At 43.6% G+C, this 67500-nt stretch overlaps 2 protein-coding genes across 2 annotated transcripts in view; both read right to left on the bottom strand.

Annotated features, from left to right (window-relative positions):
* LOC143293121 (dnaJ homolog subfamily B member 11-like) overlaps positions 1–3889 on the bottom strand; it is a 22221-nt gene extending 18332 nt beyond the window's left edge. The window contains exons 1-3 of the mRNA XM_076604033.1: positions 3794–3889; positions 779–935; positions 20–111 (exon numbers count right to left, since the gene is read on the bottom strand). Of these exons, the coding sequence (XP_076460148.1) occupies positions 20–111; positions 779–935; positions 3794–3864 (320 nt within the window). The 5' untranslated portion in view covers positions 3865–3889. The remainder of the gene's footprint in view (positions 1–19; positions 112–778; positions 936–3793) is intronic.
* Positions 3890–27131: 23242 nt separating this feature from the next.
* Positions 27132–50622, bottom strand: LOC143292354 (uncharacterized). Its single transcript, XM_076602547.1, has 9 exons — positions 49257–50622; positions 47763–49151; positions 41508–41693; positions 38550–38673; positions 36687–36900; positions 32209–32307; positions 30640–30740; positions 27705–27818; positions 27132–27271 (listed from the first exon to the last, which is right to left on the bottom strand). Exons 1-9 carry the CDS (start codon positions 49317–49319, stop codon positions 27144–27146), a joined length of 2418 nt encoding a protein of 805 aa, XP_076458662.1. The 5' UTR covers positions 49320–50622; the 3' UTR covers positions 27132–27143.
* Between the last annotated feature and the right edge of the window lie 16878 nt (positions 50623–67500).

Below are 67500 nucleotides of genomic sequence, written 5' to 3'. Positions count from 1 at the left end.
ACAGAGACAGAGAGCTCACCTGGAAAAGGGATCTCCTCCCATATCTCCTTGCTTCAAGCCTTCCTCTCCATGTCTATCATAGACTTTGCGCTTTTCTTCATCCGATAAAACCTAAGACCAGGATAACAATCAAAATATAGTTACTGATTTAAGTAAACTAGAAAAGAGCAGACAAAACCTACAATATTATCAGCTGGCTTGCTCCATACCAAAATGACTGGAGATTTGTTGGTTTATGCTCCAGCTGGAGTGAAGGAACTGATATCAATATCAAAGTCTTACAGATGCACATTTCACAAATGTATATGTCACAGCAGTTTCAGAAAAAATAATTCTTGATGCTAATGCTTTTTAACTTTATCTTTATTCCACATGACAGCTCATTTTCTTTTTAAGTTTCACTAAGAGGATAAACTATGGAGAATCAAACAAATTTCACAGCTTTGACAACAGTACTTTGCAGAAGTCAGTCATGTACTATGTAACCGTAAGTTACCAAATATACATCACTACAAAATCCACAAAGTTTAATTCAGAGCTTTTATTGTTTTAATAAATAATCCTTGTTACGCAAGCCATGTTAAGAGTTACTCTTAGTCTTACATGTTACACACATACTCTCACAATGTTCCACACGTTTGCCCAGTGTACACACTCTGACATACACCCATGTGCATAGCATGCATATACATATATGTATCCACACACCAACCACCAAATAATGTATGTGTGCATATGTATGTATCGGAATACACTTCAACAGGTGAATTTTGCCAACCTCATATGCTGCACCTAGATCCTGGAATCTCTGCTCAGCCTCCGGATCCCCTCTGTTTTTGTCAGGGTGTAACTCTTTGGCCAGTTTCCTGTACGCCCTTTTGATCTGCTTCACATCAGCACTTTTTGACACGCCGAGTATCTTGTAGAAATCTCGCCTGAAATTATTACATGTGAATTGATGGCATGCACAAATATAATAAATCATACAAATTATACTTTCATACCAGTACTTATAATACGAGATTTCTCTTCCACACAAAACAAGTATTAATGCACATATTTTTTGCGTGCGTTTCACAAAGTCAGATGGAGACGATACAGTCAATCACTCAATGTGTAGCTAATGTTAAGGACTGCAAGGGCTATGTGGTTTTTGTCATTTTCATACTGTCGGTGTTCCCACACACTTTCGGTTCAGATTGCGGAACACAACCATGTTGTTTTATCGCTGAGTTAGGAGGATGTGTTGCATACCATACACATTTGATGCGGAATGAAACGTGCTTGAAACAATTTCAGTAGAACTTGCATTCAGCTCAAAGTTTCCCAAACTTGAATTGTGTGCAGGAAGATCAATCGCCCGAGATGTAATCTGGGGTAATTTTAAATCAGTTGAAGCAACTCATATGGGCAGAATTGCAATGCAGGTGGTATGAATGGAAACTAATGAAACGCACGACCACTGTATTTTTGGATGAATCAAAATCATCCTGTTTCATAGTGTTTTGCTATAGTTTGCTGTCAGTGGGATTACTGTTTTATTTACTAGTAGAATACACTTAATTCATTATTGTATTGCTTGTTCTGATTAAGTTAGGTTGTTGTAAATGCTACAACCCAAGCCATGTCCCACTTTTTGATGCCATTTTTGCAATAACCAAAGACAAAATAAATTGTTTAAAAAAAGCAGGCAACCATAACTGGTGATCAACAGTACTTTACTTTGATGAACAAATATATCACCAAACTCAATGAAATGAAAAATTCCACAAACACATGCAAAGAAGTTAGAACTAAAGCTGCAACTGAGGACCACATTAATTTTGCTGGGTGTTTCCAGTGTTGTACGCATGCATATACTGATATAGGTACATACATACATACAAATGCACATACATACAATTACAAGTGTTTCCAGTGTTGTATGCATGCATGTACTGATATAGTTACATACATACAAATGCACATACATACAATTACAAGTGTTTCCAGTGTTGTATGCATGCATGTACTGATATAGTTACATACATACAAATGCATATACATACAATTACAAGAGACGTAACTTAATGTTCAACTTCCAGTGGATTTTCAACAGTGAGAAACCTCACTGTATTATTCATTCCATGTTGTCTGTGAAATATATCAAAGAAACCTCACATTATTCATTTCATGTTTTGTGTGAAGTGTATCAAAGATTAGGTTCAGCTGCAAATTCTAAAAATACAGAAGGGGCATAAATCGTCCTGATCTAGTGAAGGGCCTGTCACTTCTTCTTCTTCCTTTATACGGCCAACATCATTTTACTGATGCTTCTGTTGTAGTTTGGGGAGACTGCCCAAGATTGCGCTGTTGTGAGAATTTACAACAACAAAAAATGTTTGGTGGCCTGGCCAGCCAGTGCACGTTCAGCGTGCACTGACATGATGCCAAGCCTCTGCAGCAGCCATGGATGGGGGGCACAGGAGTAGAAAAGTAACTGGGAGTGGTGGTAGGGATTGTGGGGAACAGTGGTCAGGAGGAAGGTAAGGGGGAGGGTTGGGGTTGATGGGGAGGAAGGGGTTGTTCCAGGTTCTAGAGATGGGCGGCCAGCCTGGACTTGAAGCAGTCCAGTGACTCAGCCGTCACAATCTCCTGAGGCAACCTATTCCATTCTAATATGGTCCTCTTATTGATTTAGTCCAAAACATCTTGCAATAACTACAACTGCTAACTCCAGTTTTCTTGATTATTTGTATAGAGAAAAATGAAGCATAATATGCAATGTACAATAAAATAGAATAAGACATGGGGCTGAGTCAATTAACAACTAAAATGTGTTTTTTTCATGCAAGGTGTTCAGAGTCAAAGCCCATTACACATGGAGTTTGTGCCATATAAGTACTGTGTATTATTATAATTTATATCAAATTGGAAATGAACAGTAACAGGGAAGGTACCTTGACCCAGGTTTTTAAAAAAAAATTACACTTTTATGGTTTGTTTACATTCTGATCCAGAATCTGTTCTAAAATTTTGTTCAACAGTATTCTGATTATTCATTCTCTATTGGTTATTTCAAGATGTGTTCAAAGTCATCTTCGTGTCTTTGTTGGCTTTATTGTTTGTTTGTTTGCTCTGCTTGTTTGTTGTTGTTTTTTGTTTTGTTTTGTTTTGTTTTATTTTAATGGCTAACAAAATCAACTTCGTTCTCTACTGGGGGAGGGGATGAGAAGAATCGATGCATGCAGAGTCACTCTTCCGAAAAATCAAGTTAGTGGGTGGTATGCCAAATCAACTGACTACCAGTCTTCTGTTCCGAGAAAATGAAAGGAAGATCCAGCCATCTCAACTCAGTTGAGATCTATAACTGCTCAATAAATTATAGTATGAACTGAGGTTGACATGACCCACGAAGCAGTCACTGGTCAATGACTGGCCATGATCGGATATTATGGAACCATCAAACGTTACCACTAATAAGAATTTTAACACAATAAAACAGGCTTTAAATATATGTGTGTGTATGCAAATGACGGGACAAAGTAAAAGATATCAACAAATGTGTTCAACAAACTTGAAATAATGGGGTTGTTTGAAAAGCTTGTATTTGCACTGAAACTGAAAAAGAAAACGCAGGATGAAAGTTAACCAATGACAACCAACCACGACGCCTCTTTCGGTATTCCGTTGTCTGCTATGCCAATGCCGACCGATCTCAAAATCCATCCAAAAGTTACTCAACTGTGAATAAAACACTGTGGTTTTAAACATTTACAAATGAACAACATTATACGTTGATACAAGCACGTACCCGGCCAAGACCTGGACGAATAACAGCAGAAGATTAACAGTGAGGAAACACTTGGCTAACGTGGACGCCATCTTCAAACTTCCTGCCACGGTTGCCGCAAAGCTTTCTGGGTAGTTGTGGAAAACCGGTTCTATTTGTCGGTCTCTCATTGGGTGAGGTGAGCAAATGCTAACCCTCCCCCTTTTCTCGTGTGCACTCGGAGTTTGTAATACGTGGGATAACACGATGTTCTGAATGACTGATTTATGCTGCATGACATTGTTGAAGCAGCCAGCCTATTCGAGCAAATCATCCACCCTTGATCCTCCATTGATTTTCTGTCGTTTTGTTTTTTTCTCAGGTAGCATGCAGTCTGTCAGTGTTTTGTGTTTTGGCATTTGGTCATAAATTTCCGGGCCGGACCGTGACTGAGTCGGAAAAGATGTATACCTAATTAATTAAACAAATGCATGAATGGCCAAAATAACCTTATTACGTATACATTAGAAGTATAACAGCAACAACAACAATTAATAATAATGGATACTGACATGCTGAGCGCTTTCCTCTCCTGAAAGGGACTGGAGCTCAAAGCGCTTTACAATAAACACCAAACTGACATACAAAAAGGGGACTAAGAAAAAATAATGCACAAAAGAGATTCCAAGACTACGTGTACCGTACACACACACACACACACACACACACACACACAAATATTGCCGAGATCAGTCAGTTGAAAATCAAACCTTCATTTCCCTAAGGATGATGAAAGAGCACAGTCTATTCACTCCCTCACGACTACTGATAGGTTCTTATACCTCTGGCATATTTATAACATCGGGAGTGAACTGAACCCAACTGACTCAAACAGCCCCTCGATTATCATATACGACAATACCTAGATGGGTGATGAACAACGTAACTGACATTTGACATCAGTTAATTACCTGGATTTAAAGAAAGCTGAAGGCCCTGCTCTCCCTGCTTTTGTCAAATCTCACATTCAAGAAAATTACCCAAATCATCTTAAAGTATATACAGATGGAAATTAAAATAATGAGGCCAGGAGATGAAATGAATAATGAAATAGTAAAGAGTGGTAACTCGCGCCATTCACAAGGTACACGTCTTTAAGTCAGTGCTGCCGCCTCGCTACTGATTCAGCTGGTGGTGGTGGTGTGTCCATCGAGATCGATGATGACCATCGTTGTCATCCAGCTGGGGGATGGGGGGAGGGTGGTGGTGGGGTGGGGGGGAGGATGCTCATGAATCTATCTGTGAATGCGCAGATGGCTGAATAGTCCAATCTGCGCACGAAATGTTCGCTGACAGTTGGGGCAGACAAAGACAGGCATACCATTGTCAGGGAGCTTGTTTGCCCGTGACTTTCTGGCCTGCCTCTTCTGAACAGCTGCAGCAGTCCTGTTGGCCTCGCACAACTTGGCGCCTTTGTGCACAGCAGCGCGCCATTTGTCACGGTCCACTGCAGATTTCTCCCAGGAGTCAGGGTTGATATCAAACGCTTTCAGAGAGACTTTCAGAGTATCTCTGAAGCGCTTCTTCTGACCTCCGTGTGATCTCTTCCCTTGTTGCAGCTCGCCATTGAAGAGCCTTTTGGGCAGCCGATGGTCTGGCAAGCGCGCCACGTGTCCAGCCCAGCGAAGCTGGGACTGCATCAGGATGGTGAAGATGCTGGGAAGGGTGGCTTTTGCGAGCACCTCTGTCTGGGGTCTTGTCTTGCCACTTGATGTTCAGTAGCTTCCTGAGGCATGTTGTGTGGAAGTGGTTCAGCTTCTTGGCATGTCGTTGGTACACTGTCCAAGTTTCGCAGGCGTACAGTAGTGTGGGGAAAACTACTGCTCTGTAGACCTTTAGCTTGGTCTCAAGACTAATGCCTCTTCTGTTCAGACATTTGCATTCAGTCTACCAAAAGTTGCGCTTGCTCTTGCAATCCTGACGTTCACTTCATCGTCGATGGTCGCATTTCGTGACAGTGTGCTGCCAAGGTATGTGAACCGCTCCACCGCACTGAGTCTCTGACCGTTGACTGTGATGTTGAGCTCAACGTAGGGTTTCCCTGGGGCTGGCTGATGGAGAACTTCAGTTTTCCTCGTGCTGATGGTAAGGCCGAAGTTCCTGCTGGCAGTGGCAAACTTGTCGACGCTGAGTTGCATGTCAGCTTCAGATCCAGCATTGAGGGCACAATCATCAGCAAACAAAAAGTCTCTGATGATGTCTGTCATGACCTTCGTTTTTGCTTGAAGCCTTCTGAGGTTAAACAACTTGCCATCTGTTCGGTACTTTAGGCTGATTCCAACATCGCCATCTCTGAAGGCATCAGTAAGCATTGCAGAGAACATGAGGCTGAACAGCGTTGGAGCCAGGACGCAGCCTTGCTTGACACCATTTGTGACAGCAAAAGGAGCAGATGTTTCGCCTTTGTCCTGGACTCGAGCCTGCATGCCTTCATGGAATTGGCTGACCAAGGAAATAAATTTCCGAGGGCATCCGTACTTGGCCATGATCTTCCACAGTCCCTCTCTACTCACGGTGTCGAAGGCCTTAGTGAGGTCGACATAGGTGGAGAACAGATCAGCATTTTGCTCCTGACATTTCTCTTGCAGCTGCCTTGCAGCAAACACCATGTCGGTGGTTCCGCGCTCTTTCCGGAATCCACATTGGCTCTCAGGCAAATGACCTTGGTCAAGGTGTGCTGTGAGGCGGTTTAGCAGGATCCTGGCAAGTATCTTGCCTGCGATGGAGAGCAAGGAAATGCCCCAATGGTTACCACAGGCTTGCCGGTTCCCCTTTCGCTTGTACAAGTGAATGATAGATGCATCTTTGAAATCCTGGGGGATCGTCTCTTCTTTCCACATGAGTGAGTACAGCTGATGGAGCTTCTCAGTCAGCACAGTGCCTCTACCCTTGTAGACCTGGTATGGAGTCTGAGCCAGGTGCTTTGCCACTGGATAACAGACGGATTGCTTTCTGGGTCTCAAGAGGTGTTGGCGGATCGTCCAGTGCTTCGTTGATGGGGACTTGTGGGAGACGGTCTATGGCTTCATCATTTATGGAGGAAGGGCGATTTAAGACACTGTTGAAGTGCTCAGCCCAGCGTTCGAGAATTTTCTCCTTCTCGGTGATCAAAGTATTCCCATCTGCACTGAGGAGGGGGGATGAACCTGAGGATGTGGGGCCGTAGACTTCTTTTAAGGCATCATAGAACCTCTTCTTATCGTGCCTGTCAGCATATCCCTGGATCTCATCAGCTTTGTCACTCAGTCACTTATCCTGCATTTGGCGTAACTTTTGCTGAACAGTCCTGCGGATGGCATCGTACGCATCCTTTTTTTGATGTGGACTTTGGGTTGCTCAGGTAGGCTTGATGCAGACGGCGTTTCTCATCCAGAAGCTACTTGATTTCATCACAGTTTTCATCAAACCACTCTTTGTGCTTTCTGGCCATGGGTCCCAGGGTCTCTGAAGCTGTACTATGGATCAGCTCGCGCAGGGTCCTCCAGTCAGACTCCACATTCTGGTTGTCCAGAGAGGCGGATTCCAGACGATCTTCCAGCAGCTCCACAAAGGACTGTTTGATGGTGATGTTTTTCAGCTTAGCGATGTTGAGCCGTTTTGGAGCCTTCTGGCCTTGGGGGCGTCTCTTGGGCTGGATTCGAATATTCAGCTTCGAGACTACAAGGCGATGGTCTGTCCAACACTCGGCGCCGCACATGGTCTTTGTTACACGTACATCTTGCCTATCCCTTTTCCTGACAATGACATGATCGATGAGATGCCAATGCTTTGAGCGAGGGTGCATCCATGACGTCCTGTTACGGGAATGATGAGCTTGTGCTGCGGCCGCCTCGCTACTGATTCAGCTAGCATACAGGTGAATAAAATGAATACATTGGAACAAACCCAGACACTTCCTCAAAAAAGGAAGCGCCGGGCCTGTCCTTATACCAATCATTTGACATGTGCAAACAGCAGCAAAGACAGAAGAAATGTGCAAACACAAATTAGCCTTTATTGAAATAAAAGCTAATTTGTGTGAAGTAAAAGTACATCTTGGGAAATGAACGGGTGGATCGTTGTGCGAAAAAAAGGCGCAATGAACATTTACACTGAATGCCATAGAAATTCGTATTCCATTTTCATTACAAGAAGGTTATCCTCTGCTGGAGAAAACTTGCTGGAACCATTTCAATAAACTAAAACAGGAGTCTGATCCTGACAGAGAAAATACTGACAATAGCTCGCGAAAAAATGATCGCATGTCAGTTTTCTTTTGAAACCGAAAGGATATCACAGTAGAAGGCTCGCCAGTGTAATATACAGACTACGACTGGATGCTATAAAAACAAAATATACTTCAAATGTGACTTGCATTTGCGGCAATGAAATTACCCCCGTGCATATCATCCATAAATGTGAACAGTTAAAACCATATTTACCTATGTCCTTTGCAAAATATGCAGTTCCATCTGCTTCCATCAGAAATCTCTTATATGATAATCAGCATGTATTAGAAATAGTTCAGAGTTTAATTTGTAGCCCAATTGGCTCTTTGTTGTAATTCTGCTGGTTGACTAGTTAGTTTATTTTACTTCGTTTATATTCCTTTTCTTCTTCTTCGTCTTCTTTTTTTATATATTTTATTTATTTATTTATTTTAATGCTAATTGAGGAGAGAGGAACAGGGAAAGTAGTGATGATTTAGGGCATGGGTGGGGTGGGGGAGATAATAGATTTTCGTCTAAAATCACAAATGTGGATAGACGTCAAGCAAAAGAACGAATGAACACACACACACACACACACTTTTCCGCAAAAAGTGTTTTCAAACGATTAAAATGAGGGAGAGTGGCGAAGATCGGGAGGTAAAGTGTTCCAGACAGATCAGCGTAGCTGAACGAGAAAAGGAAGAATCAGCGAGGGATCTGTATGGATCTACACGGGTATTGATGACAGAGAGAGGGCGGAAGAAAGGAAGAGTTCGTGGGTGGAAGCTAGTGTGACTGAAAAGTTATTTTATGAGTAGAGAGTGACAATTATAGGGTTGACTTAACTACCACGTGCATCCGTCAGTAGGCTACAGTGTGTTGTTATTACTTTTAAAAGATCCTTTTTTTCATCAGTACACTGTTTCCCTTATTTGATTAGAAATAGTCGAAGCAGCAGTAGAAGTGGTAATGATAGTGACATATTCTGTTTTGTCAATTGATAAGCCTACTGTAAACCTATTTAGTTCGCAAATCAGTTAGGAATTCCGCCCAGAAGATTATTCACTGGTGTTATATAAATATACCATTATTCATGTGCTTTGCATACGCTTCGCAATAAAACTTCCGAAAATGTATTCTGTAGTTTTTTGTTTTGTTTTTGTTTTTTGTTGTTGTTGTTGTTGTTTGTTTGTTTTAATCTTGCGTGATTTGTAGATGTATATTGCCAAGCTACCTGTTCGTTCGTCTCTTGTCTGTAGCTGTGTGTGCGGATAACAATCGATGAATGAACTGCACACGTGTTACTGTTGATGTCACGATTACCAAAGGGAAAAATGATCGTCCGTATGACAGCACTGAGGCAACAGATGTTATCAACATTTATTGCTGTTGCAAAAGCAAGATTGTGCTCGCCGCGCGCGCGTGTGCGTGTGCGTGTGCATGCGCGCACGTGTGTGTGTATGTGTGTGTGTGTGTATGTGTGTGTGTGTGTGTGTGTGTGTGTGTGTGTGTGTGTGTGTGTGTGTGTGTGTGTGTGTGTGTGTGTGTGTGTGTGTGTGCACATCGTCTCAGTGACTGAAAAGAAAACTAGCATTACTGACTTTCCAAAGGCAAGTGATGGCTTTGAGGAACGCGTCCGCCTATGAGGCGAGAGAATCAGAGCGCGCTGGTTCGAATCACGGCTCAGCCGCCGATATTTTCTCCCCCTCCACTAGATCTTGAGTGGTGGTCTGGATGCTAGTCATTCAGATGAGACGATAAACCGAGGTCCCGTGTGCAGCATGCACTTAGCGCACGTAAAAGAACCCATGCCAACAAAGGGGTTGTTCTTGGCAAAATTCTGTAGAAAATTTGAAACTTCCACTTCGATAGGAAAAACAAATACAACTACACGCAGGAAAAAATACAAAATAATTGGTGGCGCTGTAGAGTAGCGACGCGCTCTCCTTGGGGAGAACAGCCCGACTTTCACACAGAGAAATCCGTTGTGATAAAAAGAAATACAAGAATACGAATACAAAGGTGGAAGAGTCTACGTCAGAATACATTTCATGAACTGCCACTGACACGGCGCGGATGAATGATCATTGACGCTACAACTGTATGCATTTATGATAGTCACTGGTGTCCGATTATGACCACCAGTTAGGGCAGCAGAAGATGCTGTCCCTACTATCTGAGCCACAATTTGACCATAGTCAATCACGGCCATGAACCGATTTCCATCTATTTGTCGTGTAGTCTTGCCTAAGTTACACCCCCGCTCTCCTGGGTAAGTAAGACAGCTGTCGGGGATGGTCCCCAAAGGCTGATTGACAGCTACAACACCCTGTCTGTATACACCTGGGCCACAACAGGCTGTCTGTATATACCTGGGCTACAACAGGCTGTCTGTATATACCTGGGTAGAGCTGATTGAAAGCTACAACAGGCTGTCTGTATATACCTGGGTAGAGCCGATTGAAAGCTACAACATGCTGTCTATATACCTGGGTAGAGCTGATTGACAGCTACAACACGCTGTCTGTATATACCTGGGCCACAACAGGCTGTCTGTATATACTTGGGTAGAGCTGATTGACAGCTACAACAGGCTGTCTGTATATACCTGGGCTACAAAAGGCTGTCTGTATATACCTGGGTAGAGCTGATTGACAGCTACAACACGCTGTCTGTATATACCTGGGCCACAACAGGCTGTCTGTATATACCTGGGTAGAGCTGATTGACAGCTACAACACTGTCTGTATATACCTGGGCCACAACAGGCTGTCTGTATATACCTGGGTAGAGCTGATTGACAGCTACAACACCCTGTCTGTATATACCTGGGTAGAGCTGATTGACAGCTACAACACCCTGTCTGTATATGCCTGGGTAGACCTGATTGACAGCTACAACACGCTGTCTGTATATACCTGGGTAGACCTGATTGACAACTACAACACCCTGTCTGTATATGCCTGGGCTACAACACCATGTCTGTATATACCTGGGTAGAGCTGATTGACAGCTACAACACGCTGTCTGTATATACCTGGGTAGAGCTGATTGACAGCTACAACACGCTGTCTGTATATACCTGGGTAGAGCTGATTGACAGCTACAACAGGCTGTCTGTATATACCTGGGCTACAACAGGCTGTCTGTATATACCTGGGTAGAGCTGATTGACAGCTACAACAGGCTGTCTGTATATACCTGGGTAGAGCTGATTGACAGCTACAACAGGCTGTCTGTATATACCTGGGTAGAGCTGATTGACAGCTACAACAGGCTGTCTGTATATACCTGGGTAGAGCTGATTGACAGCTACAACACCCTGTCTGTATATACCTGGGTAGAGCTGATTGAAAGCTACAACAGGCTGTCTGTATATACCTGGGTAGAGCTGATTGACAGCTACAACACCCTGTCTGTATATACCTGGGTAGAGCTGATTGAAAGCTACAACAGGCTGTCTGTATATACCTGGGTAGAGCTGATTGACAGCTACAACACGCTGTCTGTATATACCTGGGTAGAGCTGATTGAAAGCTACAACACTGTCTGTATATACCTGGGTAGAGCTGATTGACAGCTACAACACTGTCTGTATATACTTGGGTAGAGCTGATTGACAGCTACAACAGGCTGTCTGTATATACCTGGGTAGAGCTGATTGACAGCTACAACACGCTGTCTGTATATACCTGGGTAGAGCTGATTGACAGCTACAACACCCTGTCTGTATATGCCTGGGCTACAAAAGGCTGTCTGTATATACCTGGGTAGAGCTGATTGACAGCTACAACAGGCTGTCTGTATATACCTGGGCTACAAAAGGCTGTCTGTATATACCTGGGTAGAGCTGATTGACAGCTACAACACCCTGTCTGTATATGCCTGGGCTACAAAAGGCTGTCTGTATATACCTGGGTAGAGCTGATTGACAGCTACAACAGGCTGTCTGTATATACCTGGGCTACAACACCATGTCTGTATATACCTGGGTAGAGCTGATTGACAGCTACAACACGCTGTCTGTATATACCTGGGTAGAGCTGATTGACAGCTACAACACCCTGTCTGTATATACCTGGGCTACAACACCCTGTCTGTATATACCTGGGTAGAGCTGATTGACAGCTACAACACGCTGTCTGTATATACCTGGGCTACAACACGCTGTCTGTATATACCTGGGTAGAGCTGATTGAAAGCTACAACAGGCTGTCTGTATATACCTGGGCTACAACACCCTGTCTGTATATACCTGGGTAGAGCTGATTGAAAGCTACAACAGGCTGTCTGTATATACCTGGGCTACAACACGCTGTCTGTATATACCTGGGTAGAGCTGATTGACAGCTACAACAGGCTGTCTGTATATACCTGGGTAGAGCTGATTGACAGCTACAACAGGCTGTCTGTATATACCTGGGTAGAGCTGATTGAAAGCTACAACAGGCTGTCTGTATATACCTGGGCTACAACACGCTGTCTGTATATACCTGGGTAGAGCTGATTGACAGCTACAACACTGTCTGTATATACCTGGGTAGAGCTGATTGACAGCTACAACAGGCTGTCTGTATATACCTGGGCTACAACAGGCTGTCTGTATATACCTGGGTAGAGCTGACTGACAGCTACAACAGGCTGTCTGTATATACCTGGGCTACAACAGGCTGTCTGTATATACCTGGGTAGAGCTGATTGACAGCTACAACATGCTGTCTGTATATACCTGGGTAGAGCTGATTGACAGCTACAACACGCTGTCTGTATATACCTGGGTAGAGCTGATTGACAGCTACAACACTGTCTGTATATACCTGGGCCACAACAGGCTGTCTGTATATACCTGGGTAGAGCTGATTGACAGCTACAACAGGCTGTCTGTATATACCTGGGTAGAGCTGATTGACAGCTACAACACGCTGTCTGTATATACCTGGGTAGAGCTGATTGACAGCTACAACACGCTGTCTGTATATGCCTGGGTAGAGCTGATTGACAGCTACAACACGCTGTCTGTATATACCTGGGTAGAGCTGATTGACAGCTACAACACGCTGTCTGTATATACCTGGGTAGAGCTGATTGACAGCTACAACACGCTGTCTGTATATACCTGGGCTACAACAGGCTGTCTGTATATACCTGGGTAGAGCTGATTGACAGCTACAACACGCTGTCTGTATATACCTGGGCCACAACAGGCTGTCTGTATATACCTGGGTAGAGCTGATTGACAGCTACAACACCCTGTCTGTATATGCCTGGGCTACAAAAGGCTGTCTGTATATACCTGGGTAGAGCTGATTGACAGCTACAACAGGCTGTCTGTATATACCTGGGTAGAGCTGATTGACAGCTGCCTTTAGGCACTCATCATTCGTTTCATTATAAATAGCGGTAGTAGTAGCAGCAGCAGAAGTAGTAGTTGTTGCTGTAGTAGTTGTAGTAGTAGTAGTGGTGTCACATGATTAGTATTGTCGTTTTTGGCCCATATAGTTATATATATTTTTCTGTATTGTCAATGGTATCATTACGATTGCAGAAAAACGGACAGTGACAAAACAACAAACAAAAGTTGCTGGATGTTTTCATTTCTGTTCTTAAAATAGCTTGCATCATCAAGGGATAGATCGAGTCCGTGTAATGATACATATGGTATACTGTGCGTCAGACAATCAAAAATAAATAAGGTGAAGAAAATATAAAAGTTTACTAACACGCACCGTGCCTACACGCCAGTGTGGCAGCGGTCTAAGTCCGTAACGTTGGTGATCAATTGACGAATGGAACACGAGGCTGTGCATTTCTGTTGTCATTAGAATAGTACCCTGGATGTTCTACACACACACACACACACACACACACACACATATATATATATATACATATATATATATATATATATATATATATATATATATACACACACACACATATTCTGTATAGGTAATACTAGAATATACATTTACAGAATACTGAAAACCTTGTACTGCCCAGCTCTCCCTAGAGTTTCTTGTCGCTGGTTTAATCGCCAGAGCTGCAGGCTGTCACAGCAGACAAACGCAAAATCGGCTACAGCTACTGAGTCCCTCACATACTCATGAAGTGTTATACGAGTGGAAGTGGTATAATTACGGTTGTTCAGGATGGTAGGCAAGCCCCTGAAATGTAAACCAACCTGTGGTTTATGTGTGCCGAAAGCAGGATAGATTGGTCATTTGCTTGAGGCGGACAGACATGACTGGTGACTGTGATGGTGAAACCACAGACATCAACGACCCAAGTGTCTGTGGCAAAACTTAACGGTCAATTACGCCTGGTTCCATGACAATGTTTTGTTTATGTGCTTCAGTCATTTATGAGGAAGAAAGTGCGTCATGGACTTCAACCATCATGTGAAATGAAAAAAAGTGGTTTGAGAAATAAGGATTCATAAGTGTTTTATGATAAAACCAATAAAAACAATAATAATCATTATGATCAGAGAAGGTACTGTTTGTAAACAGAACAAAGCAATATCAGCAATATGAGCGTGCTGACTATTTGCAAAAAGGAGCAGACAGCGGGAGGCTCTTCCAGTACTGAACCTGAAAATAAGGCTGCAGTTGAAACACACACACACACACACACAGTGTCTTGAAGACTCAAATGGTTATACAATCTCAGATGATTTAAATAGTCACACACAATTTCATCCCAATAAACTTTTTCATCACTTCACACTGACGCAATCATAGGAATAATATGCACTTTATTGAAAACAAAACAGTGCGCACACGGACATGTTATCATTCAGTCAATGTCATTTTTCACCAATTATCCCCAATCCCAAGCAGAAACAATGGAGCAAGTAGAAACATCTTGAAGTGTACAAAACTCACACACACAATCCTATAATTTCCCTGTGGGTATTACCACAGTCACAAACAAGTTTTAATAGCTGCACTCTTTGTTGTCCATGCCATAAAACAACACACTGACATTCACATCTCTGTCATTACCACGCACACACACCACACACACACACATCTATCCTTCAAGCACCTTTCTTGTGACCAGCACACTCATCCTCCTCACTGATGTATGTTTCACTCGCATCACAAGCACCAAATGTTCTTTGTTTTACCCTAACATCATCTCTATCTTTTGTCGCTCACACTACAGCCCAGCTGCCCACATTGGGTTGAAAAACAACTGGATATCGGTCCCACACAACATGAAAGAAATAACAACTGGCAAAAAAAAATTAGGCACAAGTACAGTTCTTGTGTTCATAAGGACTGGCCAAGACCTTCCTGCAGGGAACAGTGCAGGGAGTAAGGAGAAGAGGCAGGCAGCAGAAGAGATGGCAGGACAACATCTCACAGTGGACAGGTCTAACCCTGAGTGAGACCATCAGAAGGACAGACAACCATGAGGCATGCAGGAGGCTGGTTGCCAAATGTGATGCCCCCACGGTCTACAAGGCTATGGGATAGATAGTCCCACTCAATGACAGATTGTCCCATTCAAGGACACAGGGACAGATCATCCCATTCAAGGACACAGGGACAGATCGTCCCATTCAAGCACATAAGCCAAGAAATGTGGAAGTGCCTCATGATGATCATTCCATCAATTTTTCATTGTAGGATTAAAAAAGAACTGAGATGCACATAAATATACACACTAAACAAAGCTGCATGTAAAACAAGGCTTGAAGGGGTATACAACACCTAACACTGCCAACAGGCACCTCACACGTCCTTGGAAAAAAGTGAGAAAACCCAACAATCAAATCTAGAGAAAGAAAGAAAAAAAAACAAACCATCCAAGTCTTTCCAGAAAACAATAGAGGTGACTGGACCAGAAGGGCAGAAAACAACAGAGGTGACTGGACCAGAAGAGTAGAAAACAATAGGGGTGACTAGACCAGGAAGGCAGAAAACAATAGGGGTGACTGGACCAGGAAGGCAGAAAACAATAGGGCTGACTGGACCAGAAGGGCAGAAAACAATAGGGCTGACTGGACCAGAAGGGCAGAAAACAATAGGGCTGACTGGACCAAAAGGGCAGAAAACAACTGAGGTGAATGGACCAGAAGGGCAGAAAACAATTGAGGTGAATGGACCAGAAGGGCAGAAAACAATAGGGGTGACTGGACCAGAAGTGCAGAAAAGAATAGAGGTGACTGGACCAGAAGGGCAGAAAACAATAGGGGTGACTGGACCAGAAGGGCAGAAAACAATAGGGGTGACTGGACCAGAAGGGCAGAAAACAACAGAGGTGACTGAACCAGAAGGGCAAAAAATAATAATGGAAAAGACAACAGAGAGAAAAAGGAAAATCCAGAGAGAAATAGAAATGACAGAAAATTGGAAGTTTCTAGCACAGGAATCCCAGAAGCAGGTACTGCTAGAACTGTTAGCGTCCTGGGAATCCCTACAGGTACCAAATCACCACAATGTCCACCTGTCAACAGAAGTCTCTTTTAACAAAGAACCTTTGACATACACACCAAAAACAAGGCATAAACATCTCCATTCAGATAGGAATGTCTATTTAACTTATGGCATGATCCACACCACCAAAACACAACAACAAACAAACAAAAACAAAAGAGATGCTTTGTGTACATTCTGTACTAAACAGCATGTTTAAGAAACACATTTGCTTTCAGTGCAATTATGTTATTGCATATATGACTTGATTTTAAACAATTCATTCAAAACAATGACCATTCCCAACATCACAGTCAACGGTCAGAGACTCAGTGCGGTGGAGCGGTTCACATACCTTGGCAGCACACTGTCACGAAATGCAACCATCGACGATGCAGTGAACATCAGGATTGCAAGAGCAAGCGCAACCTTTGGTAGACTCTATGCAAATGTCTGGAACAGAAGAGGCATTGGTCTTGAGACAAAGCTAAAGGTCTACAGAGCAGTAGTTCTCCCCACACTACTGTACGCCTGCGAAACTTGGACAGTGTACCAACGACATGCCAAGAAGCTGAACCACTTCCACACAACATGCCTCAGGAAGCTACTGAACATCAAGTGGCAAGACAGGACCCCAGACACGGAGGTGCTTGCAAAAGCCACCCTTCCCAGCATCTTCACCATCCTGATGCAGTCCCAGCTTCGCTGGGCTGGACATGTGGCGCGCATGCCAGACCATCGGCTGCCCAAAAGGCTCTTCTATGGCGAGCTGCAACATGGGAAGAGATCACATGGTGGTCTGAAGAAGCGCTTCAGAGATACTCTGAAAGTCTCTCTGAAAGCGTTTGATATCAACCCTGACTCTTGGGAGAAATCTGCAGTGGACCGTGACAAATGGCGTGCTGCTGTGCACAAAGGCGCCAAGTTGTGCGAGGCCAACAGGACTGCTGCAGCTGTTCAGAAGAGGCAGGCCAGGAAGTCACGGGCAAACAAGCTCCCTGACAATGATATGCCTGTCTTTGTCTGCCCCAACTGTCAGCGAACATTTCGTGCGCAGATTGGACTATTCAGCCATCTGCGCATTCACAGATTGATTCATGAGCATCCTCCCCCCTCCCCCAGCTGGATGACAATGATGATCATCATTGATCTCGATGGTGTCACACCACTGTGTATATAACTGCTGCTCATTCAAAACAATGAACAAATTCTGCATGTTTAAGAAACAGATTTTGTCTCAGTGCAATGATGCTATTGCATATAATATGTGACTTCATTTTTAACAATGTCCATAAATTCTAGACTAAACTGTGTGTTTAGAAACAATTTTTGTTTTATTCACCACTTAGTGCAATTATTTCATTGCACACATGACTTCGTTTATAACAATATCCATGAAATTTGTGCTAAACTGCATGTTTAGAAGCAAAATCTTATCTAAACTCAATTATGTTCACTGTATGTAACTGATTCTCCTTTGTTAAAAGCAATGTCCATGAATCAAATTCTGTCTCCATGACAATCTTTTGTTTCCACATGTAATTTCTCTGAGGGTTTAAACAAAAAGTAACTGAATTAATAAAAATATATATATGTGTGTTACCACAGTTGGCACACCAATAACACATTTTAAGAAATGGAACGAAAAAGGATGTAGTAACTCACACACACTAAAATAACAGAGCAGGTTCACAGTGTTTCATGACAGAAGCTCCCATAATTCATTGTAGCAGCAGACAAAAAGATCATGTGCATGGACTTGTTTGCAAGTACTCATGGTTTATCATACAGCCAAAAGGACTGAAAATGTTCTTCAGCCTCACTTCAAAACCACAATACAAATCTCTCAGTCAAACATCAGTGCCAGAAGAATCTTGTGTATATGTTTACCAACATCTTTATATATATTTTTTTATCTGAATCAGACTGAGCAAGCAAATGCTGTGTGTGGCTTGTGGAAAACATCAACCATTGACAGCAACATCAGTATCACACACAAACAACACAAGTCTGAAAAACAAAACAAAAGACAACTTTTTTTCTCAATTCATTAAGACATGTGGAAAACATACCACATATACAAAGTTTCCTATTTTGACAAACTTTAAACTGTAATACTGTGAAACTGCCCATGTTTGTGATAAATAAAATAAATAAATAACATCTGTTTTTTGGTTTCTTGTTTTCTTTTGTTTTGCTACCCCATGTTGTGGCCCATTTCAGTGGCATCACTCCCACACATCATTCCCATCATGACCACACCTGCGTTGGTCTGTGGCTGTCTCAGTGCTGGCAATCCACAGGGAACTATGGAACTCAGCAGTACTCAGTAGTGCCTGTTGTCACTGAACACTGACAGGACACCCCCTACTGACGACAGTGTTGTCACTGAACACTGACAGGACACCCCCTACTGACTACAGTGTTGTCACTGAACACTGACAGGACACCCTCTACTGACTAGTGTTGTCACTGAACACTGACAGGACACCCCCTACTGACTACAGTGTTGTCACTGAACACTGACAGGACACCCCCTACTGACTACAATGTTGTCACTGAACACTGACAGGACACCCCCTCTACTGACTACAGTGTTGTCACTGAACACTGACAGGACACCCCCTACTGACTACAATGTTGTCACTGAACACTGACAGGACCCCCTCTACTGACTACAGTGTTGTCACTGAACACTGACAGGACCCCCTCTACTGACTACAGTGTTGTCACTGAACACTGACAGGACCCCCTCTACTGACTACAGTGTTGTCACTGAACACTGACAGGACACCCCCTACTGACTACAATGTTGTCACTGAACACTGACAGGACACCCCCTACTGACTACAATGTTGTCACTGAACACTGACAGGACACCCCCTACTGACTACAGTGTTGTCACTGAACACTGACAGGACACCCCCTACTGACTACAATGTTGTCACTGAACACTGACAGGACACCACCTACTGACTACAATGTTGTCACTGAACACTGACAGGACACCCCCTACTGACTACAGTATTGTCACTGAACACTGACAGGACACCCCCTACTGACTACAGTATTGTCACTGAACACTGACAGGACACCACCTACTGACTACAGTGTTGTCACTGAACACTGACAGGACACCCCCTACTGACTACAATGTTGTCACTGAACACTGACAGGACACCCCCTACTGACTACAGTATTGTCACTGAACACTGACAGGACACCACCTACTGACTACAGTGTTGTCACTGAACACTGACAGGACACCCCCTACTGACTACAATGTTGTCACTGAACACTGACAGGACACCCCCTACTGACTACAGTGTTGTCACTGAACACTGACAGGACACCCCCTACTGCACCCCCTACTGACTACAATGTTGTCACTGAACACTGACAGGACCCCCCCCTACTGACTACAGTGTTGTCACTGAACACTGACAGGACACCCCCTACTGACTACAATGTTGTCACTGAACACTGACAGGACACCCCCTACTGTCTACAGTGTTGTCACTGAACACTGACAGGACCCCCTCTACTGTCTACAGTGTTGTCACTGAACACTGACAGGACCCCCTCTACTGTCTACAGTGTTGTCACTGAACACTGACAGGACACCCCCTACTGACTACAATGTTGTCACTGAACACTGACAGGACACCCCCTACTGACTACAATAATAATGGAAGCAGATTGAGTGAGCGTCTCCTCCACAGTTGAGACAGCCAACTTGTCCAGTGATTATCAATTCTCCTGTGAATCTGCCGGTAGTGAAAACCTGGACAGGAACTTATTCTAAACACTGATGTGGAGAGGGACAGACACTAAGTCCTCAAGAGCAGGGCAAGAAAGGCCACACAACGTGGGACACTTCCTGCCAAACATCTTCATCAGGTCAGTCTGTCACACAACTCAGAACACTGCAAGGAAACAAGGATCAAAGAAAAGAACTTCATACACATCAGCACACTGATTATCAACTAAATTAATGTGAAACAATTCACCAGCAAACAAACAAAAAATCAACCAAAGAAAAAAGAGAAAAATAAATTCGTCACAACTCAAAAACAGGATAGAACTCTTAAGAAATCAGTTTGACAAATGACCTTTATTTATGTCTAGGTTCATAACAAAATTCCGCACTTGAGTAATGTGTTCACAGTGCAACCCACACACCAACACCCAGAGACAGACAACACACACATAAACACACACAACTGATTAAAAGATGTGGAAAAAAAAGTGCATGACTAAAGTTAACCAACAATGGAAGTAATATATCGTTACTGCTTTTTCAGAGTGTGAGAGAAGACGTTTTTCATCTCAATTCAGATGTAATGTGGACCAGAACATCTGTCAATTCCCTAAACGTAACTACTGAAATTAGTGTCAATGCGATCAGTTAATCTGTTTCCAATTTAAAGGCACAAATAAACAAACAATTTGTTATTCTCTTATGAGAATTTACATGTGATAAAATCCTGTCTGTAAAGAGGAAGACTCTGCAAAATAGAATCCTGTATTCTGAAAATCAATAGACAGAGATTCTACAAAGAAAGAAAGAAAACAAGAGCAACCCCCCCACAACAACAACAACAAAAACCCACAGAGAAAAGTCTAAAACAGAAGTGAAGAAAACCAATACCATGATTAACATCTTCACATGCATACAACCCTGATAAAGCTACCCTCCATCACTACCGCTTTGTTTCATAAGAAGCATGTAGTTTGGTCTTCTATAGTTCAATCTTGACCCTTATATATATATATAAATATATATAAAAAGAGAGCATTTTGTTTTTGGTCGTGTGATCAGTTTCAATCTTGGACAGATTGCAAATGCAATAAAACCGGATCTTTTCAGAAACACTGGACACGCTTAATAATACACAATGTAAAATTAAAGACTACAAAATCAATCCAACAATCAACGCTGCCAGACTCATTTGCAGAGCTTCTAAATTTGACCATGTTTCTCCTCTTCTTCAGTCTCTCCACTGGTTGCCTGTTTCTGATCGAATAGACTATAAGCTATCCACTCTGACCTTTTCTGCAGTCAACGGATCTGGCCCAAAGTATCTTTCTGAACTCATCCATATCTATACCCCGTCTCGCCAGCTCCGTTCTTCCTCTGATACTCGACTTCTCAGGATACCTCACGTCAGAAGTAAGACCTATGGACACAGATCGTTTTCTTTTCAATCGCCAAAGACGTGGAACAAGCTCCCTGATAACCTCCGTCATTCTGATTCCCTCGCATCTTTTAAATCTCGTCTCAAAACTCACCTTTTCCCTCAGCAATAAGTTCAATTGTGGCAGGTCCACAACTACATGCATGTATATGAATGTGTATTGTGTGTGCGTGTGTTTATGTAAGTTTGTGCCTGCCTATGTGTGCGTATGTGTTAGGGTAGCTGTTAGATACACATGTATGTTAAAATGTATGTATGCAGTGTGTGTGTGTGCGTGCGTGCGTGCGTGTGTGTGTACGCGTGCGTGCGTGCGTGTGTGTGTGTGTGTGTGTGTGTGTGTGTGTGTGTGTGTGTGTGTGTGTGGTCACATTTTGGTGTGTGTATGTAACATAGATATAATGTTTTATGTTATCAAAAGCGTTTTTGTAAAGCACCTAGAGCAGATTTCTGGATAGTGTGCTATATAAGTATCCATTATTATTATTATTATTATTATTAAAAAGCACTATTGATGATAATACATACATGCCATAAACCCTTACATTACGCGGTGAACTTTACCAAAATGAAATATTTATTCACAGTTTATTACAAACTGTCTCATAACCATCTTTTTACTTCTATGCTGGACATTTTCCAAACAATGCACACAGAATGAAGGACATCACAGAGTACATTTTGAAGAAGACTTTACTAACAAACACTGGTACTCTTTATGAGACAAGAGCTGTCTAAATCATGCTACAACAATGGCAAGCCATTCGGACACACTGCTACCTAGCACTTGCTTCCCATCAGCTTGTATCGCCCACATTTCTTCAACCGCTGCTGCACATACCTATGATGGTACTGTCAAAATGTTTTGAGATTTGTTCTTTTCTTTGAGAACACAAATTTCTGTGATAAACAATGGGAAATCTTCCCCATAAATTATGTGTAATATATTTACCATGACCCAATGCCAACTGGTACAGACAGAGACACAAGTCTGATTCCTGTCCAAAGCAAAATACTACACTGCTTTCTCTTTATGTATGCAGCACCCTCTTTCCTCCTTTCATTAAATGAGACACCTGGGTTGACATGTAAATGATGGAAAATCATGACCGACTGATTAAAAAAACAAACAAAACAACAAAACCACAAACAAATATATTCAGTCTTCTTCTTTTCCCTAAGTGAGAGTCATTGAGGTGCCACACCCATTTATAAACTAAGGCTGAATTTGATATCAACATCATCATTTCCCCATGACTCAGCAGAATCTAAGCTTTGTTACTATAGTCCTCTTTTTCTAAAAGTGTTGGAGAAAGGAAAAGAACACAGTTCACAGCTTGCCCATCCTGCTGAAACATTCAGTAAGTGTTGTGCTTAAAATGAATAAACCCTTTCATCCAATCATCTGATCCAGATCACAGTGCAGGACATTCTAAGATAAATCTATGCAAAATTTGAAAGTTCTTCCAGTAAATGAAACAGGTCCCAAAAAAGTTAAATCAAAATTTAGAAGTTAATGCTTAAAAGAAAAAAAGGATCTTAAAAGTTCATTCTAATCAAATGTTGAGAAATAAAACTTAGATTCCTAGTCTTTTTTCTTCTTCTTGTTTGCTGTACTGAGGATTATAATGAAAAAATAATAAGTAAGGAGAAAAGAAACCAAAGAAGGGGGTCAAAAGCCAGCAAGACAGCAGCATGTCATCTGACATTCAAAAAGAATATCTCACGTTTTTTTTTCTTTTGCGTCATGACAAGAAGGAACTAAGTCTCTGATCCTCTTGTTTTGCTGATGAAAGGAAATCAATTCACATTAAAAAAAAAAAATATATATATATAGGGAGAGAGAGAGGGAGGGTATTAAAACATGGCAGTAATTAAAAATGAAATTAAGAAAGGAAATTTTCAGCTTAAAAAGATGTCAAAGCAGAAATTTGAAGAAATTTAGAAGAAAGAAAAAAAAAGAGTTTCAGTTAAAAACAGAAAAGTCAAAAATAGCTGTACTTTTTCAGCTAATCAGGGTATAGCCTCATTATGGGAGACAGTTAAAAAAACCCCAAAAACAAACAAAAAAAACCCCCACTAAGACGGTCCTTTTAGAGACAGTACACTAGAAAATGTGTTCAATAACTCCAATTTACTATACCACACTTGTTCAAAGTTTTGTTTAATTGTTGTAAAATGTGTTTGTGGGAAAAACGAGGCTATTTTTTCGTCTTTTTTTTCCTTTTCCCTTTTTGTCCTGAGTCTAAAATACAAAACAAAGCCCAGAGCCTGTCCTGATTCTGTTAGGATATGGTCAAGTCAGGTCACACCTAAACATTACAAACCTTGGAGCTAGACACAGAAAGATAGGACACCTAAACATTACAGACCTTGGAGCTACACAGTCACAGAAAGTTAGGACACCTAAACATTACAGACCTTGGAGCTAGTCACAGAAAGTTAGGACACCTAAACATTACAGACCTTGGAGCTAGACACAGAAAGTTAGGACACCTAAACATTACAGACCTTGGAGCTACACAGTCACAGAAAGTTAGGACACCTAAACATTACAGACCTTGGAGCTACACAGTCACAGAAAGTTAGGACATCTAAACATTACAGACCTTGGAGCTACACAGTCACAGAAAGTTAGGACACCTAAACATTACAGACCTTGGAGCTACACAGTCACAGAAAGTTAGGACACCTAAACACTACAGACCTTGGAGGGTAGGACACCTAAACACTACAGACCTTGGAGCTACAGTCACAGAAAGTTAGGACACCTAAACACTACAGACCTTGGAGCAAGTCACAGAAAGTTAGGATACCTAAACATTACAGACCTTGGAGCTACAGTCACAGAAAGTTAGGACACCTAAACACTACAGACCTTGGAGCTACACAGTCACAGAAAGTTAGGACACCTAAACATTACAGACCTTGGAGCTACACAGTCACAGAAAGTTAGGACACCTAAACATTACAGACCTTGGAGCTACACAGTCACAGAAAGTTAGGACACCTAAACACTACAGACCTTGGAGCTACAGTCACAGAAAGTTAGGACACCTAAACACTACAGACCTTGGAGCTACACAGTCACAGAAAGTTAGGACACCTAAACATTACAGACCTTGGAGCTACACAGTCACAGAAAGTTAGGACATCTAAACATTACAGACCTTGGAGCTACACAGTCACAGAAAGTTAGGACACCTAAACATTACAGACCTTGGAGCTACAGTCACAGAAAGCTAGGACACCTAAACATTACAGACCTTGGAGCTACAGTCACAGAAAGTTAGGACACCTAAACATTACAGACCTTGGAGCTACAGTCACAGAAAGTTAGGACACCTAAACATTACAGACCTTGGAGCTACAGTCACAGAAAGTTAGGACACCTAAACATTACAGACCTTGGAGCTACACAGTCACAGAAAGTTAGGACACCTAAACATTACAGACCTTGGAGCAAGTCACAGAAAGTTAGGACACCTAAACACTACAGACCTTGGAGCAAGTCACAGAAAGTTAGGATACCTAAACATTACAGACCTTGGAGCTACAGTCACAGAAAGTTAGGACACCTAAACACTACAGACCTTGGAGCTACACAGTCACAGAAAGTTAGGACACCTAAACATTACAGACCTTGGAGCTACACAGTCACAGAAAGTTAGGACACCTAAACATTACAGACCTTGGAGCTACACAGTCACAGAAAGTTAGGACACCTAAACATTACAGACCTTGGAGCTACAGTCACAGAAAGCTAGGACACCTAAACATTACAGACCTTGGAGCTACAGTCACAGAAAGTTAGGACACCTAAACATTACAGACCTTGGAGCTACAGTCACAGAAAGTTAGGACACCTAAACATTACAGACCTTGGAGCTACACAGTCACAGAAAGTTAGGACACCTAAACATTACAGACCTTGGAGCTACAGTCACAGAAAGTTAGGACACCTAAACATTACAGACCTTGGAGCTACAGTCACAGAAAGTTAGGACACCTAAACATTACAGACCTTGGAGCTACACAGTCACAGAAAGTTAAGGACCCTTCATTTCAGCTGGCTGTGTGAGTGTGTTATGTTTGCCTGTGTGTGCACACACCCATTTCTTGACAGCTAGGCCCACTGCAAAATGAGAGATGTGTAATCAATGGTTTCTCCGCAGCAATGGGATTTCGTTTACAACTTGGTCTTTTGTGAAGAACGACTCTCAAAGTAGGAAACTAGATTCCACTAGCTCTTAAGTCCTCCGCCTTCAGGGCTAGTTGTCCTTTGGGGACCATCCCAACGCTGACTGTTCTAAAGCCCTCCTGGCCAAGACAGTGGGGATGTAACTTGAGCTAGACACTTCTCCACTATAATCAAATGGTAGCCAAAATAGCAGTTGTCTCCTCTACTGTTCTGAAGGTAAAAGTCAGACAAGAATGACAATACTGCATGACAAGTCATACTGAATGCATGTATATCATGACATTCATTGGAAACACCACAAGCTCCCTGTCGGAGAGATCAGCGTTGATCAGCATTATTTTTAAGTGGTCCTCAACTTTCATTGAACCCTGTACTTCAGGGAAAGAAGGGACTGGACATGTCTTGATCTTTGTTCAGCCCTTCCATCACCTCAACACCACCGTCTGCAAGACCAATGCACAAAGCAAATGATGGCATCACTAGAAATTCCCCAAGAACGAATACACCAGTTATGTTCTGCTGAACAGCACCAACAGGTCACTTTGTCCTTCAGCCAATCTTCCTTTAATGTTTGTGTCCATTCTTCCATAAACAATGTTTGTGTCCATTCTTCCATAAACAATGTTTGTGTCCATTCTTCCATAAACAATGTTTGTGTCCATTCTTCCATAAACAATGTTTGTGTCCATTCTTCCATAAACAATCAAGCAGTTCTGCTCTCCTTCAACTTTTTCTTGTTGCTCTAAAACCAGTAATATATCTGGGGTAAAAATAAAAAAACAAACAAACAAAACAAAAAACCCAAATCTGATTCATAATTGATAAACACACATTCAATCACACGTAAAATGTCTGAAAAACATAAATCATTTTCACAAGGCAAGGCAGGGACGCCCGGTTTGACAGCCAAGTGGCAGACATCAGCACACACCGGTCACCAGGCAATGACAGCCATGTGGCAGAAATCAGCACACACCAGTCACCAGGCAATGACAGCCATGTGGCAGAAATCAGCACACACCGGTCACCAGGCGATGACAGCCATGTGGCAGAAATCAGCACACACCGGTCACAAGGCGATGACAGCCATGTGGCAGAAATCAGCACACACCGGTCACCAGGCGATGACAGCCATGTGGCAGAAATCAGCACACACCGGTCACCAGGCGATGACAGCCATGTGGCAGAAATCAGCACACACCGGTCACCAGGCGATGACACAACACAGGGGTGTGCTGCCCTCCACCACAGGGCTGGCTGAATGATATCACAGATGGAAGGTGGTGGGGGAGGAGAGAGGGTTTGTAGTCCCCCCTCCCTTCCTCAGGACGGCATTGCATCCTGGTGCCCCCCCGCTGCCAGAGTCACTGTCATCAGTGTGTTGCCTTCTGGCATCTCTTCTTCATCATCCTCCTCCTCTTCGTCCTCCTCCACTTCCCCTTCCTCCAATTCTGGAAAGGAAAAAGATTGTTAGATATTACATCTCATTATCATTCTCCTTCCTCCAGTTCTGAACAGAAAAAAGATTGTAAAATATTTCAACTCATTATTATTCTTGTAAAATATTTCAACTCATTATCATTCTCCTTCCTCTAATTCTGGAGAGAGATTAAACATGTTTACTGATCCATAAACCATTAAAAGTCACACCCCCCCCTTCCCCCCAGAACAGCTGCATCAATATGAATTAGTCTGACCTGCTGCTTCCAAACTTATGGTTCAAGACACTAAATTACTATGGCTTATCGCTTCTGAACCATGATTTTGAATACTAAATCAGTACGACTCACTACTTCCGAACCATGATTTTCAACGTTAAATTCACTTGACCCACTGACTGCTTCCAAACCATCATTTTAAATAGTAAATTAATAACTAACTTACTCATCGCTTCCGAACCAGCTAGGCGTTTGTTCTGGTGTGTCCGGGTGTGTTTGGACAGGTGATCACTCCTCATGAACCGTTTGTTGCACTCTGGACAGTGGAACTTCTTTTCACCTGTTGACAAAACAAGAAACCCAGATAACAACCAAAATACAACACAAAACACTGACACCTGACCCAAAGAAATGTTTGGTACATTTCCCTCAGTTACACAAGGAAGTAGAACTGCTGATGATTACTGTGAATCATAACAGTGAAAGCTCTTTATCACCTTGGGGCAGTGATTATAATAAATCATCAGAACATTGATTCATTTGATTATCACAGTGGGACAGTGATCACAGAAAATCATCAGAACAGTGACAACTCATTCATTATCACAGTGGGGCAGTGATCACAGTAAATCATCAGAACAGTGACAACTCATTCATTATCACAGTGGGGCAGTGATTGTAGTAAATCATCAGAACAGTGACAACTCATTATCACAGTGGGGCAGTGATTGTAGTAAATCATCAGAACAGTGACTCATTATCACAGTGGGGCAGTGATCACAGTAAATCATCAGAACAGTGACAACTCATTATCACAGTGGGGCAGTGATTGTAGTAAATCATCAGAACAGTGACAACTCATTCATTATCACAGTGGGACAGTGATTGTAGTAAATCATCAGAACAGTGACAACTCATTATCACAGTGGGGCAGTGATTGTAGTAAATCATCAGAACAGTGACAACTCATTATCACAGTGGGGCAGTGACTGTAGTAAATCATCAGAACAGTGACAACTCATTCATTATCACAGTGGGACAGTGATTGTAGTAAATCATCAGAACAGTGACAACTCATTATCACAGTGGGGCAGTGATTGTAGTAAATCATCAGAACAGTGACAACTCATTCATTATCACAGTGGGGCAGTGATTGTAGTAAATCATCAGAACAGTGACAACTCATTATCACAGTGGGGCAGTGATTGTAGTAAATCATCAGAACAGTGACAACTCATTCATTATCACAGTGGGACAGTGATTGTAGTAAATCATCAGAACAGTGACAACTCATTATCACAGTGGGGCAGTGATTGTAGTAAATCATCAGAACAGTGACAACTCATTATCACAGTGGGACAGTGATTGTAGTAAATCATCAGGACAGTGACAACTCATTATCACAGTGGGGCAGTGATTGTAGTAAATCATCAGAACAGTGACAACTCATTATCACAGTGGGGCAGTGATTGTAGTAAATCATCAGAACAGTGACAACTCATTATCACAGTGGGGCAGTGATTGTAGTAAATCATCAGAACAGTGACAACTCATTCATTATCACAGTGGGACAGTGATCACAGTAAATCATCAGAACAGTGACAACTCATTATCACAGTGGGGCAGTGATTGTAGTAAATCATCAGAACAGTGACAACTCATTCATTATCACAGTGGGGCAGTGACTGTAGTAAATCATCAGAACAGTGACAACTCATTATCACAGTGGGACAGTGATTGTAGTAAATCATCAGAACAGTGACAACTCATTCATTATCACAGTGGGGCAGTGATTGTAGTAAATCATCAGAACAGTGACAACTCATTCATTATCACAGTGGGGCAGTGATTGTAGTAAATCATCAGAACAGTGACAACTCATTATCACAGTGGGGCAGTGATCACAGTAAATCATCAGAACAGTGACAACTCATTCATTATCACAGTGGGGCAGTGATTGTAGTAAATCATCAGAACAGTGACAACTCATTCATTATCACAGTGGGACAGTGATCACAGTAAATCATCAGAACAGTGACAACTCATTCATTATCACAGTGGGACAGTGATTGTAGTAAATCATCAGAACAGTGACAACTCATTATCACAGTGGGGCAGTGATTGTAGTAAATCATCAGAACAGTGACAACTCACTCATTATCACAGTGGGACAGTGATCACAGTAAATCATCAGAACAGTGACAACTCATTCATTATCACAGTGGGACAGTGATTGTAGTAAATCATCAGAACAGTGACAACTCATTCATTATCACAGTGGGGCAGTGATTGTAGTAAATCATCAGAACAGTGACAACTCATTCATTATCACAGTGGGACAGTGATCACAGTAAATCATCAGAACAGTGACAACTCATTATCACAGTGGGGCAGTGATTGTAGTAAATCATCAGAACAGTGACAACTCATTATCACAGTGGGGCAGTGATTGTAGTAAATCATCAGAACAGTGACAACTCATTATCACAGTGGGGCAGTGATTGTAGTAAATCATCAGAACAGTGACTCATTATCACAGTGAGGCAGTGGTGGCCATATGGCAAAGTATGAGATCAGAACGATGTGTCCACCAACTGGAGTCCAAATACAGACAATAATTTTTATTCTCCTCTGCACTTGACACTGTGGTGGTCTGGATGCTAATCTTCCATATGGGACAGACATTGTGGTGGTCTGGATGCTAATCTTCCATATGGGACAGACATTGTGGTGGTCTGGATGCTAATCTTCCATATGGGACAGACATTGTGGTGGTCTGGATGCTAATCTTCCATATGGGACAGACATTGTGGTGGTCTGGATGCTAATCTTCCATATGGGACAGACATTGTGGTGGTCTGGATGCTAATCTTCCATATGGGACAGACACTGTGATAGTCTGGATGCTAATCTTCCATATGGGACAGACACTGTGATAGTCTGGATGCTAATCTTCCATATGGGACAGACATTGTGGTGGTCTGGATGCTAATCTTCCATATGGGACAGTACAATGATGTCTTAGGTACAGCATGAACTGAACACCCGTAAAACAACCCATGGCAACAAAGAGGTTGTCTCTGGCAAAATTCTAAAGGACAATCCACCACAATACTGTACAATGCACTACAATACACTGCAATGCACTAATCAGCACTGACCTGTGTGTGTCCGTTTGTGTCGCTGGAGTTCATCTGATCGTGTGAACCGCTTCCCGCAGTATATCCAGTTGCACACAAACGGCCGTTCTCCTGTGTGCCACCTGTCAACAGTCACCAGTTGGTTTTTTGTTGTTGTTTTCTTCTTTTTTTCTTTTTTTTTTATTCACAAAGGTGAAAACACATCCATCAGATCATGAGAACAAGGTAAAAACAACAATGTTAAAGCAAGTGACAAGCAGTATAGTTACAATCAACACAGAACTAATGACGCTTTGCCGATATCATGACAGGAAATGCTGAGTACAGCCTTGTCATGTAGTCCCAAACCTGAAATGGACCTCCACAGCAGCATTGTCATCCTCCTCCTCCTCCTCCTTCATCATCTATATAAAGAAAAAGTCCTGAATTATGTGGCCTTTCATGCCCTGCTCTCATGGTGACCTCAGTTTCAATGTCTCTCCACTTTCGTGCTTGGGGTGAGTTTTGTCATGGTCTTCATTGTCTCGAGTTTCTGGGGAACTGTTGCTAGAGAAACGTGGTGGTGGTCTCCAATCCGGGGGCGGGGGTGGGGGGGGTGGGGGGCTCACTCACTTTGGCTCTATGACTAAGCCATTATTGTTCTCAGAAGGGGATGTAGTAGGTGGTGTCCTGAACAAGTTAAACCAGAACAGGCCTGATTGAAAACCACAGAAGTGACTCAGCAACAGTGCAGGGTCTCCTCTGGTGTGCGGCCTCCTGGTGACCTAACATCAATGGTTCCCTGTAAGTTGCTGGTGCTGGGACTGAGACCGATGAACTCAGATGAGGCCAGGTATGAGGCCCTCAAAATGAGTGGTGCTGGAGTGATGCCACCACTATCACACAGAACACAGAAGTGACAATTTTCTTTCTGAACTTTTCACATTTTTGGCTATCCCATCCTCAGCAGGTTTCCAGTGGCATCGGCTCCACTCCGCTCTTCCAGTTCCCCATACCGCCACGTCTGCCTTCTGGTCAGTATGTTTGTTTTATTATGTCCATTATCTAAGAAATTCTTTTAACTGGGCGGTACAGGAGACATTGCCATCACCTCAGGCACACCACAATTCTTTTAATTCAGTGGTAAAGGAGACATTGCCATCACCTTAGGCACACCACAATTCTTTTAATTCAGTGGTAAAGGAAACATTGCCATTACTTCAGGCACACCACAATTCTTTTAATTCAGTGGTAAAGGAAACATTGCCATTACTTCAGGCACACCACAATTCTTTTAATTCAGTGGTAAAGGAGACATTGCCATCACCTCAGGCACACCACAACATGTAGCTATTTTGTCCTAATCTGCACAGAGCAACCTAGACAAGGCTGACTGAGACTGAAACTGTCGTTTCAATGTTTCTTTTATGTTCATTCTAGTTAATTCAGTGTCCACTTCAGAATATTCATGACACAAGCCAGTCAAAGAAGTGCATGTCACTCACTGTGGTAATGCGCTCCATGAAGGGAGAGCTGCTTGACTTTCACACAGAGAAATCTGCTGTAACAAAATCAATACAACAAACAAAATTCTTTTGAACAGTAATATACCTTAAATGCGCGCGAAGATGAGAGGTCTTGCCGTAGACCTTTCCACAGCCCGGCATGTGACAGAGATGCTGCTTCTTCTTGTTGTCCCCACTAGTGTTTCTGTGGACAAGTGTCAGTCATACATTTCTTCAAAATTAGTCATCACACATAACTGTGAAGCAAAAACATTCCACAACCACGACTACTGACTGGTCCCTGGCAACGCATACGCTGCTCTGAAGATGAAGATGTACACACACACACACTCACGTACACACACACACTCACACACATACAAATGCATCCTATGGAATAAATGGAATCAAACACACCACCATACGCTGAAAAACAGTAAAGCATTCCAAGAAATATCAGCAAACAAAATTCATACTGTTTCTGAAACCTCATGTCACATTTTCTAATACCCTAAAACAAAATGACATCAGATCATCTTCATGAGGTCCAGTGTGGTGCATGGTGGTGTGTCAACAGATCTTCATGAGGTCCAGTGTGGTGCATGGTGGTGTGTCAACAGATCTTCATGAGGTCCAGTGTGATGCATGATGGTCTGTCAACAGATCTTCATGAGGTCCACTGTGGTGCATGATGGTGTGTCAACAGATCTTCATGAGGTCCACTGTGATGCATGATGGTCTGTCAACAGATCTTAAGGTCCAGTGTGATGCATGATGGTCTGTCAACAGATCTTCATGAGGTCCACTGTGGTGCATGATGGTCTGTCAACAGATCTTCATGAGGTCCAGTGTGATGCATGAAGGTCTGTCAACAGATCTTAAGGTCCAGTGTGATGCATGATGGTCTGTCAACAGATCTTCATGAGGTCCACTGTGGTGCATGATGGTCTGTCAACAGATCTTCATGAGGTCCAGTGTGATGCATGATGGTCTGTCAACAGATCTTCATGAGGTCCAGTGTGATGCATGATGGTGTGTCAACAGATCTTAAGGTCCACTGTGATGCATGATGGTCTGTCAACAGATCTTAAGGTCCAGTGTGATGCATGATGGTCTGTCAACAGATCTTCATGAGGTCCAGTGTGATGCATGATGGTCTGTCAACAGATCTTCATGAGGTCCAGTGTGATGCATGATGGTGTGTCAACAGATCTTCATGAGGTCCAGTGTGATGCATGATGGTCTGTCAACAGATCTTCATGAGGTCCACTGTGGTGCATGATGGTCTGTCAACAGATCTTAAGGTCCAGTGTGATGCATGATGGTCTGTCAACAGATCTTCATGAGGTCCAGTGTGATGCATGATGGTGTGTCAACAGATCTTCATGAGGTCCAGTGTGATGCATGATGGTCTGTCAACAGATCTTCATGAGGTCCACTGTGGTGCATGATGGTCTGTCAACAGATCTTAAGGTCCACTGTGATGCATGATGGTCTGTCAACAGATCTTAAGGTCCAGTGTGATGCATGATGGTCTGTCAACAGATCTTCATGAGGTCCAGTGTGATGCATGATGGTGTGTCAACAGATCTTCATGAGGTCCAGTGTGATGCATGATGGTGTGTCAACAGATCTTCATGAGGTCCACTGTGGTGCATGATGGTCTGTCAACAGATCTTAAGGTCCAGTGTGATGCATGATGGTCTGTCAACATCTTCATGAGGTCCAGTGTGATGCATGATGGTGTGTCAACAAATCTTCATGAGGTCCAGTGTGATGCATGATGGTGTGTCAACAGATCTTTATGAGGTCCTGTGTGGTGCATGATGGTCTGTCAACAGATCTTCATGAGGTCCACTGTGATGCATGATGGTCTGTCAACAGATCTTCATGAGGTCCAGTGTGATGCATGATGGTCTGTCAACAGATCTTCAAGAGGTCCAGTGTGATGCATGATGGTCTGTCAACAGATCTTCATGAGGTCCACTGTGGTGCATGATGGTCTGTCAACAGATCTTCATGAGGCCCACTGTGATGCATGATGGTCTGTCAACAGATCTTCATGATGTCCAGTGTGATGCATGATGGTCTGTCAACAGATCTTCATGAGGTCCACTGTGGTGCATGATGGTCTGTCAACAGATCTTCATGAGGTCCAGTGTGATGCATGATGGTCTGTCAACAGATCTTAAGGTCCAGTGTGATGCATGATGGTCTGTCAACAGATCTTAAGGTCCAGTGTGATGCATGATGGTGTGTCAACAGATCTTCATGAGGTCCAGTGTGATGCATGATGATGTGTCAACAGATCTTCATGAGGTCCAGTGTGATGCATGATGGTCTGTCAACAGATCTTCATGAGGTCCAGTGTGGTGCATGATGGTCTGTCAACAGATCTTCATGAGGTCCAGTGTGATGCATGATGGTCTGTCAACAGATCTTCATGAGGTCCTGTGTGGTGCATGATGGTCTGTCAACAGATCTTCATGAGGTCCTGTGTGGTGCATGATGGTGTGTCAACAGATCTTCATGAGGTCCAGTGTGATGCATGATGGTCTGTCAACAGATCTTCATGAGGTCCACTGTGATGCATGATGGTCTGTCAACATCTTCATGAGGTCCAGTGTGATGCATGATGGTCTGTCAACACATCTTCATGAGGTCCACTGTGGTGCATGATGGTCTGTCAACAGATCTTAAGGTCCACTGTGATGCATGATGGTCTGTCAACAGATCTTAAGGTCCAGTGTGATGCATGATGGTCTGTCAACAGATCTTCATGAGGTCCAGTGTGATGCATGATGGTGTGTCAACAGATCTTCATGAGGTCCAGTGTGATGCATGATGGTGTGTCAACAGATCTTCATGAGGTCCACTGTGGTGCATGATGGTCTGTCAACAGATCTTAAGGTCCAGTGTGATGCATGATGGTCTGTCAACATCTTCATGAGGTCCAGTGTGATGCATGATGGTGTGTCAACAAATCTTCATGAGGTCCAGTGTGATGCATGATGGTGTGTCAACAGATCTTTATGAGGTCCTGTGTGGTGCATGATGGTCTGTCAACAGATCTTCATGAGGTCCACTGTGATGCATGATGGTCTGTCAACAGATCTTCATGAGGTCCAGTGTGATGCATGATGGTCTGTCAACAGATCTTCAAGAGGTCCAGTGTGATGCATGATGGTCTGTCAACAGATCTTCATGAGGTCCACTGTGGTGCATGATGGTCTGTCAACAGATCTTCATGAGGCCCACTGTGATGCATGATGGTCTGTCAACAGATCTTCATGATGTCCAGTGTGATGCATGATGGTCTGTCAACAGATCTTCATGAGGTCCACTGTGGTGCATGATGGTCTGTCAACAGATCTTCATGAGGTCCAGTGTGATGCATGATGGTCTGTCAACAGATCTTAAGGTCCAGTGTGATGCATGATGGTCTGTCAACAGATCTTAAGGTCCAGTGTGATGCATGATGGTGTGTCAACAGATCTTCATGAGGTCCAGTGTGATGCATGATGATGTGTCAACAGATCTTCATGAGGTCCAGTGTGATGCATGATGGTCTGTCAACAGATCTTCATGAGGTCCAGTGTGGTGCATGATGGTCTGTCAACAGATCTTCATGAGGTCCAGTGTGATGCATGATGGTCTGTCAACAGATCTTCATGAGGTCCTGTGTGGTGCATGATGGTCTGTCAACAGATCTTCATGAGGTCCTGTGTGGTGCATGATGGTGTGTCAACAGATCTTCATGAGGTCCAGTGTGGTGCATGATGGTCTGTCAACAGATCTTCATGAGGTCCACTGTGATGCATGATGGTCTGTCAACATCTTCATGAGGTCCAGTGTGATGCATGATGGTGTGTCAACAGATCTTCATGAGGTCCAGTGTGATGCATGATGGTGTGTCAACAGATCTTCATGAGGTCCAGTGTGATGCATGATGGTGTGTCAACAGATCTTCATGAGGTCCAGTGTGGTGCATGATGGTCTGTCAACAGATCTTCATGAGGTCCAGTGTGATGCATGATGGTCTGTCAACAGATCTTCATGAGGTCCAGTGTGGTGCATGATGGTCTGTCAACAGATCTTCATCAGGTCCACTGTGGTGCATGATGGTCTGGCACATTTGTTCACTGATGTGATCAGTGTATCTTGTAACAACACCTCATTTCCATGGCTTGTGATCAGTGTATCTTGTAACAACACCTCATTTCCATGGCTGGATTTCTTTCCAGTTTCACCCGGAGTGTCCATGTCTTGTACACATACAGGAACATGGAATGTATGTGTCCACAGAGGGGTCTGATCTGGTGTTCCACGGAGATGATAATGTCCTTCCATACAGGTTTCAGTCTGGACAGTGCTGATGCTGTCTTTGCTGGCCTTGAATTCTTAATTTGGATCCTTCATTGCAGGTAGGTGAACTGTTGAACATTTCCTACAGCTTCTGTCCCTGGGCAGTGCATATACAAACTTTTAAAACAAAAACAAGAAAAACAATCAAAAAAAAAAAAAAAAAAAAAAAAGGAAAAAAAAAAAAAAAGAGAAATGAATGAGCGACAGTGAGCTCCTGACCTGCCAGAGTCCTGACAGTTGGGACAGCTGCAGGCCACACGCTTCAGGCGGCGACTGCCGGGGGTGGAGGAGGTGTCAGAGGGGGAGGGGGTGGTGGCGTTGCCCCCAGTACCAGAGGCCCCCGGACTGGCGGCCAGGGCAGGCTGGGGCTGAGTGGTGGCCACGATCTGCCACTTGCTGGGGTCATTGGGGTCCTGCTGCAGCTGGGTTGTGGCTGGAAGGCACACAGTGAATCATAGGTGGATGGATGGATGGATGAAATGCTGGTTGTGGCTGGGACACACAGTGAATCATGGGTGGACGGATGGATGGATGAAATGCTGGTTGTGGCTGGGAGACACAGTGAATCATGGGTGGATGGATGGATGGATGGATGAAATGCTGGTTGTGGCTGGGACACACAGTAAATCATGGGTGGATGGATGGATGGATGGATGAAATGCTGGTTGTGGCTGGGACACACAGTAAATCATGGGTGGATGGATGGATGGATGGATGAAATGCTGGTTGTGGCTGGGACACACAGTGAATCATGGGTGGATGGATGGATGGATGAAATGCATGAAAGAATGGCTGAATGAATGGATAAATCACTTAAATGGGTGAATGAATGAAATGAATGAAAGAACAAATGAATGAACAAATGGACAGATAGAAGAATAAATTAAATGGATGAAAGAATGAATGAATGGATGAATGAATGAACTGAATGAAAAAATGAATGAAAATGAATGTATGAAAAATGAATGAAATGAATCAACAAATGAAATGAATGAAAGAATGAATGAATCGATTCAATGAATGAATGACCGAATGAAAGAATGAATGAAATCAATAAAGCAATGAATGGAATGAATGAAATGAATGAATAAAGCAATGAATGGAATGAATGAAAGAAAGAATGAATGAATGAAACGAATGAATGAAATGACTGAATTAAACAAATGAATGACTTTATACAGTCTAACCATGGAGATATTAGCATATTGGCCGACTTAACCATCTGCTGTTGTGTTAAGACACGTAGAGTTGTACACCAGATATATATTTACACTCATTACATGTATCACTATGTAAATCTGATGGAAATAACGTTGCTAGTAAGTTCAAACAGCAAGGGCGAGTAACACCTCATAAAAGAAATTTTATGCTTACTCACAAACATGAGTCATACATATGGAGAAAAAGAAAAAAGACAGAAAGAAAAAATGAAGAGCACTGGTCACTTTAGATTAATCATCACAGAGCCAGGAGCATACCAGATCTTAGAGAAGCAAAGTTATTATTAATTCAAGTGCTGTTGTTGAGAGTTGATGGGAATGGAATATGTATTTAGAGGTTAGTGAGGGGGGAGACTGAGAGAGAGAGAGAGAGAGAGAGAGAGAGAGAGAGAGAGAGAGAGAGAGAGAGTGTGTGTGTGTGTGTGTGTGTGTGTGTGTGTGTGTGTGTGAGTAAGTGTGTTTAAGAGACTTTCATACAATGCAAAAAAGAATTTATCAATAAACCACATATTGATTTATATCAGAAAATAAGTAATAACATAAGCTTTTCTTTGGAAGAATATTCTTGAATCTGTTCAAGGTTTTTTTCTTTTTTTGTCTGATGTTTAAGAACTGCCCTGTAAAAGCATTAACACAACACTCTGATGCCTTCTACCAATACAAACAATAATATTCAAGAAAGAATAAATGAGAACAATGACATCATAGTAATAATGACATATAAATAAGATTTCCATAAATGATTAATTATAAGATAAACAACAGCAGCAGCAGCACGACAGAAAGATAACTTCTTCCCCTCCTGTTCTCTGAATAACCTCAGCTCTCAGTCTCCAGCCAGTTCCGGAACACCAATACTCACAGATGATCTGGGCGCCTGCAGGCAGGGCCTGTGTGGCCTGATTCTGGGCAGGAGCTGGTGCCATGGCAACAGCCTGGCCAGGTGTCACCGGGGTACTGGTGCCACTGCCTGTCACTCCTGCCACCTGTGTCCCCCACCAGTCATGTTCACTGTTTGATCATTGTGTATGTCATGAACCCTCTCACCCCCACCACCTGTCACCCACCAGTCATGTTCACTGTTTGATCATTGTGTATGTCATGAACCCTCTCACCCCCACCACCTGTCACCCACCAGTCATGGTTCATTGATCATTGTGTATGTCATGAACCCTCTCACCCCCACCACCTGTCACCCACCAGTCATGGTTCATTGATCATTGTGTATGTCATGAACCCCTCACCCCCACCACCTGTGTCCCCCACCAGTCATGTTCATTGATTATTGTGTATGTCATGAACCCCTCACCCCCACCACCTGTCACCCACCAGTCATGTTCATTGATTATTGTGTATGTCATGAACCCTCTCACCCCCACCACCTGTGTCACCCACCAGTCATGTTCATTGTTTGATCATTCTGTATGTCATGAACCCTCTCACCCCCACCACCTGTCACCCACCAGTCATGTTCATTGTTTGATCATTCTGTATGTCGTGAATCCACCCCCCCCCCCCCCAACCCCAAATCAGCATTCACTGTTTGATCATTGTGTATGTCAAGAACCCTCCCCCACCCCAATCAGCATTCACTGTTTGATCATTCTGTTATGTTGTGAACCCCCCACCCCCACCCCCCCTCAATCAGCATTCACTGTTTGATCATTCTGTTATGTTGTGAAAACCCCCACACACACACCCAATCAGCATTCACTGTTTGATCATTGTGTATGTCAAGAACCCTCCCCCACCCCAATCAGCATTCACTGTTTGATCATTCTGTTATGTTGTGAACCCCCACCCCTCCCCACACACACACACCCAATCAGCATTCACTGTTTGATCATTGTGTATGTCAAGAACCCTCCCCCACCCCAATCAGCATTCACTGTTTGATCATTCTGTTATGTTGTGAACCCCCCCCCCACCCCTCCCACACACACACACCCAATCAGCATTCACTGTTTGATCATTGTGAATGTCAAGAACCCTCCCCCACCCCAATCAGCATTCACTGTTTGATCATTCTGTTATGTTGTGAACCCCACCCCCCACCCCTCCCCACACACACACACCCAATCAGCATTCACTGTTTGATCATTGTGTATGTCAAGAACCCTCCCCGCCCCAATCAGCATTCACTGTTTGATCATTCTGTTATGTTGTGAATCCCCCCCCCCCCCCCCCAATCAGCATTCACTGTTTGATCATTCTGTTATGTTGTGAACCCCCCACCCCTCCAAATCAGCATTCACTGTTTGATCATTCTGTTATGTTGTGAACCCCCCCCCCCACACACACACACAAACACCCCCCCCCCCCCCCCAATCAGCATTCACTGTTTGATCATTCTGTTATGTTGTGAACCCCCCACCCCCACCCCTCCAAATCAGCATTCACTGTTTGATCATTCTGTTATGTTGGGAACCCCCCACCCCCACCTCTCCAAATCAGCATTCACTGTTTGATCATTCTGTTATGTTGGGAACCCCCCACCCCCACCCCTCCAAATCAGCATTCATTGTTTGATCATTCTGTTATGTTGTGAATCCTCCATCCCCACCACCTGTGTCACCCAGCACATTCAGCATTCATACTTTGATAATTCTATTATGGTGTTATTCACATTATACATAATTTGTTGTAATTCAAAATACATGTGCTACTTTCATCTTATTCTTTTTCTTGTTTTTTCCCCCAAACAAACCTTCAGATGCATGTTACTTTTCCCCCAAATGGTTGAAAAACATTAATGGACAAAGCACACATGTGACAATGTAAACTATGCTGGGTAAGAGAAGCAGAGCATACATGTCAGCTTTCCATGGGTCATGAAAACAACAACACAGCTAGCAAAACCGTCATGACGCAAAAGCCCACACATACAGTGATACGCCAGTCAAGGTGGGACTTGTTGCCCACTAACCCAAAACAACATACAGGACTTGTTGCCCACTGACCCAAAACAACATACAGGACTTGTTGCCCACTGACCCAAAACAACATACAGGACTTGTTGCCCACTGACCCAAAACAACATACAGGACTTGTTGCCCACTGACCCAAAACAACATACAGGACTTGTTGCCCACTAACCCAAAACAACATACAGAGCTTGTTGCCCACTAACCCAAAACAACATACAGAGCTTGTTGCCCACTAACCCAAAACAACATACAGAGCTTGTTGCCCACTAACCCAAAAGAACACACAGGACTTGTTGCCCACTAACCCAAAACAACATACAGAGCTTGTTGCCCACTAACCCAAAACAACATACAGGACTTGTTGCCCACTAACCCAAAACAACATACAGAGCTTGTTGCCCACTAACCCAAAACAACATACAGAGCTTGTTGCCCACTAACCCAAAACAACATACAGGACTTGTTGCCCACTGACCCAAAAGAACATACAGAGCTTGTTGCCCACTAACCCAAAACAACATACAGAGCTTGTTGCCCACTAACCCAAAACAACATACAGAGCTTGTTGCCCACTAACCCAAAACAACATACAGAGCTTGTTGCCCACTAACCCAAAACAACATACAGGACGTGTTGCCCACTAACCCAAAACAACATACAGGACTTGTTGCCCACTAACCCAAAACAACATACAGGACTTGTTGCCCACTGACCCAAAACAACATCAAGAAGAAAAAGAAGCAGAGCAGTGGAGAAGGAGGACAAAATGATGACAACGAAGGAAAAGAAGATTAAGAAGAAGCAGCAGCAGAAGAAACGAAGAAGAAGAACAGCAGCAGGTGAAGAAGCAGGAGAAGAAGGAAAAGCAGAAGCAGAAACACCTGTTGTGTTACCTGCTGAATGGGGGTGGCAGCAATGCCCTGGATGGCACCTCCTGATGCCAGGGCCACAGCACTGAGGTTCTGCAGGGCAGCGGCCCCACTGATGATCTGGCCCTGGGGTGTGATGGCCTGCAGCCCCGACAGACCCCCAACCGGCTGGAACCCCTGCAGACCCTGCAGGTTCTGCACCTGGAGGTTCTGTGAGGGACACACACACACACCTTGGCATTCTTCTTTATTATAGGTGACAAACTGCACGTTCTGATGGGTGACTAACTGCAGGTTTGAAGGGTGACTCTATTTACAGGTTTGAAGGGTGACTCTATTTACACGTTTGATGGGTGACTCTATTTACAGGTTTGATGGGTGACTAACTGCAGGTTTGATGGGTGACTCTATTTACAGGTTTGATGGGTGACTCTACAGGTTTGATGGGTGACTCTAATTACAGGTTTGATGGGTGACTCTAATTACAGGTTTGATGGGTGACTCTAATTACAGGTTTGATGGGTGACTCTAATTACAGGTTTGATGGGTGACTAACTGCAGGTTTGATGGGTGACTCTAATTACAGGTTTGATGGGTGACTCTAATTACAGGTTTGATGGGTGACTCAAATTACTGGTTTGATGGGTGACTCTAATTACAGATTTGATGGGTGACTCTAATTACAGGTTTGATGGGTGACTCTAATTACAGGTTTGATGGGTGACGAATTGCAGGTTTGATGGGTGACTCTAATTACAGGTTTGATGGGTGACTCAAATTACTGGTTTGATGGGTGACTCTAATTACAGATTTGATGGGTGACTCTAATTACAGGTTTGATGGGTGACTCTAATTACAGGTTTGATGGGTGACTCTAATTACAGGTTTGATGGGTGACTCTAATTACAGGTTTGATGGGTGACTCTAATTACAGGTTTGATGGGTGACTCTAATTACAGGTTTGATGGGTGACTCTAATTACAGGTTTGATGGGTGACTAACTGCAGGTTTGATGGGTGACCCTATTTACAGGTTTGATGGGTGAATACAGGTTTGATGGGTGACTCTAATTACAGGTTTGATGGGTGACGAATTGCAGGTTTGATGGGTGACTCTAATTACAGGTTTGATGGGTGACTCTAATTACAGGTTTGATGGGTGACTAACTGCAGGTTTGATGGGTGACCCTATTTACAGGTTTGATGGGTGACTCTAATTACAGGTTTGATGGGTGACGAATTGCAGGTTTGATGGGTGACTCTTTATAAGGTTTGATGGGTGACTCTAATTACAGGTTTGATAGGTGACTAATTCCAGGTTCGAGGTTTGATCGGGGGCTACTTAAGAGTTTTGATGGAGGACTTTAATCATTAGAGTTTTGATGGGTGACTACTTAAGAGTTTTGAAGTTCTGGGAGGGGCACACACACATACACCTTGGCCATCAAGTTATTCATTATGGGTGACTGTTTAGAGGGCTTTTTCATCTCAGAAAAAATCATTCACAACCCCAGGGTGGGACTGTGGAGGCACCACTGCTGACTCTATCATGTGGTCAATCTTGGGCAGGAAAACTTGGCGGAGACTATCCCTCTCCAAGATTGACCACAGCCCAGATTCTCCTCCTAACATGCTTTTTGGCAGCAGTACATGTCCAAAGCAAAACCAAACAAATAAAAATATTTCAAACTTAAAAGATAATTAAAAGGCACCAAACAGAAAAAGCTATACAGATTATTGAATCCTCATGCACCTCCATTGCAGTCAACCATATTGCATTGAAAGTATCTCCTAATGCTACACACACAAGTGCACACAAACACACACACCACATACACACACAGACATACACAGAGTATGCAACTACTAAAATATATAGCACTTAAGAATTCACAAAATAAAATGCCATCAGGCTAACAATACCTAATCCTAAGGCAGCACTTCCATAGCTCTTATTAAGACTAATAAGAGGCAACACGAACAACTTTTAATTAATTCAATTACTAAATCAATAGTTAAAAACTTCCAACCACCCCAACTGCATCAGCATATATATTCCAACTGTCAATCACTGTCCCCCTCCCCCTCAACAAGTATACCTCCAGGCCTTGGGTCACCCTCCCTGACCCATCCCCTGCCTACACACACACTGTCCGTCAGTGGATAGAATGGAGTTATATATTCCAACTGTCAATCACTGTCCCCCTCCCCCTCAACAAGTATACCTCCAGGCCTTGGGTCACCCTCCCTGACCCATCCCCTGCCTACACACACACTGTCCGTCAGTGGATAGAATGGAGTTCTGAGGGTCCACATCAACACTGTTAATGTTATGTAAACCAGTATTCTTATAAATTATGGTATACTACAATATAACATTATTTTAATGAAATCAGTATTCTATAATCATTTGCAGGGTTTAGGTTTCATGTTGGTCATTGGTGACTGACACTGACTGACAGATACAATTTTGAAATGACCCATCAATGTGACAGCTGGTCTGTCACTGGACTTCTTTTTGTGTGTAAAATCGGTCATGTTAAATGGGTTTTTGTACATTTCTCTTATTCTCCTGCAACATGATCTTGATTGCAGTTTCAAACTGAAAAAAAGAAAAAAGAAAAAAGAAAAAAAAATCATTAGTTTGTTGCTCTGCAGTTTGGTATTGAGTGAACAAACACTGAAAAAATAATCAAAACTTCTACCAAGCAGTAATGGGTACATTTACATAAAGGCACTCTTGCATGCATACTGTAAACTGCACCAGAATACAGTGCCAATTTTGATTTTTATTCCCCGTCAGTTTCCTCGATTCAAACTGAAGGTAGCTTCGACATGTGGAACATTTTTCTGTAAGAGCTCAACATCTGCATTGTGGAGAATGCACAATGCTATTACTGGTATCAGACCAACACAATTCACAATAACTCTGTAGATCTGATGTTGTTCACCTGTACCACTTTGCTTTTGTTCCTAGTTTTTCCTTTGTAGGCACACACACACACAGTGACACACAGACAAACACACACAGTGACACACAGACAAACACACACAGTGACACACAGACACAAACACACACAGTGACACACAGACAAACACACACAGTGACACACAGACACACACACACACAGTGACACACAGACACACACACAGTGACACACAGACAAACACACACAGTGACACACAGACAACACACACAGTGACACACAGACACACACACACACAGTGACACACAGACACAAACACACACAGTGACACACAGACAAACACACACAGTGACACACAGACACAAACACACACAGTGACACACAGACAAACACACACAGTGACACACAGACAAACACACACAGTGACACACAGACACAAACACACACAGTGACACACACACACAGATATAGAGAAATGCATATGACTGCTTCTGATGATCCCATTCTCTAAATTTACATGAAAACGAAAGAAAAAGAAAATATTAGTTAGCTTTGGACTGACAACTTAGAAGAAAACACACAGACCTAGTGAGTATAAACATACATGCCAATGGACAACTACGCCCATTCATGCCTGGAGTTGACAACCTCAGCAAGAGGCTTCCTTGCCTTGTTAAGGAAAATGCAAAGCATCAAAATTGACACATGTACTGTGTAGACAAGCTGGAAACACTGTAGAAGTTAGTCTCTTTTGCTTGTGGTATGCATTTGTAGGAACGAAGAGACCATATAAATGAAACGTAAGTTGATGCCCTAAAAGTACTCCTGTACAGAGTTGAAGGTGTTAAGCCTTAATCCACTCAGTGCCTCTGTACATTAAATTTGTGTGTTAGTCTGTCACTCTATGTATCTGTAGTGTCTAAAAATTTTAATATATTAAACGAAATTTTTTATATGAAAGCTTTTATGAAATGGGAAAATAGGTTAGGTACTCAGATTGACTGGAAGAAAACACTGAAAAAGATAAATAGAATCAAAGAAATAAAGATGAAATGGTTTCAGCTTAGAATATGTCATGGAATTTTAGTATCAAATATTGTCCTAAAAAACATGGGTGTAGCTGACGATGACAAATGTAATTTCTGTTATATTGAAAAAAGACACAGTGCAACATTATTTATGGTTTTGTCCGGTTTCGCAAACTTTTTGGCAGGACTTTAATAAGTTATTTACTTATTGAGAGAGAAATGTGAAAACTGTGAACGACTGTCATTGAACTTTGAATTGGCATTGTTTGGAACTGATGATAAAAATACAATGGATGATACTTTAGATTTAATGTTATTATGGGCAAATTTTTTTATACATAGGAGCAGAATCAATAAATAAAACCAACTCTGCAAGCATTCCTGCTTGACCTCAAGTATAGATCATACAAGTTAGAAAAGCATGTATACACAATGGAAATGAATTACTGTGATTTTGTTAAAAAATGGCTACCGTACTCTGTTGGTAATAGAACACTTAGTAAAATGAAAACTGTCATCATAATACAGTATATGATGCATGTTTGATAGAATTTTTCCCTCAGAAATGAATATACTGCAAAATCTGACATGTTTGTACATTAATTTTGATAAAAGAAGTAAGCTGCCACAGGTAATGGATAACATAATTATATTAATCCTTTAATAACACTTTATAAAAACAACAACAACAACAACAACAAAACTGGTGCTCCTTGAAGCTATGTCAACATAGCACATTTGGTATCTTATCTTGTTCTTTATTATTTGTTATTGTTCTTCATCTTATTATTACTATTATAAGTATTATCATATTGAAAAATAACCCTTGTATCTCAACAAATAATGATTTTTTTCGATGATCATTGATGGACCAAATATTTTTGCTATGTGAATGTTGAATCACACTGATGTCATGAAATGTCAAAATATAACCTGGTGTACAAGGGGAAAAAATGTTAATATATACTCTCCAGGGAAAAGTGTCGGTTGATGGGTTGGCTACAGCAAAAAACAAGATACATCACAGCTTGAGTTACTCGACTTGAAAGATTTTCTTTCTATTTTCCCCAAGTAATATCTGCTAGTGTTTGTAATTACCATAAAAGTGAATTCATCTGGAAGTGGAAGCAGTTTCCTAATAGTTTTAACTTTATTTAATTCAGTGGAACAGTGTCTAAGAGTAAGTAAAAGGCAATAATCTTATATATATTTTCTTGCAAAACACAATAAAAAAAAATTACTTCTTTTCTTCTAAACTGCATCATCTGCAAAAAAAACACAACAGAAACAAAAAAAACAACAAACAAAAAAAACAAAACAAAAAAAAACACCCCAAAAAAGTGTGGTCTAGTAATCTAGACTTTTTCAAAGAAAAACTATCATACTACTACTTATATTAGTTATAATAATAACACCACCACCATCATATATATATATATATATATATATATATATATATATATATATATATAAAATAAGCATAAGGTCAAGCATTTGTAGTTTTTACTGACACAGTCAAATACTAAATACTAGCATCTTGATCAGTCAATGGGCTCAATAAACAAGAAAAAAACATTAAGACTCACTGGAAACAGAAACATAATTACTAATCAAAAAACCCCAACTAAATAAGGTCAGGCATTTTTCATTTTACTGACACTGTCAAATACTAAGAGTAAGTCTGAATCAGTCTATCAATGTACCACCTATTCTATGGGCTCAGTTATAAACAAGGAAAAACATTATGATCACTAGACAGAAACAAAAATAATGACAATATAATGATAAGTAGTAGCAGCAGAACCAGCAGTAGTAGTTGTAAGCTCAAGCATTTTTCTTTTAACTGACAGTGACAGTCAAATACTATGAGTATGACGGTCTCACTCAGTCAATGTGTTCAATAATTAAACAAGGAAAAAATACTGACTCAACAAAAACACAAAATAATAAGGTCTGGCATTTTTCTTTTAACTGACACAGTCAAATACTACGAATGTAACTGTCTCTGAATCAGTCAATGGGCTCAACAAACAAAGAAAAACATCATGATCACTAAAGACAAACAGACAGACAGGAAACTGAAACACACAGCAGCTGAAAGAAAGAGCAGATCACACTTGCTCACTCAGACAGACAGGAAACTGAAACACAGTACATACATGAAGCAGAAAGAGAGAGCAGATCACACTCACTCACTCAGACAGACAGGAAACAAACACAGTACATAGCAGAAAGAGAGAGCAGATCACAAACACTGACTCACTCAGACAGACAGGAAACAAACACACAGCAGCAGCAGAGAGAGAGCAGATCACAAACACTCACCTGCAGGAAGTTCTGAGGCAGCAGCTGTCCCTGAAGGTTCTGGCCTGTGAGTAGTTGCTGCCCACCGCCAGGCAGCACTGTGGAGATGACCGAGTTCTGCTGCTGGGTGGAGGCTGTGGTGGCTGCTGATGACCCTGCTGTGGTGGAGGTGGCTGAGGTCATGGCGGGCTGGGGGAAGGAGGTGATGGCCATGCCCTGGGAGGTCAGGATCATCTGACCCCCTCCAGCGTTCAGCACATTGGCGGCATTCACAGGGATGAGCGTGGCCATGCCGGCCTGGTTCTGGGTCAGGGCCAGGTTGGCGATGGTGTTGGAGTTCATGGCCTGGTTGAACAGCAGGTTTTGAGCCTGCTGAGCACTCAATAGGTTGTTGGCTTGAGCCGCAGCCACAGCGTTGGCCACCGCCTGGTTGCCGTTCTTGTCTGTCTTATCCGGCGTTTTGCTGTTGACACCGGTCCCATCGTCGCCATTGGTGGTGATGGTTGGAATGTTGAGTGTTGTGGTTCCATTGGGCTGTGCCTGGGTCACGTTGGTCTGTGTTGGCGTCAGAGAAACAATGCTTCCGTTGCCCAGCGTGGCAGTCTGCTGAAGGCCCGCAAAGCCTTGCATGGGGAGCTGCACTGTCTGCAGCACGGTCTGACCGTTGATGGACACCGGGATCTGCACCACACTGGGCACCTGCTGCACCTGAACACCGCCCAGTGTCTGCACCCCCTGCATCATGCCTGCTGGACCCGCCGGCCTCACCGCCTGCTGCAGTCCACCCAAGTTGACCAAGTTCCCGCCAATATTCACCACATTGGCAGCAGCTCCCATGCTTGGTGCTGCAGCAGCAGCCAGCCCCATATTGGGAATCATGCCAGCACCACCACCCAAACCCTGGGCTCTGATGATCTGGCCTGAAGGCGTCATCAGAGTGCCTCCACCTGGCAGGAAGGCAGCAGCCTGACCTGCCGTGTTTCCCGCACCCACTGACGCCAAGACCAATGCCTCCTGCCCGTCAATATTCACTGTCTGGTAGGTCGGCATGGCGTTTCCCGGAATCATGTTGTACGTAATCTGACCCCCGGGCCCCGCTGTCGCCACGATCTGAGGCCCGGCAGCCTGTTGTATCAACTGTCCGGCAAGGTTGGCCGCAGCTCCCACTGGCACTGCCGCTGTTCCAGAGACGCTGGTCACAGGCTTGCCGTTGGCGTCCACGATGGCTCCTGTGGGCAACTGAACCCACCCCTGGGTCACAATCTCTCCGCCGGTGGGGCCAGTACCTTGCCCCGCCCCAATCAGGCGCACAGACGCACCCCCTCCTGCTTGTGCGAACTCTTCTTCGGCCGGCGCTCCAATTTTGCTGCAAGTCGCGGCCAGCATCGCCAGTGGAGACGGCTGGGCATCCTAAAAGGCGGAGTCATAAGACGTGGGTGTTAATAATCATGGCGGCCAACGAGCACGATGTGACAAAACGCGTTAATTATTATCTCTAAAACCACGATCGCTTACCTGGTTTGAACTGGCAGGTGTCACATACTCCTGGTTAGATCGTTTGGAATTATTGGAGGTCATCTGTGTGATGTTTTCGGACGTATATTTTCAGATTTACAGAAACAGATGTAGAGAACCTGACACTGTGCCAAAAGCCACAACAATGGTCGAGCACTCCTCTGCGTCTCGTGGCCCTTCCTTCCTTTTTTCCATATTGAAATTCCTACGCGTCTAAATCCTGCCTAGTCATGATCTAATTGTAATCTCGAAATCAACAAAACGTTGTAGAACGACGAAAAATACTATCAAGCTATCTCTGCAAGACAAGATAACCCCGAAAGAAACAACTGTATTACAGAACTATTTAACTACGCGGATGAATCCACGGGAAGAGAGTGTTCATACGCGACTCCACCAAGGCTTGATTGACAGATTCACCACCCAGCGCAACATATCAAAGGAATGTGTCTCGTCTCCTCCCTCTTTCTTCGTCGTGTTGTCAGGCTTCTTGTTATTTTAACTGATCAGCAAGAAACGATTTAGGCATATTTGCTGTTCCCTCCAACCAAGAAGAAACGAAAAACAAAATTGTCTTTGTCTCTGAAGTCACCCAGGATGCAACGAGCCAGCTTTTGTTCGTTCACGTGGGCTTTTACAACACCGTGCCCAAAATAGCCAGGCGGGAGCACGCCGCGAGCTATCGACCTGTATGCAAATAAGCTGTGGCAAGCGGGAAAGGCCACACAGTGGGTCGGCAAAGTGCAAACGGAGGGCGTGGCGGTTTCCGTTACATTGTATTGTAACTTCAGTGCCATAAAAACCCTTCTCAGACCAACACACGTCAACCAGTTTGCCGGATCTCGTTTCAGCTCTGTATTGAATGCTCCAGTTTGTGGCCAGGGAAGAAGAAAAGGATGAAGTAGATTTCCGGTATATTACTTCTTGCTGACGTCATTGTCACAGACGACAAGTCAGTGAACTGACGGGCTGACTGCTGTTGGGGATTTGTCAGTTTGTCATGTCAGCAGCAGTGCCGTCGTTCAGTTGCATTTATGTCTGATTTCAGTCACTGTTCGCCGTTGAAAAACAAAGCTAATTTCAGTATTAGTAGCCAACTCCGTTTGTTGAGCACTTTTCATCAGGTCACAGCAGTCCAGCTAGAACTTGGTCCAGGATCTCCATCCTGACACTCGAAATATGTATTGCCTGTGTCGTGTTGCCTGACAATGTATGTCTCTTCGCTAAACTGTCGATGAGTCACTGAGTCAGTTCATCACGAATTAGATAGCTTTTTTTTTTTTTTTTTTTTCAAACAGCCTGTACGTTTGTGATTGCGTTGTGGCATGCAACAGAAGGCCACACGTGCTGTTTGACAGCCCGGGGAACAGGGCGTGTTGGCGCATTAAGCACTGAGGCTTCGTGACAAGCTTTGTGGAATATCAGGGCAGTTCTCTGTACTGGGCTGTTGTATATTCATTCAGTAAACTGAAGCCAGGTCGTCAATCATGCCTGATCGAGGAAGCCGGGATAATGATGCATCGACTTCGGTCGCTTGTCATGGGATATTTCAGCTGAAGTTTGATTCACTCAGGGCACATATCACAGTGCACTCTCTCTCCCTCTCTCTCGCTGTTTTTCTTTTCACGAAATTATAGAATTATTTCCAAGTATCCATTCTTACCCCCCGCACCTTTCTGCCCACTATGTTACGATCTTGTCGCTGTCCACTGACACCCGAACTGAACAAGTCCTCCAAGCCCCAAACAACCACTTCAAACAGATCAAGGGCGGGGGAACGGGCGTGACCCAGCAGACAAGGGCGTGGGGACCGGGTAGGGGGTGGGGAGTCGGTGCGTGCCGGCTGGGCAGGGGGCTGGCAGGAAGGGGAGGGGGAGGGAGGGGGGATGAAAGGGGAGTGGTCGGGAGGGGCGGGGTGTTGGGAAACAGGCGGAACTAACTTGGCCCGCACTTCCACAGATCCCTCCGCCAACGTGACTGCACTGGCGCAGTCAGTTCAGTGTTGTGTGTGGTTCCGAAACATCGAACGGAGGCGCTTTCCTCGCTCGACGCTCACACCAGCGCTACAGCTACTGTGTTGCTACCTGCTGCTGTTGACTACATACGTCAGCGATAGTTGTTGTCATGGAGAAGTCGAAGATTCCACCAGCACTACAGCTATTGTACTGCTACTGATACACACGTGATAGCGATCAAGTTGTAAACTGAAGTTGAAGCTCTCACCAGAAACTCAGCTACTGTACCGCTACCTGCTACTGATACACACGTGATAGCAGTTGTTATACAGAAGTCAAAGCCGTGGGAGAGTCAGTAAAAACAAGACGCACAGCAGCTGTTCAGTGTTGGTGGGAACACGATTTGGAAAGACAGCGGTGCCAGTGTGCCAGGTGACACTCAGAGATACTGAGCAGACAGACACAGACAGACAAAGGACAGGCAGACAGTGACACAGACAGCCTCAGACACAAAAGAGACAGGCTGCCGTGTACAGAGAGAAAACAGTCAGAGAGACACAGAGAAGAGCTCGATACAGAACTGAGAAAAAAAAAAGAAGAAGAAAGTGAATATCATAGCCTGAGAATGAGAAACACGACTAAAATGACAGACGATTTAGAGAGAGGGGGGAGACAAACTCAAACCGTGAGAAAGACTGTTTCAGTTTCAATTTCTCAAGGAGGTGTAATTGCGTTCGGACAAACCCATATACGCCACACCACATTGGCTAGTCCGATGCCTGCCCACTGAGCAGACCACTGAGCAGCATAACTTCATGACCAACTGAACGCGCTCAGTCAGGCCTTGAGTCCAATGATGCCTGTGTATTGTCCATCCATCACAGTTGGTTTCTTCTGGGGAATTTTGCCAGAGGACAACACTCTCGTTGCCATGGGTTCTTTTTCAGTGCACCACGTGCACAGTGCTGCTCGCGGGACCTCAGTTAATCGTCTCTTCCGAATGACTAGACGCTCAGTTTAATTTTCCAGTCAAACTTGGAAGAAACGGTGAGAGCGGGATTGGAACCCACACCCTCACGGACTCTGTATTATCAGCTGAGCGTCTTGACCATTCTGCCTCCCGGCTTCCTCCTCACAGAAAGACAAAGATAGAGTAACTGCTAACTGACATAAAGGGAGAGACAGAGAAGAGACAGACAACTTGAAGACAGACTGAAACAGATTGAGACAGTTTCAGTAGTTTCAGTAGCTCAAGGAGGCGTCACTGCGTTCGGACAAAACCATATAAGCTACACCACATCTGCCAAGCAGATGCCTGACCAGCAGCGTAACCCAACGCGCTTAGTCAGGCCTTGGATTGAGACACAAAGAAAGAAACAGGGGCTTTAGACAGAGACGACAATTATATATAGGGCCTTTGGGCTGTGTGTGTGTGTGTGTGTGTGTGTGTGGAGAGAGAGAGAGAGAGAGAGAGAGAGAGAGAGAGACGTGGACTTTAGTAGCCGCAGAGGGGAGACAGACAGAGAGGAAAAGTGATAAAAAGCTTGACACGAAACGAATTTTTATTTCACGAGGGTAGTGGAGTGAGCATTGCTGCTTTTTTACATCCAGCCCTCAAGGGCAAATAAGAAAGAAAAGCGAAAAAATAAAGAAAAGGCAACACACACACACACACACACACACACACACACACACACACACACACACACACACACACACACACAATTACACTTCAAAATAAAGCGCATGAATGAAAGTATGTACATAACCGCTTAGGACCACACAACGACACAGACTATCGGAGAGAGAGACGGCGAAACAGACTACACACACACACACACACACACACACACACACACACACACACAGAGTGAAACAGACTAGAGAGACAGACATGCACTCAGTGAAACAGACTAGACACACACACACACACACACACACACAGAGTGAAACAGACTAGAGAGACAGACATGCACTCAGTGAAACAGACTAGACACACACACACACACACACACACACACACACACACACACACACACACAGTGAAACAGACTAGAGAGACAGACACTGAGAAACAGACGTGGGCGGAGTAAGTGGTCCCCAAAGCAATTACCGCTGTGCGCTGACTGCTCCCAGTCAACTTGATTTCAAAAGAACCTTCGACAAGTTTACCTCGGTGTCAATTTCAAAGAGAGCGTCAAAGTGTGCTGAAGGACTGATCAACAGACCACGCCTCCGTTAAAAAAACAAAACAAAACAACTCTGTCTAGACATGGTAGACACCCACACTTAGCGATCATGTTCGGAGTGTCTTGCTATTGTTTAAGCCGATCCAGCCTATTCAGCTCTGTGCGACGCAGAGAGAGAGAGAGAGAGAGAGAGAGAAACTGTTGAATGACTGGGTGTTGTGTCAGTGGTGGGCGTGGTGAGGGGGGAGGGGGTTAAGCTCTTAGATATCTACACTGGTTGAAACAAATATGCTCACAACGCATAACTGCTAAATAAGCATGGTTGCTTGAACACACACACACACACACACACACACACAACGATTTGTCCTCAAATGTTTTTCCCGTGTATTTTTAGCAGTGAGAACGAAGGCAGTGTGTCGTCAGTGGTATAAATTAATGTGTAAGGGTACAGTGTGTCGCCAGTGGTATAAATTAATGTGTAGGGGGTGCAGTGTGTCGTCAGTGGTATAAATTAATGTGTAGGGGGTGCAGTGTGTTGTCAGTGGTATAAATTAATGTGTAGGGGGTGCAGTGTGTCGTCAGTGGTATAAATTAATATGTAGGGGGTACAGTGTGTCGTCAGTGGTATAAATTAATGTGTAAGGGGTGCAGTGTGTCGCCAGTGGTATAAATTAATGTGTAGGGGGTGCAGTGTGTCGTCAGTGGTATAAATTAATGTGTAGGGGGTGCAGTGTGTCGCCAGTGGTATAAATTAATGTGTAGGGGATGCAGTGTGTCGTCAGTAGTATAAATTAATGTGTAAGGGTACAGTGTGTCGTCAGTGGTATAAATAAATGTGTAGGGGGTGCAGTGTGTCGTCAGTGGTATAAATTAATGTGTAGGGGGTGCAGTGTGTCGTCAGTGGTATAAATTAATGTGTAGGGGGTGCAGTGTGTCGTCAGTGGTATAAATTAATGTGTATGGAGTGCAGTGTGTCGCCAGTGGTATAAATTAATGTGTAGGGGGTGCAGTGTGTCGTCAGTGGTATAAATTAATGTGTAGGGTGTGCAGTGTGTTGTCAGTGGTATGAATTAATGTGTATGGGGTGCAGTGTGTCGTCAGTGGTATAAATTAATGTGTAGGGGGTGCAGTGTGTCGTCAGTGGTATAAATTAATATGTAGGGGGTACAGTGTGTCGTCAGTGGTATAAATTAATGTGTAAGGGGTGCAGTGTGTCGCCAGTGGTATAAATTAATGTGTAGGGGGTGCAGTGTGTCGTCAGTGGTATAAATTAATGTGTATGGAGTGCAGTGTGTCGCCAGTGGTATAAATTAATGTGTAGGGGGTGCAGTGTGTCGTCAGTGGTATAAATTAATGTGTAGGGTGTGCAGTGTGTTGTCAGTGGTATGAATTAATGTGTATGGGGTGCAGTGTGTCGTCAGTGGTATAAATTAATGTGTAGGGGGTGCAGTGTGTGGTCAGTGGTATAAATAAATGTGTAGGGTGTGCAGTGTGTCGTCAGTGGTATAAATTAATGTGTAGGGGGTGCAGTGTGTCGTCAGTGGTATGAATTAATGTGTAGGGGGTGCAGTGTGTCGTCAGTGGTATAAATTAATGTGTAGGGGGTGCAGTGTGTCGTCAGTGGTATAAATTAATGTGTAGGGGGTGCAGTGTGTCGTCAGTGGTATAAATTAATGTGTAGGGGGTGCAGTGTGTCGTCAGTGGTATAAATTAATGTGTAGGGGGTGCAGTGTGTCGTCAGTGGTATAAATTAATGTGTAGGGGGTGCAGTGTGTCGTCAGTGGTATAAATAAATGTGTAGGGTGTGCAGTGTGTCGTTAGTGGTATGAATTAATGTGTAGGGGGTGCACGTATTCAGCCATGATAATGCAAAAGAGGTTTTTGTCAAGTCCATCATGAATCTCTTCCCACATCTTGACAAAGAAATACATACATTTTACAAGAGGAAAAGTTCCACGAGTAAATACTAGTAGTACTGTGTGACGCATATATGCCAGTGAACTTGTGTGTGTACTGTATGTGTGCGTTTTTGTCTGTTTTTCGTGCGGATATCTGCGTCAGTACGTGCACTCGATTGTGTGTTCCAGTGCCACGGTGTGTGTGTGTAGGGGGGAGGGGGGGGGGGGGGGTCTGTGTGATCGTTCTTTTTTTTTTTTTAGGTCTATCCACAAACTTAATTTTAGACGAATGTGTGCCGAGAGAGAGAGAGAGAGAGAGAGAGAGAGAGAGTGCGCGCGCGCACTACTTTTATAATTTATGCTGAACCGAATTAATGCTGTATATTGATATTTGCTGTCTGTATGTTGTGACATCCACTTAAAAAAAAGTTTTTTGGTTTGGATTGGTATGGTTTTATGACAATCCCCTCAAAATATTTGTTGTTGTCAAGGTACAGTTAGCATCAAAGTCATGTGCATATATATCGGGTGTCCCCAAAACAGTACCGCTTTTTGACAAGTATTTTCTCAATGATAGAGAAACCGAATTCACTGAAATATTTCACACAGTAACCTCAGGATATCATCAACAAGTCTGCAAAATGTCGTAAAGTTCGGACGCAAATTATGCGAGTATTGTCAAATTCAAAACAGCATGTCAAAAAATCCAATATCAGAGCTGTGCAATGTGACCTTCATCATTTCATGCCAGCTGCCAGGTGTTGGCATCTGTCAATCAGTGTCAGTCTAAAAATAGCCCGTCTGGGTGTCAAGTCTTTTATTGTCGTCTGTTTCCAAAATCAGTTCTGTCCAAAGTTTCAGTTTGGAAAGATCAACCATGCCTTTGAGTGAAAGTTTCAGTTTCAGTAGCTCAAGGAGGCGTCACTGCGTTCGGACAAATCCATATACGCTACACCACATCTGCCAAGCAGATGCCTGACCAGCGGCGTAGCCCAACGCGCTTAGTCAGGCCTTGAGAAAAAAAAAGAGTGAAAGTGATAAGGTTACCATTGAAAACTGTTTCAAGGAGAAAGGCTGGGGTGGAAGAAGGATCGTAAAGGAATTTCCAGGCAAGGGGTGGAGTCATGTCACTGTAAATAGACTTATCGCTAAAATACGCACTACAGGGTCAGTAGCACGTAAAATTGGCAGCGGGAGACCCAAGACTGCATGTTAGGAGGAGAACAAGGACCGTGTTGAGGAACTGATTCAATCCCAGGAGGAGAACCCAGGGACCCACAAATCTCTTAGAGAAGTTGTAAGCGATTTACAAGTGAGCAAGTCTTCTGTGCAAAGAATGGCGAACGAACTGGAGCTGAAGCCCTTCAAGAGGATGCGGGTATCAAGGAGGGACCAAAATATTTGAGGGAAAAGAAAAACTCGCTGCCGTAACTTGAATGACCGCTACTCGGCCACTGATGTGAAAAGGATCATTTTCACAGACGAGAAAGACTTTACGTTAGAAATAGCTAACAATCGCCAAAATGATCGCGTTTATGGGAAATGGAAACGAGAAATTCAGCCATCTCGCCTCTATCGTGAGACTTCTAGATTTTCAAAAAAAATAATGGTTTCAGCTGGAGTATCCTGGAAAGGAAAAACAAATATTCATTTTATTGACACTGATAGAGCCAAGGTTAATAGTGAAAGCTACATTCAGTTATTGGATGACAATCTTCTCCCGGATTGTAGGCGTCTTTATCCTAGAAACAATTACGTGTTTCAGCAAGATGGGGCTCCTTCACACACAAGTAGGGTAACCCAGGCCCATCTGGAGGAGGCTACACCAGAATTCATCAAGAAGGATGAATGGCCTCCACAAAGTCCTGACTGTAACCCATTGGATTATGCCATACGGGACTCTCTGAAGGAGAAGGTTTACCGGGGAGTGACAGACAAATTGACCGAGCAGGCGTTAAAGGACAGGACAATTATGTCATGGGAGGAGATATCCGTGGAAGAAATACGTAAAAGCATTTCTGCTTGGAAGAAACGGCTTCGTTTAGTCGTGGAAGAAGATGGAGGCCACACTGAGCATAAACTGAAATAAGTGAGTTTTCCTCTGATACTGGATTTTTTGACAAGCTGTTTTGAATTTGACAATACTCACACAATTTGATATTAATTATAATAAAATAATTTAGATATTTTGCAGACTTGTTGACGATACCCTAAGGTTACTGTGTGAAAATTTTCAATGAATTCGGTTTCTCTATCACTGAGAAAATACTTGTCAAAAAGTGGTTCACTTTTTGGGGGACACCCGATATATATATATATATATATATATATATATATATATATATATATATACACACACACACGAAAGTACCAGCCGAAGTTGTTGTTTCGTTTGGTTGTTGTCGCTGTTTTTTCAAAGCGATGTTTCCCAGTGACCCATTTCCGAACAGGGATCAGAAGAGGAAAGAGACGTCCGCAATAACCACTGAGGTGGGTCCGATCCTTGTGGATCAGACGGTGGGGATTATTTCCCATCACCCAGATCATTATAATATGTAAAGTCCTGTTTTGGTGTCTTTTACTCCTCTGAACGTGTTCAAGTACGTGCAGCAGGTTGAATATATCGATCCGTAATCCCTATCAGTGTTCGGTGGATTATGGAAACACAAACTTATTCCCAACATGCATATCCCAGGAAACAGAGTACAGGTGCCTAAGTGGCAGGGTTAAATACAGTCATGCACCAAAATGCAGAACTTCTCTCTTTTTTTTCTTCTTTTTTTCTTTTTTGGGATACAGTACAACATGTGTAACATATGAACAAGAAAAGAAAAAAGTAGCATATATATAGCACATGTAATGAAGCTCATATTAAAGTTTGTGTGGTACATGTACCGATTATTCTTTTGATTTAAACAGACAACACAAAGGGAAGACAACCACACACACTGAGAGAAAGGGAGAGAGAAAGGAAGGGATTCAGATAAAGGGAGAAAGAGAGAAAGGGAGAGAATCAGATAAAGGGGGAAAGGGAGAAAGGAAGGGATTCAGATAAAGGGAGAAAGGGAGAGAGAAAGGAAGGGATTCAGATAAAGGGAGAAAGGGAGAAAGGAAGGGATTCAGATAAAGGGAGAAAGGGAGAGAGAAAGGGAGAGAATCAGATAAAGGGAGGGAGAAAGGAAGGGATTCAGATAAAGGGAGAAAGGGAGAGAGAAAGGAAGGGATTCAGATAAAGGGAGAAAGGGAGAGAGATAGGAAGGGATTCAGATAAAGGGAGAAAGGGAGAGAGATAGGAAGGGATTCAGATAAAGGGGGAAAGGGAGAGAGAAAGGAAGGGATTCAGATAAAGGGAGAAAGGGAGAGAGAAAGGAAGGGATTCAGATAAAGGGAGAAAGAGAGAAAGGGAGGGATTCAGATAAAGGGGGAAAGAGAGAAAGGGAGGGATTCAGATAAAGGGAGAAAGGGAGAGAGATAGGAAGGGATTCAGATAAAGGGAGAAAGGGAGAGAGAAAGGAAGGGATTCAGATAAAGGGGGAAAGGGAGAGAGAAAGGAAGGGATTCAGATAAAGGGAGAAAGGGAGAGAGATAGGAAGGGATTCAGATAAAGGGAGAAAGGGAGAGAGAAAGGGAGGGATTCAGATAAAGGGAGAAAGGGAGAGAGAAAGGAAGGGATTCAGATAAAGGGGGAAAGAGAGAAAGGAAGGGATTCAGATAAAGGGAGAAAGGGAGAGAGATAGGAAGGGATTCAGATAAAGGGAGAAAGGGAGAGAGATAGGAAGGGATTCAGATAAAGGGAGAAAGAGAGAAAGGAAGGGATTCAGATAAAGGGAGAAAGGGAGAGAGATAGGAAGGGATTCAGATAAAGGGAGAAAGGGAGAGAGATAGGAAGGGATTCAGATAAAGGGAGAAAGAGAGAGAGAAAGGAAGGGATTCAGATAAAGGGGGAAAGAGAGAAAGGAAGGGATTCAGATAAAGGGAGAAAGGGAGAGAGATAGGAAGGGATTCAGATAAAGGGAGAAAGGGAGAGAGATAGGAAGGGATTCAGATAAAGGGAGAAAGAGAGAGAGAAAGGGAAGGGATTCAGATAAAGGGGGAAAGAGAGAGAAAGGGAAGGGATTCAGATAAAGGGAGAAAGGGAGAGAGATAGGGGAGGGATTCAGATAAAGGGAGAAAGGGAGAGAGAAAGGGAAGGGATTCAGATAAAGGGAGAAAGGGAGAGAGATAGGGAAGGGATTCAGATAAAGGGAGAGAGATAGGAAGGGGATTCAGATAAAGGGAGAAAGGGAGAAAGAAAGGAAGGGATTCAGATAAAGGGAGAAAGGGAGAGAGATAGGGAAGGGATTCAGATAAAGGGAGAAAGGGAGAGAGATAGGAGAGGGATTCAGATAAAGGGAGAAAGGGAGAGAGATAGGGAAGGATTCAGATAAAGGGAGAAAGGGAGAGAGATAGGGAAGGGATTCAGATAAAGGGGGAAAGGAGAGAAAGGGGAGGATTCAGATAAAGGGAGAAAGGGAGAGAGATAGGGGAGGATTCAGATAAAGGGAGAAAGGGAGAGAGAAAGGAGGGATTCAGATAAAGGGAGAAAGGGAGAGAGAAAGGAAGGGATTCAGATAAAGGGAGAAAGGGAGAGAGAAAGGGAGAGATTCAGATAAAGGGAGAAAGAGAGAGAGAAAGGGAGAGATTCAGATAAAGGGAGAAAGAGAGAGAGAAAGGGGGAGATTCAGATAAAGGGAGAAAGGGAGAGATGATTGTGATGATGATGATGATGATGATGACGAAGTTTTTACTGAAGAAACACATAAGGTTCATTTTAATGGGGAGTTGGGGAATAGGTCATTCAGTGTTAAAAAAATCATTTTCAAGTAGACAGACATTGTCAAGAGAAAGAGAGAGAGAGAGAGGAAGGGGGAGCATGTGGCAAGAATGATTACACAATGTCATGTTACAAATAATACCAACAATGATAATAATAACAATTACTTGTACTGAGTGTGCTGGGAGAGCCACAATGCACCTACATCTATAAGCAAAAACATGTAAACAATGATGGCCGAAAAGAGATGGGAATCATCATGTAAAGACATCTATCAGCAAAAATATGTAAACAGTGATGGCCAAAAAGAGATGGGAATAATAATAATAATAATAATAATAATACATAGTTTTTCTATGGCGCGATATCCAGCACCAATGCTGCTCAAAGCGCCTTACATCATAGTTGACTATAAACATGCCTTAAAAAACATAACAACCGCTATCTAACAAATGGAAAACATCCAGTGTGTTCATAGGAATGCAAAAGCACACTAAAGATTATAAAAGCTATGAAATAAATAAGGCTTAGATTTTTTTTACAATGCATTTTATAGAACACACGCACCCCCCCCCCCCCCCCCACACACACACACACGCACGCACGCACGCACACCCACACACACACACACACACACACACACACACACACACACAGATATATAAATGTTCCTCGCTCTTTTACAGACACACACACACTGACATTAAATATCAACTGCGCTAAAAACAAAACTGCATAAGAATTAAAATATTTCTTATTTTCTAACATAGAATTCTGTTCGGACACACTAACATGCCTAGACACTTACACACGTGTACCAGAGCATTGTAACCTCACAAACACATGCACGCACGCACGCACGCACGCACGCACGCACATACGCACGCACGCACACACCACACACACACACACACACACACACACACACACACACACACACACGCCCATTAAAAATAACCAGATAGAAAAAAAATGACATCACATCTAAGACCAAAACTACATAAAATACGCAGTGCATTGAAACAGGACTGTAAAAATACTAGCACAGAGATACTTGCCAACAAGCATACCTTGGTTTGACCATTCCGCTCAGAACAAAAATGCTTACGGAAACGGTAAGTTTTCAGATCTGACTTAAAGGAATGTAGATCAGAGGAATTTCAAAGAGATGAAGGTAGAGAGTTCCACACTTGGGGAACCTGAGCTATGAAAGGCCTATTTCCAGCGCATTTCAGATTAGTCCTTGGAACTTTAAGCAGTTTTTCAGAACGGGATCTTAATGTTCTGTGCGGTTCATATGTTTCCAATACAGAGAAGAGATACAATGGAAGAGACTTGTCAAAATGTTTGAAGGCGAGGGTTGCTATCTTACCGTGAATGCGGGATTCAATTGGAAGCCAGTGTAACCGATTCAGCAGAGGTGTAACATGATCAGATTTCTTTTTGGCGAGAACCAGTCGTGCAGCATTGTTCTGGATTTTCTGTAATCTGTTGATGGAGGATGATGGTAAACCTGCAAGAGTGGAATTGCAGTAATCCAGTCTGGACAGTACAAAAGAGGAAACCAAATGAGTCATATTTTTCTCTGTTATGTAGGGTCTGACTGAGGCTAGTAGCCTTCGGAGATGAAAATTACATGAGCGACACAAGGATGAAATTTGGTCGTTCATAGTCAAGGTTTGATCGAGATATACACCCAGGGTATTTGGCTGATGTTTGAAATGCTACTGAAACAGGGCCAAACGTAACTGGGTCCTTTTCTGCTGCCTTAAGACGAGTTAGGTCTCCTACGGCTAAGAGTTCGTTTTCGTCTTCATTGAGCTTTAAAGTAAAGACATCTATCAGCAAAAATATGTAAACAATGATGGCCAAAAAGAGATGGGAATCATCATGTAAAGACATCTATCAGCAAAAATATGTAAACAATGATGGCCGAAAAGAGATGGGAATCATCATGTAAAGAAAATTAATGATCAAGTCATGCAGAAGAACGAGGGGAAGACGGGGTGGCGAGGATACCAGCAAGAAATCACACGTGATGTATTGAAAGCTTACAGTTCAGTCTAAGAAATCTATCACTGTCAAACCTATCACTGTTATCGCTCAGAAATCACGTCAGAGGTTCTCCTCTGCTTCTGGTAAGCGTGTGAACCAGTACACTACCCACCGCATACCAAGACAATCCGATCTGGCTCAGCCTTGTTTGACTTGCCCATGACGGTGCATGACTGGGATGAAAAAACAAAAGCCAAAAAAAGAAGAGACCCAGCTTGTGGGACACATAACAATCGGCAGAGATAGAGGAATGTGGAAAAGTTCTGATAGAGGAATGTGGAACAGGTCTGATAGAGGAATATGGAACAGTTCTGATAGAGGAATGTGGAACAGTTCTGATAGAGGAATATGGAACAGTTCTGATAGAGGAATATGGAACAGTTCTGATAGAGGAATATGGAACAGTTCTGATAGAGGAATGTGGGGAACAGTTCTGATAGAGGAATATGGAACAGTTCTGATAGAGGAATGTGGAACAGTTCTGATAGAGGAATATGGAACAGTTCTGATAGAGGAATGTGGAACAGTTCTGATAGAGGAATATGGAACAGTTCTGATAGAGGAATGTGGAACAGTTCTGATAGAGGAATGGGGAACAGTTCTGATAGAGGACTGTGGGGAACAGTTCTGATAGAGGAATGTGGGGAACAGTTCTGATAGAGGAATGTGGAACAGTTCTGATAGAGGAATATGGAACAGTTCTGATAGAGGAATGTGGAACAGTTCTGATAGAGGAATGTGGGGAACAGTTCTGATAGAGGAATGTGGAACAGTTCTGATAGAGGACTGGGGAACAGTTCTAATAGAGGAATGTGGGGAACAGTTCTGATAGAGGAATGGGGAACAGTTCTGATAGAGGACTGGGGAACAGTTCTGATAGAGGAATATGGAACAGTTCTGATAGAGGAATGTGGAACAGTTCTGATAGAGGACTGGGGAACAGTTCTGATAGAGGAATGTGGAACAGTTCTGATAGAGGACTGGGGAACAGTTCTGATAGAGGAATGTGGAACAGTTCTGATAGAGGAATGTGGGGAACAGTTCTGATAGAGGACTGGGGAACAGTTCTGATAGAGGAATGTGGAACAGTTCTGATAGAGGAATATGTCGAAAGGTCAGGGGTTTCTCTTGCTGTGTCTGTCAACACAACAACAACAACATGACAACAATGATTTTTCACAGTTCCTCGCCCCCCCCCACCCCCACCCCCCACCCCCCTCACACACACACACAAACAAAACAAGCAAAAAAACACCAAAAACAAACAAAACAAAACAAAACGACAACAACAACAACAAAAAACAACATTCGAGACAGACAGTGAAAAACTGAAACTGGTTTCCCTCTCTACAGTCACTCAAGGTCTTATCGAGACAGACAGACCTGTGCCCAGTGACCATCATGACGTTGTCAGTGACAGTGTGCTCTGAGGGCAGCTGACCCACTGTCTGTGTGGAATCCATTGTCTGACTCTGCTGTCTCCCCGCTCTCTCCATGAGATCACTGCCTCTGTCTCCTCGCTCTCTCCATGAGATCCACTGCCTCTGCTGTCTCCTCGCTCTCTCCATGAGATCCACTGCCTCTGTCTCCTCGCTCTCTCCATGAGATCCACTGCCTCTGCTGTCTCCTCGCTCTCTCCATGAGATCCACTACCTCTCCTGTCTCCTCGCTCTCTCCATGAGATCACTGCCTCTGCTGTCTCCTCGCTCTCTCCGTGAGATCACTGCCTCTGCTGTCTCCTCGCTCTCTCCATGAGATCACCTGCCTCTGCTGTCTCCTCGCTCTCTCCATGAGATCCACTGCCTCTGCTGTCTCCTCGCTCTCTCCGTGAGATCACTACCTCTGCTGTCTCCTCGCTCTCTCCGTGAGATCCACTACTACCTCTGCTGTCTCCTCGCTCTCTCCGTGAGATCCACTACTAGCTCTGCTGTCTCCTCGCTCTCTCCGTGAGATCCACTACCTCTGCTGTCTCCTCGCTCTCTCCGTGAGATCACTACCTCTGCTGTCTCCTCGCTCTCTCCGTGAGATCCACTACCTCTGCTGTCTCCTCGCTCTCTCCGTGAGATCACTACCTCTGCTGTCTCCTCGCTCTCTCCGTGAGATACACTCCTGCTGTCTCCTCGCTCTCTCCGTGAGATCACTACTACCTCTGTCTCCTCGCTCTCTCCGTGAGATCACTACCTCTGCTGTCTCCCCGCTCTCTCCGTGAGATCACTACCTCTGCTGTCTCCTCGCTCTCTCCGTGAGATCACTGCCTCTGTCTCCTCGCTCTCTCCGTGAGATCCACTGCCTCTGCTGTCTCCTCGCTCTCTCCGTGAGATCCACTGCCTCTGCTGTCTCCTCGCTCTCTCCGTGAGATCACTACCTCTGCTGTCTCCTCGCTCTCTCCGTGAGATCACTACCTCTGCTGTCTCCCCGCTCTCTCCGTGAGATCACTACCTCTGCTGTCTCCTCGCTCTCTCCATGAGATCCACTACTAGCTCTGCTGTCTCCTCGCTCTCTCCGTGAGATCACTACCTCTGCTGTCTCCTCGCTCTCTCCGTGAGATCCACTACTACCTCTGCTGTCTCCTCGCTCTCTCCGTAAGATCACTGCCTCTGCTGTCTCCTCGCTCTCTCCGTGAGATCACTGCCTCTGTCTCCTCGCTCTCTCCATGAGATCACTACCTCTGCTGTCTCCCCGCTCTCTCCGTGAGATCCACTACTGCCTCTGCTGTCTCCCCGCTCTCTCCGTGAGATCCACTACTGCCTCTGCTGTCTCCCCGCTCTCTCCGTGAGATCACTGCCTCTGCTGTCTCCTCGCTCTCTCCGTGAGATCACTGCCTCTGTCTCCTCGCTCTCTCCGTGAGATCACTGCCTCTGCTGTCTCCTCGCTCTCTCCGTGAGATCCACTACTAGCTCTGCTGTCTCCTCGCTCTCTCCGTGAGATCACTACCTCTGCTGTCTCCTCGCTCTCTCCGTGAGATCACTACCTCTGCTGTCTCCCCGCTCTCTCCGTGAGATCACTACCTCTGCTGTCTCCTCGCTCTCTCCATGAGATCCACTACTAGCTCTGCTGTCTCCTCGCTCTCTCCGTGAGATCACTACCTCTGCTGTCTCCTCGCTCTCTCCGTGAGATCACTACCTCTGCTGTCTCCTCGCTCTCTCCGTGAGATCACTGCCTCTGCTGTCTCCTCGCTCTCTCCGTGAGATCACTGCCTCTGCTGTCTCCTCGCTCTCTCCGTCAGATCCACTACTACCTCTGTCTCCCCGCTCTCTCCGTGAGATCACTACCTCTGCTGTCTCCTCGCTCTCTCCATGAGATCACTACCTCTGCTGTCTCCTCGCTCTCTCCATGAGATCCACTATTACCTCTGCTGTCTCCCCGCTCTCTCCGTGAGATCCACTACTACCTCTGCTGTCTCCTCGCTCTCTCCGTGAGATCACTGCCTCTGCTGTCTCCTCGCTCTCTCCGTGAGATCCACTACTACCTCTGCTGTCTCCTCGCTCTCTCCGTGAGATCCACTACTACCTCTGCTGTCTCCTCGCTCTCTCCGTGAGATCACTACCTCTGCTGTCTCCCCGCTCTCTCCGTGAGATCACTACCTCTGCTGTCTCCTCGCTCTCTCCGTGAGATCACTGCCTCTGTCTCCTCGCTCTCTCCGTGAGATCCACTGCCTCTGCTGTCTCCTCGCTCTCTCCATGAGATCCACTACTAGCTCTGCTGTCTCCTCGCTCTCTCCGTGAGATCACTACCTCTGCTGTCTCCTCGCTCTCTCCGTGAGATCACTACCTCTGCTGTCTCCCCGCTCTCTCCGTGAGATCACTACCTCTGCTGTCTCCTCGCTCTCTCCGTGAGATCCACTACTAGCTCTGCTGTCTCCTCGCTCTCTCCGTGAGATCACTACCTCTGCTGTCTCCTCGCTCTCTCCGTGAGATCCACTACTACCTCTGCTGTCTCCTCGCTCTCTCCGTGAGATCCACTACTACCTCTGCTGTCTCCTCGCTCTCTCCGTGAGATCACTACCTCTGCTGTCTCCTCGCTCTCTCTGTCATCACTGCCCTGTCAGCTGAATGGTGATCATTAAATACTACAACAGTTTAATTAAACAAAAATGATGATGATGCTATTATTCTTGCTATCATCATCATCATCATCATAATGGTATTCTTCTTCTTAATTTATTTATTTATCTATTTATTTGCTTATTTATCATTTTTTAAAAATTATTATTATCATCATCATCATTAGTAGTAGTAGTATTTGACGATGATATATATTTATCAATAAAATGAACCCACACACTTTAACTCCCTCGCTGTCGCGTGTGCATCTTTTACATGCCTGCGCGTGCACACACACACACACACACACACACACACACACACACACACAAGAGCAATGGTTCTCCCCGTTTTAGGAGAATTAGGAAGATTCCATATTAGCCTAAAAATAATATGTCAAGTTATTGGCTATTGGATACACATATCAGAGCTTCCTCAAAATTCACTTGTATACACAACATATGAATGCATGTATCGTCAAAGAAATGAAAATGTTCAGTGGCTACTTTTCATAAAAAATGTATTAACTAGCACTGGATTAGTTCATGTTTGGAAAAATCAGTTCACTTTTAGTGTTAAAAGATTTAAGTATGCTATATCCAAGAAGCTTGAAAATGAATATGTAAAATTTTGGAAATAGAAACATGACAGTTCATCTAAATTAGAATTTTACAAGAACGCTGTGACAAATTATAAAATTGAACCGTATTTAAAGAATACAGCAAATACACAACACAGGAAAGCACTGACCATGTTACGAATCAGCGCCCATGACTTGCAAATCGAACAGGGAAGATATAAAAATACACCGAAAGAACAAAGACTGTGTGATACTTGTAACAGTTTAGAAGATGAGATTCGCCTTTTAGACAATTGTGTAAAGTACAATACTTACAGACACAGATTCCTAATCGATATATGTCGTCCAAATGCAAAGCCTAGTGAATTGATCCTTCTAACAGAAATACAGCCAAGGCTGGTGAAATTTGTTCATTAATGTTTCTCTTCTTAATATGCTCATGTGTGTCTTATAAACTTTAAGGTTTTATGACTATAAAAAGTATTCTATTCTATTCTGTTCTATTCACACACACACACACACACACACACACACACACACAAACGATGGTGACTTGAGAGCTCCAGCACGATGTCACTACTGGCACAAGAAAGCATCCTCTCGCAGATCTATGGGAGACACGCCCAGTGCAACACAGCGTCAACCCCAAGTGGCCACACATGGGCGGAACGTGTCAACCACCTCCTCCTGACGTCACACTACCCCCCC

Source organism: Babylonia areolata, chromosome 18 (assembly GCF_041734735.1).
Source record: "Babylonia areolata isolate BAREFJ2019XMU chromosome 18, ASM4173473v1, whole genome shotgun sequence".
Lineage (NCBI taxonomy): Eukaryota > Metazoa > Mollusca > Gastropoda > Neogastropoda > Buccinidae > Babylonia > Babylonia areolata.
Note: the sequence above shows the minus strand (reverse complement) of the source record. Positions and strands in the feature narration are given on the sequence as shown.

Bases quoted from the DNA above. Each gene is read 5' to 3' on its own strand.
- LOC143292354 (XM_076602547.1), bottom strand. From the start codon at position 49,319: ATGACCTCCAATAATTCCAAACGATCTAACCAGGAGTATGTGACACCT. The intron at 49,152-49,256 runs GTAAGCGATCGT...TCCGCCTTTTAG, and splicing joins CACCTGCCAGTTCAAACCAG to GATGCCCAGCCGTCTCCACT. The intron at 27,272-27,704 runs GTAAGTTAGTTA...TTTCCTTTCCAG, and splicing joins AGCTGGTTCGGAAGCGATGA to AATTGGAGGAAGGGGAAGTG.